General features: G+C 34.0%; 3 protein-coding genes, 6 long non-coding RNA genes and 1 other non-coding gene across 17 annotated transcripts; 6 read left to right on the top strand and 4 right to left on the bottom strand.

Moving 5' to 3' along the window:
• Nucleotides 1-7,481: 7,481 nt before the first annotated feature.
• Nucleotides 7,482-9,980, top strand: LOC109338053 (30S ribosomal protein S9, chloroplastic). Its single transcript, XM_019575192.1, has 2 exons — nucleotides 7,482-7,887; nucleotides 9,416-9,980. The coding sequence occupies exons 1-2, from the start codon at nucleotides 7,552-7,554 to the stop codon at nucleotides 9,701-9,703; spliced, it is 624 nt and encodes a 207-aa protein (XP_019430737.1). The 5' UTR covers nucleotides 7,482-7,551; the 3' UTR covers nucleotides 9,704-9,980.
• A 1,665-nt stretch (nucleotides 9,981-11,645) lies between these two features.
• On the top strand, nucleotides 11,646-15,330 carry LOC109338052. Of its 4 annotated transcripts, none has more exons than XM_019575189.1 (7): nucleotides 11,655-12,114; nucleotides 13,475-13,695; nucleotides 13,799-13,975; nucleotides 14,097-14,214; nucleotides 14,262-14,278; nucleotides 14,567-14,843; nucleotides 15,006-15,330. In XM_019575189.1, exons 1-7 carry the CDS (start codon nucleotides 11,760-11,762, stop codon nucleotides 15,236-15,238), a joined length of 1,398 nt encoding a protein of 465 aa, XP_019430734.1. In that variant the 5' UTR covers nucleotides 11,655-11,759; the 3' UTR covers nucleotides 15,239-15,330. The 4 variants fall into 4 exon arrangements, with proteins under 4 accessions (XP_019430735.1, XP_019430734.1, XP_019430733.1 ...); XM_019575191.1 differs by lacking the exon at nucleotides 14,262-14,278 and adding an exon at nucleotides 13,275-13,382 and having other exon boundaries at nucleotides 12,002-12,114; nucleotides 14,097-14,252; XM_019575190.1 differs by lacking the exon at nucleotides 14,262-14,278 and having other exon boundaries at nucleotides 11,646-12,114; nucleotides 14,097-14,252; nucleotides 14,567-14,860.
• A 3,493-nt stretch (nucleotides 15,331-18,823) lies between these two features.
• LOC109338054 lies at nucleotides 18,824-24,270 on the top strand. Its single transcript, XR_002106502.1, has 3 exons — nucleotides 18,824-19,637; nucleotides 23,293-23,670; nucleotides 23,814-24,270. It is a non-coding gene; the product is annotated as an uncharacterized LOC109338054 (long non-coding RNA).
• LOC109338056 lies at nucleotides 19,787-25,700 on the bottom strand. Of its 3 annotated transcripts, none has more exons than XR_002106505.1 (2): nucleotides 25,163-25,700; nucleotides 19,787-19,878 (listed from the first exon to the last, which is right to left on the bottom strand). It is a non-coding gene; the product is annotated as an uncharacterized LOC109338056 (long non-coding RNA). The 3 variants fall into 3 exon arrangements; XR_002106507.1 differs by lacking the exon at nucleotides 25,163-25,700 and adding an exon at nucleotides 23,528-23,609; XR_002106506.1 differs by lacking the exon at nucleotides 19,787-19,878 and adding an exon at nucleotides 24,371-24,666.
• Nucleotides 19,939-21,863, bottom strand: LOC109338059. The gene is made up of 3 exons (XR_002106510.1): nucleotides 21,852-21,863; nucleotides 21,421-21,428; nucleotides 19,939-20,029 (listed from the first exon to the last, which is right to left on the bottom strand). It is a non-coding gene; the product is annotated as an uncharacterized LOC109338059 (long non-coding RNA).
• On the top strand, nucleotides 20,616-23,084 carry LOC109338058. The gene is made up of 2 exons (XR_002106509.1): nucleotides 20,616-21,188; nucleotides 23,007-23,084. It is a non-coding gene; the product is annotated as an uncharacterized LOC109338058 (long non-coding RNA).
• Nucleotides 25,701-27,230: 1,530 nt separating the features above from the next.
• On the bottom strand, nucleotides 27,231-28,347 carry LOC109338057. The gene is made up of 2 exons (XR_002106508.1): nucleotides 28,023-28,347; nucleotides 27,231-27,526 (listed from the first exon to the last, which is right to left on the bottom strand). It is a non-coding gene; the product is annotated as an uncharacterized LOC109338057 (long non-coding RNA).
• A 1,212-nt stretch (nucleotides 28,348-29,559) lies between these two features.
• On the top strand, nucleotides 29,560-32,650 carry LOC109338055. Of its 2 annotated transcripts, none has more exons than XR_002106504.1 (6): nucleotides 29,560-30,082; nucleotides 30,164-30,519; nucleotides 30,722-30,811; nucleotides 31,156-31,294; nucleotides 31,445-32,317; nucleotides 32,449-32,650. It is a non-coding gene; the product is annotated as an uncharacterized LOC109338055 (long non-coding RNA). The 2 variants fall into 2 exon arrangements; XR_002106503.1 differs by having other exon boundaries at nucleotides 31,440-32,317; nucleotides 32,449-32,647.
• Nucleotides 32,651-32,664: 14 nt separating this feature from the next.
• Nucleotides 32,665-47,612, top strand: LOC109338051 (exocyst complex component SEC3A-like). 2 transcript variants are annotated; one of them, XM_019575185.1, is made up of 25 exons: nucleotides 32,665-32,849; nucleotides 34,188-34,258; nucleotides 34,902-34,982; nucleotides 35,153-35,220; nucleotides 35,330-35,432; nucleotides 35,988-36,136; nucleotides 36,707-36,824; nucleotides 37,779-37,883; nucleotides 38,892-38,993; nucleotides 39,076-39,213; nucleotides 39,545-39,673; nucleotides 39,767-39,847; nucleotides 39,956-40,030; nucleotides 41,021-41,194; nucleotides 41,275-41,413; nucleotides 41,518-41,582; nucleotides 42,584-42,754; nucleotides 42,851-42,930; nucleotides 43,521-43,602; nucleotides 44,317-44,414; nucleotides 44,673-44,781; nucleotides 44,879-44,947; nucleotides 45,610-45,675; nucleotides 45,763-45,852; nucleotides 47,414-47,612. In XM_019575185.1, the coding sequence occupies exons 1-25, from the start codon at nucleotides 32,675-32,677 to the stop codon at nucleotides 47,522-47,524; spliced, it is 2,649 nt and encodes an 882-aa protein (XP_019430730.1). In that variant the 5' UTR covers nucleotides 32,665-32,674; the 3' UTR covers nucleotides 47,525-47,612. The 2 variants fall into 2 exon arrangements, with proteins under 2 accessions (XP_019430730.1, XP_019430732.1); XM_019575187.1 differs by having other exon boundaries at nucleotides 32,724-32,833; nucleotides 34,902-34,968.
• A 914-nt stretch (nucleotides 47,613-48,526) lies between these two features.
• On the bottom strand, nucleotides 48,527-48,597 carry TRNAG-GCC. Its single transcript has one exon. It is a non-coding gene; the product is annotated as a tRNA-Gly (tRNA).
• Between the last annotated feature and the right edge of the window lie 8,790 nt (nucleotides 48,598-57,387).

Raw genomic sequence — 57,387 nt, 5'->3', positions numbered from 1 at the left:
ATTCCACCATTGGATATGTGTTTGTATTGGCTGGAGGTGCTATCTCTTGGAAGTCTGCGAAATAGACGCTTATAGCTCCTTCAACCATGGCTACAGAGTTCATGGCTTGTTTTGAAACATCGGACCATGGCATATGGTTGCGGAATTTTGTCACTGACTTACGTGTGATCGATGGTATTGAAAGACCATTGAGGATTTATTGTGACAACAAGTCCGTGGTTCTTTACTCCAACAACAATAGGAGTTCTACAAAGTCAAAATTCATTGACATAAAGTTTCTTGTTGTTAAAGAAAGTGTTCAAAATGGACAAGTTTCCATAGAACATATAAGGACAAATTTTATGATAGTTGATCCCGTGACTAAGGGTTTGATACCTAAAGTATTTCATGAGCATGTTGCTCATATGTGTGTTGTTCCTTAGGGTACCTTAGTTCAGTGGGAGTCTATATGTTTTATGTTTTGCTTTGGATATTATAATTAATGATCTTGGAATTAAAACCTCCACATTTGATATCTTTTATAATTATCAAATCTAATCCTACAATATAATTCCAAATCAAAACAGTGCAAGCTATTTAAAAAAATAGTGCAAAGAAAAACATAATGATTTGAAGCAAAAAAAATGCTACGGAAAAGCATAACATAAAACAAACTTCATATGAAATATATATACAAATATATTTATATATATTTATGATTCAGTGAATTCAAAATCTGAATCTATTATACCATAAGCATGCCATCTATATATGTTTCTTTCTCCCATCTCTCATTTGTAACGCTCTGATACCACTTGTTGGAAATTCTTTATGATTGGTGAATAGGATCTTGAATTTCATGATTCTCACGCACATATATGAATCAAAGGGTGCAGTGTCATACCTGAATCCATGTTCCTGGATGTGCTCCTTTGATCTACGTTTCTGAAAGAGGTTTTGTGGTATGATGGCATTCCTCAACCAAATCCCTTATTCCTCTTGGGACTTGTGTTTTCACTTTGATGGGGAGAAGAGAAAACTGAATTTTGATTTGGTGTATTGGGGACCATAACCTTCCTCATGCGTTAACTTATAGGGTTCCCATTATCCCCTATGGGTTAACCTGATGGGTATTCACTCATTAAGCCCATATTCGTTATAACCTTAAATCTAAGGGGTGTCAGTAATTAGATCACTTATAATGTACCCCAAAAATAAATAGTTGATATCATTGTATCAAATATATGATGCTCACCTTAATTAGAAATTTATAATTTCTCACAATCTCCCACTTGAGCTTCATATCTTCGTGATACAATTATATCACAGGTTCTTTAGGCACGCATCCGTATGCTATTTACGTTTAGACTTCTCCTTAATACAATCTGGTCCATCTCATATATTAACTATGAAACCTGTGATATAATTGTATCATGAAGATATGAAGCTCAAGTGGGAGATTGTTAGAAATTATAAATTTCTAATTAAGGTGAGCATCATATATTTGATACAATGATATCAGCTATTTATTTTTGGGTTACATTATAAGTGATCTAATGAGTGACACCCCTTCGATTTCTAAAAGCTTATAACGGATATGGGCTTAATGGGTGGATACCCATTAGGTTAACCCATATGGGATAATGGGAACCCTATAAGTTAACACATGAGGAAGGTTATGGTCCCCAAATACACCAAATCAAATTTAGTTTTCTCCTCTCCCCATCAGAGTGAAAACGCAAGTCCCAAGAGGAATCAGGGATTTGGTTGAGGAAGATCATCATACCACAAAACCTATTTCAGAAACGTAGATCAAAGGAGCACATCTAGTAATATGGATTCAGGTGTGACACTGCACCTTTGATTCATATATGTGCGTGACAATCACGAAATTCAAGATTCTAGGATTGGTTTTTCACCAATCATAAGAAATTTCCAACGTAGACCCCTTTAGCTTCGTATGGGAACAAGGTATTAAAGGCACGTGATTCTGGACACTTCTTTATAGGTATTAATGAGGCCCAATGGCTACCAAGGCTGATATTAATGCCCAAGCCTCTCAAGTTGGGAAAAGGCTTAAGGATTTAATGCATAATTCATTGCTGATTGATGATTCCAAGTCTAAAACGGGTCCTAATATTAATGGTTGCACAAATGATTATGTAGCTAATTACTCCGCCGAAAATCAACACAACTTAATGCTCACACATCCATTGATTGTCCCTCCTATTTAATTTCTCATGGACTAGCCCCTAACACTGCATTTCGGTAGAAAACTCATGGTTTGGACCAAGCCCACATAGTTGTTGGGTCTAGTGAGGTGGTTGTGTCCCTCATGGACACCACTTTGGTTGGTGCTGGAAATTTTGGTGATACTATGCACGAGTCCTCCAATTCTTTCTAGGCTTCTCCCAATTTAACTCACCACGATGAGGATATGCAAAATAATTGTTCTAACCAAGGAAGTATCCATGGATTATTAATTTCTTTGTGTTTCACCTTATATCTATGTTTATTGTTTTTATTTTTACCTTTATCTTATTTTTATAATGATTGGTTTTTAGGATTTTAATATTATTTCTTGGAATGTTCGTGGAGCCATTAATAAAGAGGGTTGTCGCCACGCAAGAGAATTGATCAAAAAATATAACCCTATTATCGTTATTCTTGTGGAAACTCATTGTCAATTTAATCGTGTTGAAAGCTTCTGGATGGGGCTTGGTTTTGAAGCATGTGGAATTGTTGAAGCCTCCGGTCACTCTAGCGGTATTTGGGTTCTTCGAGCTTTTGGGTATCTTGTGACTACTACTGTGATTGATACTTTTCCTCAAGCTATCTCCATTAAATTTGAGAATAAGGGTAGTGAATGGGTCTGCATTGTTATTTTTTCCAGTCTTTCGAATAGTGCTCGAGAATCTCTTCGGGATCACATGGTGGTGTTGCAGAATTCGTTTAGTCTTCCTTGGCTTGTTCTTGGTGATTTCAACGAGATTATCCTCCCTTTTATGGTTAGAGTAACTTCATGATCCAAAGGACGACTAAATTTTCAACGACTTCGGAAATTTGTGGTTTAATGGACCTTGGGGTTATTGGTAGCAGATATACCTAGTTTCGTAGAGAGCAAAGTGGCAGGAGCATTTCTAAGTGCTTAGACCAGACACTTTCTGATTGCAGATGGTGTAGAGAGTTACAGAAGCTTATGTTGAAAACCTTCCTAAACTTCACTCTGATCATTGCCCTATTTTGGTTCGTTGTGGTGGTATGTGGAATGTTATTTCTAATAGACCTTTCCATTTTCAGGTCGCTTGGTCTTCGCATGCTGACTTTATAGATGTGGTTTATCGTGCTTGGGCTTCTACAGAGAACGATGTTGTTGATGGGTTTGCTAAAGTTAGAGAAGATTCTTTGTCTTTCAACAAAAATGTGTTTGGTAATATCTCCAGGAGGAAACGAAGACTTGAAGCTAGAATTCGTAGGGTGCAACAAGAATTTGACTATTCAGATGATCCAAACCTTGTTAGATTCGAGGCCCAGCTGAGGAGAAATTATAATACTGTTCTTATGCAAGAGGAGCTGATATGGTTTCAAAAATCTAGAGAACAATGAGTTAAGTTTGGAGATCGGAATAGAAAGTTTTTTCATACTCAGACTATTGTGAGGAGAAAACGGAATAAAATTCATGGGCTCTTTCTTGAGAATGATAATCAGACTACTGATCCTATTAATCTTAAGGTAAGGGCTAATCGCTATTTTTAGACTCTTTTCTATGGTGACATCCAGGTTAATCCTGATCTTTGTAAAGTGTTCAACCCGGTTTTACCTGTTGCTAGTTTTGATCAAATGATCGCCCTATTACTTTGGAAGTGGTCACCAAGGTGGTTATGTCTATGAAATCCTTCAAAGCTCCTGGTCCCGATGGCTTTCAACCATTCTTTTTCAAAAAATATTGGCAGATTGTGGGGAATGATATATGGAAGATGGTGCAAGACACTTTCAGTTGTGGGTTTACGGACCAATGAATTTAAGAAATCCTTGTGGTTCTTATTCCAAAAGTTATCCCACGTAATTCCCTTAAAAATTTGCATCCTATCAGTCTGTGTAACGTGGCGTATAAAGTGTTAACCAAGGTGATTGTAAATAGATATAGGCTATTCTTGGATAACCTGATTGACCCTCTTCATAATAGTTTTATTCCTAGTAGAAGATCTTTTGATAATGTTATTCTTTCCCATGAAGTCATGCACTTCATTCATAAATCTAAGCAAAAGAATGGGCTTATGACTTTCAAAGTTGATTTGGAAAAAAACTTATGATAGGTTGGTTTGGGATTTTTTAGAACAAACTTTAAATGACTTTCAATTTCCACCTATTATTGTGAGTTTAATCATGTGGTGTGTTAGATCGGGAAGCATGTCCCTTCTTTGGAATGACTCTCGCTTGGATCCTTTTCGTCCAACCAGAGTTCTTCGTCAAGGTGATCCTATGTCTCATTACTTGTTTGTTCTTTGTATAGAAAAACTTTATCTTCTTATCCAGGAGAAGGTGGACTCGGGTATTTGTCAGTCCCTGAAGCTCTCTAGAGGTGGGCCTTCCATTTCCCACATACTTTTTGCAGATGGCGTTCTCTTATTCCGCAAAGTCTCTGAGACCTAGGTGAATATGGTATTTTCTACACTCGAGGAGTTCTTCAAGGCCTCAAGTATGAAAGTTAATATTGATAAGTCGAAATTTTTATATTCTAAAAATGTCTCGAATTGGAGGAAATGTATTTTCATGGCCACGTGTGGGGTGCGTCCCATTTCTAACCTACGCAATTATCTAGGAATTCCTCTAGTCCAAGGTAGGGTCCCTAAACACGTGTTCAATCCTTTAATCGAGAAGATTCAACGTCGTATGAGTACTTGGAAGTCTAATCTGCTTAACAAAGCGGGTAGGATTTGCCTTGCCAAATCTGTCATTTCCTCGCTTCCTACCTACATCATGTAGAGTCTGTGGCTTCCTCAAAGTATTTGTGCTGATATTGATCGGATGACTAGAAATTTTATTTGGAGTGGTGATGCTAACAAGCGAAGTCTGAATTTGGGCGTTCTTACTATGAATAAGAAAGATGGTGGGCTTAGAATTTGTGACACTCGTTCAGCTAACATTTTCCTCCTTGGTAAGTTGAGTTGGAATTTATTACAGGGGAGCAACAAACTTTGGTGCAGGGTCTTGAAAGATAAATACCTATAGGATCATTGTATCCTCTTTGCTCCTACGAAGTAGACAACCTCTCCGGTCTGGAAGGGTATTATGAAAGCTACTTCTAAGCTGAGAAGTGACTTCAATTTAACTTGGTGATGGTAACCATTCTCTCTAGTATGATAATTGGACGGGTCGAGGTAAACTTTGCTACACTGTGGAATTTGTTAATATTTCTGATACTCAGTTGCAGGTTAATGAACTTTGGAGAGATCTATCTTGGGATTTTAGCTTGGTCTATACTCTTTTTCCTTCTCATATGAAGGATTTCATTCTTAACATCTCTGTGTCGAACTACCGTCTCACTTCTGGTGGCTGGTGTTGAATTGGTAATGCTTCTGGTTGCTATACGGTGAAATCAGGTTATTGGTGGATCAAAAGTAATGGTGCTGAAACCCCTTCCATTTGGCATTGGAATTGGATTTAGAGAATCCATGTCCCTAAAAATGTTAAGTTTCTCCTTTGGCTTTGTTTCATAATTCTTTACCTACTAATTATTTTCGTTTTAAGAGACACTTGGCAGCCACACCTATGTGTGGGAGATGTAACACTGCCAATGAAGATCTACTTCACGCTTTCATAGATTGCAGGGACTCAGTTCTTCTTTGGCATTGTCTAGGCTTCAATGCCCAAACTTTCTGGAACAATCAATCCTTCACTTCTTGGATGACGACTCATGCTAGACTTCCTAACGGGTGTTTATTCCTAGCGGGTATCTGGTGGTCCTGGCGGTGGCGGAACCATTTTGTGTTCGACAATATGGTATGTGATATCTCTTTTGTCTCTCGAAACGTGCACTATGACTTCAGAGACTGGTGCACCATTGATACTATTTCGACTACTGCAGTTTTTCCTAGTGTCTATTGGAGTCGTCTTGAGCAGTAGAGTCAATTTGAATGTGGATGATAGTTGTAATCTTCATGACCACTTGATCAAAGGAGGCGGCATCATGTGACAACCTTTGGTTGTCTGGATTCAATGGTAATTTTGGAAATGGTACTCATATTCAAGCTGAGCTGTTAGCCATTAAACCTAGTCTCGAGTTGACTTCGCAATTGGGTTATCGACATGTTATTGTGGAAAGTGATTGTCTTGAAGCTATCCAGATTATTATTGAGAAGGTTCAGATTCACTTGGACAATATTGCTACTGTGCTGCATAATATTAGTGGTTTACTCGAGAGAGATTAGGATGTTAATTTTCAACACATCTACAAAGAAGGAAATATATTGGCTGATTATATGTCGAAACTTTATATGGGGTCCCTTGTGGGTCTAAATATTTGGGATTCTCCATTTAGGAGCTTTGCCCATTCTTCAAATGGACATGACTCCGCCGCTATAGTTTTTTTGCTTTTGTTTGTGTTTTTTTTTTCTTTTTCTGATGTACCAAAAAAATGTTACTTCATGTATCTTGTTGCAAACAAGATTCCAAATGCTACCACTCATTTTTAAAAGCTATAAAATCCTTTCAATTGTTATTTACCAAACGACTTTTATAGTTAGTTGACTGTTCTAAAAAATGACAATCTACCTTAATATTTACATTTGCAATTACTTTTTTTACTTTTTTCTTCGTCCTATATGTTTTTTCTTTCTAAAAAATAAATTTATTACTCAAAGAAGTTTAGCAGTTAGAAAAAACTTATGGAAACAAATTACAACAAAAAACAACCTTAATCTAGACTCATATTTTTACTCCAATTTAGACACTCTTAAAACTCTTTAACACTGTTTTTTATTTTATTCAACCCATTTTACTTTACTGAACTCAATTATATTAAATTCTAATACTATTCCTTCGTGTATATATACAACTTCTCAAATTCAAATATATCATTTGATATTTTTTTATAAGACACAATTTATTTGTTTCATATCAAAAAAAGTTAGTCTAATGATATAAGGTCTTATAGATCTCTAAAAAAATAAAAATAAAAAGTCAAGAATTCATTCTTGTATGTGACACTTGTTGGAAGGATTAGTTCCTTGTTTATAAGGTAAGAAATACATTTCATACTATCAAAGAAAAGTTTATTATCAAGAAGACGTTGATCTAGTAGTATAAAATTTTACAGAATCTCCAAGGTCAATGATTCGATTATGAGATATACATTTGTTAAAAGAGATAGCACGAACATCACGAAAGAGATTAGTTTCTTGCGATAAAAGTGAAGAGAAACCTTTGATGGTATAAAAAAGTTTACTAATTTCAGACGAAATTGTTTTTTTTTTCTATGATTTTTCCCATCTTTTTCTTGACAATAAAAACCTCTTAATTCATTTTATCCTCTCCTCTGGCTAAGGCACACTGAAAACCGAAGCTGCGAAAATGGCCACATCCCTATCATCTCTCACATCTTCCTTCTCTTCACTCACTTTCTCTTCCCACATTTCTCAGAAACCAAACACTCTTTCATTTCCTAGAACCGAATCACTCTCACGCGTTCCCAATTTCAGATTCCCTTCACTCTCTGTAACCGCCACAGTACTCGCTTCTCCCTCCGAACCTGAAACCGCTGACCTCAGAAAATACGTGAAAACGAGACTTCCAGGTGGATTTGCTGCTCAGACTATCATAGGGACTGGTCGCAGAAAGAGTGCTATTGCTCGGGTTGTTCTACAAGAAGGGACTGGTAAATTCATCATCAATTATCGTGATGCTAAGGTAGTTACTCTCGCAATGTCAATTATAGGTTTAGTTTGTTTTATTATTAAGTGATTTTTGAGATACGAGTTTTTTCGTTTTATATAATTAGTCTGTTTGTTCTCTTATTTTGTTCATTGAAAACTGTCTGGTTGTTAGTGTGCTTGGTTGAGGTGGAGATAGGATGACACAAGATAGTTTAGTAGCCATGTGCAAAGCATTTTAATCGATGAGAAAAAGTAAAACAAGAATTAAATATATCTTTAGTCAGAAAAGTAAAACAAAAATTAAATATAAAAAGGCGGCCAAATGCATGAGTGTTCTACTTAGTAGGTAATCAGGATAGTATATTAGTATATATGCAGTCTTAAGTTCGTAAGCGGAGAAGTTGTTTTTGGACTTTGAAGCTGTGAGTGACCTCAGGGTTGCTAGGCAACCTTACCATTGTGTCATGCTCATCCTCTAAAACAAGAATTAAATAGTATTAGTTATCTTCTTACCAATAAAAATGAAACACAATGTTTGGGAATAGAAGATATAAAAACATGATTTATGAATGAAGGATTGAAGGGTGAGAAATTATCACTCTTAATTCTCTATCGCATGCTTATTAACCTACTTCACTAAGCATGGATGGTTAACATAAAAACACAAATCTTAAATTAGTAGGGTATCCTAAATATAAAATTCTAAAAGTACCTTAATATTGTGTCATTTCAATCTATATCAGTAAAAAGTCCATAAACTAAATGTATAAAGTTGTACAATGAAGTTCGGAGTATCTGAAAGTGTCTATGAGATGTCTGAGCCGGTTACATATCCGGCATTGACATAGTGATTATTTTGAAGTGCCATGCTTCATTGCCATTAACCACTCACATTCTTTTTAAAATGAACAAAGATTTAAACTAGTATGTAGGGAGTATGAATAGATGACTTAGATTAAACGTTATCCATGAGTGAAAAGTGCTTTGTGTTTGTTTGATACAACATAGAGGTTGGATGGTTAGAAGTTGAGTGGTACTGTTTTTCACTCCACAGTCCACACCTCACAGCACAACTTTTGGCCCCTTGAATTGTTTCATATGAATTGATGGCTCAAACTCGGTTTAGTTTGAACATCTCCTTGATGTTTGACCTTGACCAAGTTCTTCCTTTATCCTTATGGAGAATAATAAGTATAAGGATGCGGTGTAAGTGCTATGTATTACTGTTTCTGGAATTAGATTTGTTTTCTTTATATTAGAAATGAATTGCCATGACTAATTTGAGTAATTAAAACTTCTTGTTCAATCATTCTATCCTTTTCACTATTCATGAACACGTGAAGACATTTCTGTTGATCTCATCTTGGATTCAGGATTCGATGAGAAACATGATTGAATCGGAATCAGATAACGGTTAATGGCCTTTATTACAGTTGTGCCCTCTTTTAGGAATTACTTTTATGGATATATACTCTTTAAATCTCTATTTTTGTTCCTCGCGGTTTTTTAATTGTCATCTCCATTTAATTTTCTTTTGTCTGAATTGTTTTAATATCGTACAGGAATATCTTCAGGGAAACCCATTGTGGCTTCAATACATTAAGGTCCCCTTAATAACTCTGGGATATGAAAATAGTTATGATGTTTTTGTCAAAGCCGAAGGTGGTGGCCTCTCTGGTCAGGCTCAGGCAATCACCCTTGGCATTGCTCGTGCCCTACTGAAGGTAAGTGAAGATCATAGAAAACCTTTGAGACAAGAAGGGCTTCTGACAAGAGATTCTAGAGTGGTTGAGAGGAAGAAAGTTGGTCTCAAGAAAGCTCGTAAAGCTCCTCAGTATTCCAAACGTTGAGGTCGGGTGGGATTTTATATGTATGGTCTGTCTTCTTCTTTCCCCCTCGTGTATCTTGAATTTGTCACATTTGAAACTGCAATTGTAGTAATTTGTAGTTGCAGGTTTCCTTTTAAAAATGTGAAGGTGTGTATTGAAAAAAGTTCTGCAGGCTTTTTTGTATACAAACTCTTGCTCTTTGCATCTCCATTCCTTCTTTTCTCGATATGGTGATATGTATCAACTCACAATGATCATAGAATTGTAGGTATGATATTGTATTATTTTTTGGAAAGTACTAGTTTACTGTGAGGGAAAGCTCTCTTCATTCTAAGGTTGGGACAAAAAAACAGACCTGAAGGAGAATTTGTAGGGAGATTATAGATCATTGAACCCAAGCCTTAGACAACTCTAATTGATAGGTATAAACTTTATGCTATCTTCACCCGAACCAAATCACACACTTACAACTTATAAGTTACTATATGGCAGGTTTCTTATCTAGTTCTAAATTTGTGGTATTGAAAGATGCCCTTCTTCAATGCACCTGTACACTGTGCATGGATGCACTGAGTGATTTAATCTATTGATATTTTGGTGAAATTTTCTTAGAGTTGAAACAAATAAAATGCATGAGCCAAGGACTAAATTTACCTTTTGTAATATCATGGATTAAAGTCACTGATGAAATGAATTAGACGTGAATGTTTCTTGACTGTGAAACAGTGATATATTAGTTTTCTGAGATGACTTGTAATGTGCTACATCACTGAATCTCAATGTATATCCTTACTACTATACCATGAGTCCGACATGGGTGTACACAGATAGGAATAAAATACTTAATTGTAACAATTTATTTCCCATGCCAAGTGCCTCTCATTTTGCTTAGTACATCCTTAACCAAAGAATTAAAAGTCCTATTACAATGATGTAACTATTAAACTAAGATTATTTAGACATAGACAATGTTCACTTCATGGAGAAATAAAATAAAATAAATATAGGTCACTGTGTTATTTAAATCCTAAACTTTAGAAATATACGATATGATCTTTTTACTTTTACTCAGTACTAAGGAGTCAAAATCTACTTGAAATATTAAAATTTGGATGAAAACATAACATGATTTGCATGTGAAAGTAGGATATGGACTAAAACAAGTGTTGATTTAGAAATGGATCATTGACCTCTGGCTATCTACCTTACTTAACTATAATAAAGTCTTACATTTTATATTTTGTGGATTTGATGCACAAACATTATGATGTCTGATTCATAAAGACTAAGATGTCAACCAACCAAGCATTGCCACATTATTAAAAAATGTTTGACATTAAATATTGCAAAGTCACACTTGAGACTGTCTTTTTTGATATTAGTAAGGGTGTTTAGTAAGTTATGAACAACTTTTTTTATTTGTTCTAATATAATACCAAGAGATTTAGTATCATTAGACCAATATCTCATTAATACACAATAAATTGTATATCTATATCTATACTATATATACTATATATAAAAGCAAAACTTGAAATAAATTCCCTCATGGTGTAATTTCCATTTCCTATATTGCCCTTAACATTATTTAATTTAAAAAAAAACTATATAATCCTAAACAACTACCACCAATACATTAATTAACCACATATCTTACCTTAAATTAAACATTATCATAAACACAAAAAATATAATATAAAGTACACCGACCACAACAAATACATTTTAATTTACAAAAATGAAATACATAAAAATTGAATTTATAATATCACACAATATTCGCCGGCAGGCACGAAGTGCCTGTACACACTAGTAAGCTATAAAAAAATTTGGAAATACAAATTAAACTCAAATTAATTAGCAATAGCACCTCAGTTTAGTTCCCTTAAAAAAATTAGATTAAAAAACTCAAACCTTTGGTTTTGAAATAAAAAACACCTTCTATAACCCAAGTCCAAAAAAAAAACCCCATAAAAAACCCCATCTCGCATAAGTGCAAAAACTAAATCACAATACAGTTTTTGTCAGCATAATCATATTCGTCGCAATTTCAATTCTCACTTCTACTCCATCACCAATGTTCCACGACCACCACAACAACAAGAGCGTATCGATCTCCGTCTCCGACGATGAACCCGACGAACTTGGAAAGATGCGTGTCCGTGCGAGACGAAAGCGCAAGAAACTCAGCCACAAACGATTTCTCAGAAATTTTCTATTCAAATACTGGATGCTACTCATCATTATTCCTGCTGCATGTTTACTCATATTCGAGGTCTCCGCAATTAGTCGAAAACCTAATCCTAATTTGAAGCAAGTCAATTCGGAAACAATCACGCGTGAATCTAGACACTCGTTGGGTAATGAAGAGGTACACGGTAACTTGAATCGCCTTGATCCCACTACTCATGTTGTTGCTGGTGTTAGAGAACGTAAGTACTCCCACTCCAATTGTTTCAATTTTAGTTTTTGTTCATGAATGAGGTGTTAGAATTGCCGACCGCGTCTTCGGTGTTTGGACATGTGTGGAAGAGACTGTTAGAAACCCTGTGAGGAGAGTAGATCAATTGGAGGCTAGTCTTTCCTAGAGTAAGACATAGTTCAAATCGCACCTTAGGTGGTTTGAACATGTGTGGAGGAGACTACTGGTAGAAGCCCCGTAAGGAGAGTAGATCAATTGGAGAAAGAGAGAGTTCTAATCACACCTTACTTGGTTGTTGTTGTTGTTGTTGAATGATGTTTTTTTATAGTCTATTATTTCTTATTGAACATTTTAAGATGAGTATGGTGTTTGAAAGATGAGAAATTCTAAACTTGTTCAGAGAGTTTTGATTTATGCGAGTTTGTAACTACTAAATCATGTTTGAATGCATTATTGTTAAAAGTGGTATTGGTAGAATTAGTTTAGTTTGGATACTGGTAATCAAAATGACGAAATGTGTGTGTTTGAGGGAGTGTTTGCAAAACATGAGTATGAAGAGACTTGATTTTTTATTCTATTATAATTGAGTTTAAGTGAAGTGATTCATGGTTGATGTTTTATTATAAAGTTAAGTTTGTAGGAAAATTTAGTGTGAACGTTTCAACCGAACATAAAAGATACATTTCCTCACTTCCTAGTCCTGCAAATGTGACATGATTCTATAAAATTTCCAAACATGTTGGCACAGAGTCAAAACTGCATTTACATCTTCAAACATTATTCTTGATGCTCCAAACATGTAACCAAGCACACACTAAGTATTCAATATTATGTTCATAGCAGTAGAGTAATTGCTAAAATTCAAAGCTACAAAAGTGAAAATCTCTTACTTCTTTAACCAAGGTTTGAGCACCAGACCCAGTTATAGGTAACTGAACGCCAAATATGTTGAACAAAATTCAAAACTGAATTTGGACCCTTCAAACCAGATTTGGTGTCTCCCAACTTGATGCCAAACACACAGGTTGCATTTTTTAAATTTATTAAATAGTACTTCTAATGTAATCCAATTAAGCAGCATAATTGAAGGTGTTGGTATAGTGGTTGACGAGCATGTGATGCGGGATGAGTGCATGTTTGAATTCTACTTTGCCAATTTCTTGTTGTCAGGCTGCTAGGACCAGGGAGATCAATTAGTGAAGATGCGGACTAGCTGCCTGAGACACCACATGAACACAATACCTAAGAGAAAAGAAAATTCAATCAAGCAGTTTACATGTGTTTTTATTAGATTGAATAGATTACTGATTTACTGTCAAATACAAGAATTTCTCTTGGTGACCCATTGGTATTTGATTTAATCCTGTCAGGTTGCTTGAAGCTCCTACCTCCTGAAAAGCTTGAGCAGCTGGATATTCCTGCGGAAGAAGGATCTAGTAGCCCTATTGATAAACTTTTATACGTAACATCAGAAAGTGATACATCTTTTCTAGGAGGGAATGCTGCCTTATCTCAGTTGCGTACAGAAGGCACACGATTTAATTTATTTACTGGAAACCAAACATTTGAGGAGAGAGATAAAAGTTTTGAGGTAGTAAGGATTTTCTCACTGGTATTTTTTACTGACTGATCTAGGATAATAACTCTCAACGTACCTGGATTCTGTTTGATTCACTTTTCTAGCTACTTCATAGGTGAAAGAAACTACGACGGTACATTGTGGGTTCTACAGTGTAAATGGAGGGTTTAAAATATCTGATGAAGACAAAAGTTACATGCAAGCTTGCAAAGTTGTGGTATCTACTTGTGCATTTGGTGGTGGGGACGATCTCTATCAACCCATTGGAATGTCAGAAGCATCACTAAACAAGGTTATTTAAGTAGTAAGAGTTTATTATTAATGTAGCCTGGTAGTATAAGAATTTCATTTTATCACCAATGTAGCTTAGAAGTCACTAAACTTATTTGCGAAATCTATTTAGTGGTATGCAGGTTTGCTATGTAGCATTCTGGGATGAAATCACTCTAAAAGCGCAGGAATTAGTGGAGCGCAGAGTTGGAGAAAATGGATTTATTGGGAAATGGCGAGTTGTTGTCGTTCGGGATCTTCCTTTTTCTGATCAAAGGTTGAATGGTAAAATTCCTAAGGTATTACATCTTTGAAGTGGTCCCCCCATATGTTCTTTCTGTATGCCATATGTTATTTCCTGATAATCTTTGAAGTGCATAATGAACATGTGGCAGCACTTGGTTCCCTGTCCCATCCATGTACCAAATGGTTGTTGTCTTCATTAACTCCATGGATTGTCCACATTGAAACATGCATTGTTTGTCTAGGATGGATAAGATATGTGCCTAAATGATCTATTATTCTGTACTCATTTTTGGGATATTTTCTTATGATAAAAACTTCCCTTTGTCTGCTCCCTTTTCAACCATGCTTGCACTGATATATCTTTCAGATGTTAAGTCATCGCCTATTTCCTCAAGCAAAATACTCTATCTGGGTAGATTCCAAGTCCCAATTTAGGAGGGATCCACTGGGTGTGTTGGAAGCAGTACTTTGGCGTCCGAATGCTGTACTTGCCATATCAGAACATGGAGCTCGCGGTAGTGTCTATGATGAGTCTAAGGCTGTTGTCAGGAAAAACAAAGCTAAGCCGGAGGAAGTTAAAGTGCAAATTAACCAGTATAGAAAAGATGGGTTTCCTGAAAACAAGAGATTTGATGGAAAGAAAGGTATGCCTAAAATGCATGTTCATATTAGGTAACAGTAATTTTAAAATTATTATTTTTTGTAGAGAGAAAGATAACTGTTCCATTTCATTTAAGATTTTGCTGTCATCTTCTGTTACTAATAAAAGCTTTGTGAAATGCTCAATCAAAACTTGTTCTGTGCAGCTCTATGTGAAGCCTCTGTCATCGTGAGGAAGCATACACCTCTAACTAATCGATTGATGTGTGTCTGGTTTAATGAGGTCGTTCGGTTCACTTCTAGGGATCAGCTCAGCTTCCCATACGTCTTGTGGCGGCTGGAAGCATTCAAAAACATCAATATGTTCCCTGTCTGCACCCGGAAGGATCTTGTCAACAGCATGGGACACATTCGCAAGGCCAAACCTTTGCAGGGCTGATTTTGTTAAATTGGTTGATACTTGAAGGCCCATGCACCTAATTCATTCCTTATTTCATTACTTTCATTAGCCAATCCAATTTAGTTTATGAATTCTTTTTCTAACCCTCCCCCCTTCTCTCAGATCGGGCGCGGTTATAATCTGTATTTACTATTTATGGCGAGCTCTTTGATTAGGCGATATCAGAAATGATTAGGCGATATCGGAAATGATCTTGCTTTTCGGATAGCAAGTTCACAAACAAAAAAGATTTTGCTTTGGAGCTGTTTCCCAACACATAAACTTGTATAACAACACCAATGCTATAGTTTGTCTAGTCATTGTGGGGAGAGTTTTGTTGTCCATGTCTTGTGTCCTTGTCTGATGTAGCAATTACTGTAGTGGTAGGTGTTCTACCAAATTTGAAGGTCTTATGGATAGGAAAATGCTGAAGCTAGGACATACAATGAAGCAATCGGCCTAGGAAAAGTTACAAACTACTTATGATGTAACATAGGCTTTGTCTACTCGGTGGTTTATTGTTGCATTGCCACCAGAATATAACTTAAGAAGGAAAATTTACTCGGTATGGGTTGACCTTAAAATTAAAATTATGGAAATAGTGTAACTTTTATAAAAATTATAGAAGTAGTGTATTTTTGGGTACACATCTACTATCCTATATTTTGTGCCACTTAATATGCCATGTGCTTATAATTGGTCAGAAAAATACTTAATAATTAAATTTTAACTTAAATATATTTTTCTGACCAATCACAAGCTCATGGTATATGAACTGACACAAATTGTGGGACATTAGATGTGCTCCCGTATTTTTTAAGGAAATCGTGACTCTCATCCACGACTTTATAGGAACTTGTGACTCTCATGCACGACTTTGTAGGAACTCGTGGCTCACATGCACGAGTTCCATTTTTTTTCTCTCTCCTCAAGTCTAGTGGTACTCATTCATGATTCACATGTCCATTCTTAAATTTCTTGCGGAACGAGATAACCTGTGCTAAAAAAAATCATGTTTTCATGTCCCAAACCAATCAAATAACATAAAAAAAATATTTTTTGATTTTATAATTTTTATTTTTAAGTATGTGTCAACTTTTAGTTAGATTAGGATATAATGAGACATAAAAAGTGGGACTATATTACCTAATATATCATATGTTTAACTTTGATGTGACATACCAATATTGAACAAATTGAAATTTTAGGTTCTCCTCCACCACCACACTTGAGGAGAGAGAAAAAAATGGAACTCGTAATCCACGAGTTCCTGTAAAGTTGTACATACGAGTCACGAGTTCCTGTAAAGTTGTACATACGAGTCACGAGTTTTTATAAAGTCGTAAATGAGAGTTACGAGTTTTCAGAAAATACATTACTCCGTAATTTTTATAAAATTTACACTATGTCCATAATTTTACTGGATAATTCTTGTGGACACAACACAGGCTTTAATTGTACCTGAATGTTTACTTTAATTAATTGGTTTTAGAGTTGCATGATGGAAAGAGCCTTTCTTTGAGCATCTACATCTTGCAACCCATATATCATACACTCATATTTTATCTTATTCATGAAACTCTTCAAAGTTTTATAAATTAACCCGCCACCTATCATACACTCATATTTTCAACACTTATCTCCTTGATTTTTTTATAATATGATTAAGGGACATTCTATTGCAATAGCATGTTAAACTCATCAACAACTTCATCCACATCCAAAAACAAGAAATATATACAAAGTTAAACCTTAGCTTTACGGGTGGGGTTGACTTATAACAGGAAAATAGGAAGCAACAATGGAGTTCAGGGTTGCTTATGCATTAAGGTTTAGTTGTTTTGGGGAAAATAGCCTATTTATTAGTTGTGTCTATCTCCTCAATACAAGTGTTTCTCACTTACGAGCATGTTTGATAAAAATATATGTTAGATAAATCACTTTTTTAACAAAACACTTGCTTTTAGATAAGTGGACATAGATAATAAAATACATGAATCTGGTAAAAAGAAAATGATGAAGCTGAATATAGTTTCAGGTTTATTTCAAACAAAACTTCAAATTATTTTGAAATCAATCACATTTTACCCCTCCCAAATTAATTATCTAACAAATGTAATTTACATAAATTGTTTTCACGTGTAACTTATTGTAAGTGTAAAAAATATTTATTTTCATGCAATCCAAATAAAATATAACTTTGTTGTTGTACATACTAGAAAAACAGATGTAACTTATTATATTCAACTGTGACATTAACAATAATCAGTTATATCTATAATAATTATTAAAATAAATTTATTTTAGTCTATTAGTTAATACTAACTTTTATTTTTAGTTTTTATGATATGTAATTCTTCTATAATGTTTCGTTTGGTGTAAAAAAATTATTTTTCATCTCATCAAGAATATAAATTCTTAACAAATATCACAAAAATAAAATTTTAATTAATGTTATTAATATCATATTTTATCATCAAAGCAGTTCAATTCAAGTTTTTATCTAATTAAATAATATATTTACTTACTATGTTGCATGACATAGTTTTTATATTCTATTTTTATCTTTTTTAACATTTCTCATTACTAACTAATAAAAACTTCCACATAATCTTTCATTTTTTCATCAATTTATCATTACTCTTCCACACTTTCTATGACTTTTATCTTCTCTCTTTCTCAACCCAAGAATAACACACAATAACATATCAAAAATATCTAACAACCTTATAATAATTTTTATCTTCTATTTTTTATTGAGTTTATATATTGCATTTTTAAATAAAGTGTGACTTGACATATACGGAGTGTGACACCAATAATATTAATGATAAAAAACTTATAAAATTGATAAATACTATTATTTAGGCTAATGAAAGAGATAAATACTTTTTATTTACACCAATGAAAATCCTAAATATTTTTATTTACATTATATTTTTATAATCCACATTTTTTGTACTTAAAAACATGTTTTTAATACAAAAAGATAAAATATTCTTTTTTTAGAAAGAGAATGATAATATGGATATCTTTTGGGGGACATCTGCTATCCCAGAACAATATGTCATTCCATGTGTTACTGCTTGTGATTGATCAGAAAAATAATTAATTATAAATTTTTTAATTTAAATATATTTTTTCAACCAATCACAAACAACAATACATAGTCTTTTTTTAGAAAGAGAATGATAATATGGATATCTTTTGGGGGACATCTGCTATCCCAGAACAATATGTCATTCCATGTGTTACTGCTTGTGATTGATCAGAAAAATAATTAATTATAAATTTTTTAATTTAAATATATTTTTTCAACCAATCACAAGCAACAATACATAGAGTCAGTACAATAGATATTCTCCTATATCATTCATTCATAACTTCTTTAATTTTTTTAGGTGATATTATGATAGATCGGTAATTGCCTAGTTGGCGTGCGCGCTGCGCGGAGTCTAATCCTAATTTAGAAACCGCGTCAACGACTATATTGAATGCATCTCAACCGTTGAATTTCCACCCACCGCCTTCTCTTAACCGTCTATCTCACCCCTCCCCCCTATATAAAGTCCTTAGGGTACCCAATTCCATCATTCAGAATTAGATCTGAAATAGTTTTGATTAGCGGTTTCTTTTGTTATCTCCCTATTTCTCTTCTCTTATTATTGATAAGATTTCGATTTCATGATCTCTGAATCTGCGTTTGTCGCTGTTTTTATCAATTTCTGCAATAATTGTGTAGAATTCGTTTGCTGATTTGTACGATTCTTCGATTGCTGGTTGATCTCGAAATTTGATGAATCAGAGATTGCAAGAGATTGATAAGACTCTTCTGTTTGCGTATGGTAAATTTTGTATTGCTTTTCATTTGATCATGAAGATTTATGAGTTGTGACTACTTGTGTTTCTTCGTTAATAGCAGTTGAGTTTCGCCATGGAAGGACGGGTTTTCATTTGAGAATTAGAGTGGCTAAGGGTTCTGGACCAGTAACCTAATTTCATCGATGAGTTTTTTTCTTTCTTCATTCTTTTATAGCTTGTGATGGCTATAGATTTAAATCGCGTGGCTGTTCTTTTTGCAGTTGCGTGCCTTCTAATTATTTAACCTAACGTGATATCGAAGACCACTGCATAATTCGGTAACATGGATTTTGATCTCTTCAATAAGTTTCGAATTTATGTTTCGTTTATGAATATATTGGCTTTCTCTGCGTTTTCCACGATCTGTCCTTCGGTTTTACAGGGAGGATAATCAATGAGGCTATGGAAGCTGTGGTTGGGGATTGTTGATGGACATTCTGTTCTGACTTAGGTTTTGTTACTGACGATACGGATCTTCTTGTTCTTCTCTGTTTATGTGTGTGTCTAAAGCGTTCGAGTTTCAATCTCTTACGGAGAGGTCTTCGTTCATGATCTGCTTCTTTGGTTCGGAGAATTCTGCTGGTTTTCTTTCCAACTTTTTATATGAACTTTAAGTTGTTCCTCTTAATGGGATTTTGAACCTAATCTGCAGGCAGATTGAACTTTCTATTCAGCCAAATCTGAATCTGCAGGGTTTGGCGTGTAATTTCTAAGGGTGATAGCTTTCTTATCAAGTCACTGCTTATTTGTTGCATGAGTTGTTCTTTCTTGTTTAACACCTTTGAAAAGCGTTCTCCATTTGATCATGTAGATCACTGTGGGGAGAACGTACAGATATATGCATCTAGAATCGTATGGCTTTGGTCAGGCATGGTTGGGTTTTTTGATCTACTCTGCGATCTCAAGGGAGGAATGGGAAATTGGTTTGGGCTGTTGGATCTTTTTTGTAGATCTGGATTTTGGTTTGGAGAGTTCTTAAAGTGGTGTTTCCTAACTTCGATATCTTTTACGATTTTTCCTCCTCTAATTGGATCATATGTTCCTCACAGTTTGTTAGAGATTGGAGGTTGAAGATTGGATCTTACGCAATTTTCCAAAATTTTGAAGATTTCTTCGCTAAGGGGCTTAGTAGTGATGGTTTAATTTTTTTTAATTCAGCCTTTATTTTTTATGACTCGAAGTTAGCCATCTAATTTACTCCCACTCCATAATCCATATTTCCTTCACAGAGAAAATGATTACATGCTGGACCATGGAAACAGTGGCTGGGGGTGTTGATGGGAATCGACCTAGGTTTTGTTACTGTTTTATGAATTTTGTTCTTTAATCCATGTTCTGGATTTGGATGTATGTTGCTATGCTCGTTCCTCTGTGTAGTAGGTAGGAGACATGATTTTTACAAGACAGGAGTTTCTCTCATGAGGAGTTTTTATACTTCAGATGCCCTTGTCACTTTGTTGCGGTCATTTGTGTATTTGGTTTGGAGAATTCTTCTATGCTATGTTCATTTTTTCTTCTTGTCTTCCTCTTGTTATTACACAACTACGTGTATTAACCTGTAGACAGATTGAAATTTTAATTGAACTGAAGAGAACCATCATCTCATGCCTGGTCTGCGTCATAAATACTTCCAAGGGTGCTACCTGGGGTACTTTTTTCCACAGAGTGCATTAAATTAAGTACACGTACAGTTTATGAAGACATTTTCTTTTCTGTATCAGGTTCAATTTTTTATTCTAGTTGTAGACATTGAAAATATTGTAAATGGTCCTTGGAATACCTTTTTGTTTTTTCTTTAGAAAATAGGTTGGTTTTCATAAACTTTGATTCTGTAGTGGTTTTCCATATTGTTGAGTTTTGTAGATTTACAATAGAGTTCAAATGCCTTCGTCTCGTGGCTGAAATCCATCAGTAAGTTGGTAAAACTCTGATTTTGATTAATTCGTTGAATATAGCTGTTAACTATGAAGATTTATGAATTGTCTACTTGTTTTTCTTCGTTAATAGCAGTGGACTTTGGACATGGAACAACGTGGTAGTTTTTGTAATTTTTTATTTGTGAATTAGAGTGGCTAAGGGTTCAGGACCAGTAAATAAATTTCATTAAAGAGTTTTTCTTGATTTTTTGATGGCTTGTGATGGCTACAGATCCAATCATGTAGCTGTTCTTTTTGCAGTTGGTGCCTCCTAAATATTTTGCCTAACACAGTTATTGAAGACAACTGCATAATTTGGTGACATGAATTTTGTCCTCTCAAAAACTCTTGGAATTTTCATTTTGTCCTGTTGTTCATGAATGTATTTGGTTTCTGTGTTTCCACGATTTCTTCTTCGGTTTTATAGGAAAGATAATAAATGAGGCTATGGAATTGGGGATTGTTGACCGACGTTCTGTTTTGGAAGGTTTTGTTACTTGTAATATGGACCTTCTTCTTGTTCTTCTCTATCTGTGTTATGAACAGGTTTTTGTTGGGATGATTTGCGTCTTTGGTTTGGAGAATTCTGATGGTTTTCCTCACAACTTTTTATATGATCTATAAGTTTTTCATCTCCTTAATGTGATTCTGGCACCTAATCTGCAGGCAGATTGAACCTTTCATTCAACCAAACATGAATCAGCCGCTTCTACAGGGCTTGGCGTGTAACTTCTAAGGGTGATATATGAAGTGTTCACATTAAATGATCTGATTCTTAACAAGTCAGCGGGTTTCTTGCTTAATTGTTGCATGAGTTGTTTTTTCTTGTTTAACACATTATGTTGTTTCTTTGAAAACTGTTCTCATCTTGACCAAGTATGCTATTATGCTGTGCTCAGGTTTTTTTGTTGGCTTTGGTCAGTCAGGCTTGGTTGGGATTTTTGGCCTAACTCTTGTTCAAGCTGCATCCTGTAGGATTTGAGTAGGAGCTTGGTTGGTCTGTTGGTTCTTATAAACTTTGATATCTTTACATTTTTATCATTTAATTGGATCGTATGTTCCTCACAGTTTGTGAGAGATTGGTGTCTCTCATCCTGCTTCACGTGGCTCCACCCTCTCTTTGGATTACGAGTGTGAATCTAAATGAAGACAGAGACTCTTGAGTTTTTTGGAGCAATAATGGTTTAAAATTTCAATTTTACCTCTATTTTTTATGACTCCGAGTTGAATTGTGAAGGTCTCCATTTCTCATTCAGCCTTCTTATTATCTTCCACGTCATATTCCAATTCTTGATGATCTGTGTACCTAGATTCTGAACTGTGGGATTTGTCTTTCATTGGATATTCATACAAACTCCGTTTGCTTTCCCTGATTTTCCCATGCCCTTACAGGGAAAATAATTACATGCTGGGCTGTAGAAACAGTTGCTGGGGGTATTGGTGGACATCAGCTTAGGTTTTGTTACAGTTGTATGGATTTTATTCTTTTCTATTCCTTTATGCATGTTCTGGATCTGGATGTCTGTGGTTATTCTAGTTCCTCTGTGTCTGTGTATTTGGTAGGAACTCATATGGTTTTTAGAACACGGGAGTTTGCCACTGTTATCAATTTCTGCTGTTATATAGGTTTGGTTTGCTTTGCTGATTTGTATGATTCTTCGATTGCTGGTTGATCTCAAAATTTGATGAATTGAAGATTGCTAAGAGATTGATGCTTTTCGAAGATTCTTCCATTTGCGTAAACTAATGTAGTATTGCTTTTCATTTAATTGTGAAGATTTACGAGTTGAGTACTTGTGCTTCTTCGTTTACGGCACTCTGGAGTTTTGACATAGAAGAACAGGGAGAGCTGTGCAATTTTTTATTTGAGAATTAGAGCGGCTAAGGGTTCAGGACCAGTAACCTAATCTCATCGATGAGTTTTTTCTTTCTCAATTCTTTTATAGCTTGTGATGGCTATAGATTAAATTGTGTCGCTGCTCTTTTTGCAGTTGGTGCCTTCTAATTATTTCACCTAACGTGATATTGAAGACCACTGCATAATTCGGTGACATGGATTTTGACCTCTTCAATAAGTTTTGAATTTATCTTTCTTTTATGAATGTATTCGGATTCTCTGCGTTTTCCACGATTTCTCCTTGACAGAGAGAATAATCAATGAGGTTATGGAAGCTGTGGTTGGGGAGGTCATTGGTCATTCTGTTCTGACCTAGGCTTTGTTACTTATGATACGGACCTTCTTGTTCTTCTCCGTCTATGTTGTGTATATACGGACAGGTCTTTGTTGGGATGATCTACATCTTTGGTTTGGAGAATTCTGCTGGTTTTCATTCCAACTTTTTTATGTTCTTTTAGTTTTTCCTCTCCTTAATAGGATTCTTGCACCTAATCTGCAGGCAGATTGAACCTTCTATTCAACAAAATGTGAACTTGCATGTGCATGGTTTGGCGTGTAATTTCTTTCTTATCAAGTCACTGCTTATTTGTTGCATGAGTTGTTCTTGTTTAACACCTTATGTCAATTCTTTGAAAAGTGTTCTCCATTTGACCTTGTAGGTCTATGTGGTGAGACCGTAAAGATATATGCAATAATGATGTGCTGGAGTTTTTATTGTTATTGCATCTAGAATTGTATGGCTGGTCAAGTTTGGTCAGGTTTGGTTGGTTTTTTTTATCTACTCTGTGATCTCTAGGGAGGAATGAGAACTTGCTTTGGGCTGTGTTGGTTCTTATAATGTTTGCTAAAACTGTGATATCTTACTTTTTTCTTCCTATAATTGGATGGTATTTCCTCACAGTTTGTTAGAGATTGGGGGTTGAAGATTGGATATTAAGCAATTTTCCCAAAATTCTGAAGATTTCTTGGCTAAGTTGGCTCAGTAATGATGGTTTAATTTTTTAATTTTTTATGTCTTGTCTCATTTAGCCATCTAATTGTCTCCCACAATATAATCCATATTTCATTTACAGATAAAATGATTGCATGCTGGAGACCATGGAAACAGTGGCTGGGGGTAATTGATGGACATCGACATATATTTTGTTACACTTATATGAGTTTTATTCTTTCATGCATGTTCTGGATATGGATGTATGTTGCTATGCTTGTTCCTTTGTGTCTATGTATTATGTAGGACACACGATTTTTACAACACAGGAGTTTTTCTTATGAGGCGTTTTTGTACTTCAGACGCTTTAGGCCCTTGTCATTTTGTTGCGGTCATTTGTGTATTTGGTTTGGAGAATTCTTCTATGTTATGTTCAGTTTTTCTTCTTATCTATAATCTTTTCCTCCCTTTATCGTCGTAAAAGGCTTGCAGTGACACAAGTATCTTTATTATGAAGAGATTTTCTTTACTATATCAGGTTCAAATTTTTATTCTAGTTGTGAACATTGAGAATATTTGTGGAATATCCTTGGAATACCTTTTTGTTTTTTTCATGAACTTTGATTCTACCGTTTGTAGATTTAAAATAGAGTTCAAATGCCCTTGTCTTGTGGCTGAAATCCATCAACAAGTTGGTAAAACTGGAACAACAGTGGATTTTGACATGGAACAACAGGGGAGGCTTTGTAATTTTTTATTTGTGAATTAGAGTGGCTAAGGGGTTCAGGACCAGTAACTAAATTTTATTGATGAGTTTTTCTTTCTTGATTCTTTTATCGCTTGTGATGGCTTCAGATTCAATCATGTAGCTGTTCGTTTTGCAGTTGGTGCCAGCTAACTATTTCGCCTAATGCAGTTATTGAAGACAACTGCATAATTCGGTGACATGAATTTTATCCTCTCAAAAAACTCTTGAAATTTTCATTTGTTTTGTTGTTCTGTTTTGACCTAGGTTTGTTACTTACGATACGGATCTTCTTGTTCTTCTCTGTCTATGTGTGTATATGAAGTGTTTGTTTCAATCTCTTATGGTCTTTGTTTGGATAATCTACGTCTTTGGTTTGGAGAACTCTGCTTGTTTTCTTTCCAATTTTTTATATGATCATTAAGTTTTTCCTATTCTTAATGGGATTCTTGCACCTAATCTGCAGGCAGATTGAACCTTCTATTCAACCGAATGTGAATCTGCATGGTTTGCCGTGTAATTTCTTTCTTATCAAGTCACTGCTTATTTGTTCCATTTGTTTCTTGTTTAACACCTTATGTCAATTCTTTGAAAAGTGTGCTCCATCTGACCTTGTAGATCTATGTGGTGAGACTCTAAAGATATATGCAATAATGATGTGCTGGAGTATTTTTTGTTATTGCATCTAGAATCGTATGGCTTTGGTCAGAGGCTTGGTTGGGTTTTTTTATCTACTCTGCAATCTCAAGGGAAGAATGAGAACTTGGTTTAGGCTGTTGGTTCTTATAATGTTTGTTAATTGGATCTTTACATTTTTATCGTCTAATTGGATCTTTACATTTTTATCGTCTAATTGGATCTTTACATTTTTATCGTCTAATTGGATCTTTACATTTTTATCGTCTAATTGGATCTTTACATTTTTATCGTCTAATTGGATCTTTACATTTTTATCGTCTAATTGGATCTTTACATTTTTATCGTCTAATTGGATCTTTACATTTTTATCGTCTAATTGGATCTTTACATTTTTATCGTCTAATTGGATCCTATGTTCCTCACAGTTTGTGAGAGATTGGGGTCTCTCATCATGCCTCATGTGGCTCCACCCTCCCTATGGATTAGAATTGCAAATCTAAAGGAAGGCGAGTTTTTTACTGGAGCAATAATGGTTTAAATTTTCAATTCTGCCTCTATTTTTTATGACTCCGAATTGAATTGTGAAGGCCTTCATTTCTCAGTTAGCGTTCTAATTATCTTCCAATCCATATTCCAAATCTTTGTGATCTGTGTACCTCGTTTCTGAACTCTGTTGGATTTGTCTTTCATTTGTAAGTTCATGCAGATTCTGTTTGCTTTCCATGATTTTCCGTTGTCCTTACAGGGAAAATGATTACATGCTGGGCTGTGGAAACAGTGGCTGGGGTTATTGATGGACATCTGCTTAGGTTTTGTTACAGTTATATGAACTTTTTTCCTTTATGCGTGTTCTGGATTTGGATGTCTGTGGCTATGCTTGTTCCTCTGCGTCTATTTATTAGGTAGGAAGCATATGATTTTTAACGCGGGACTTTCGAGGAGTTGTTGTACTTCAGACGCATTAGGCCCTTGTAACATATTGTTGTGATTTGTGAATTTAGTTTGGAGAATTCAGTAGATAGGAGTGTTGCACCTAATCTGCAGGCAGTTTGCACCTCCTATTCAACAAAATGTGAACTTGCATGTGCATGGTTTGGCGTGTAATTTCTTTCTTATCAAGTCACTGCTTATTTGTTGCATGAGTTGTTCTTGTTTAACACCTTATGTCAATTCTTTGAAAAGTGTTCTCCATTTGACCTTGTAGGTCTATGTGGTGAGACCGTAAAGATATATGCAATAATGATGTGCTGGAGTTTTTATTGTTATTGCATCTAGAATTGTATGGCTGGTCAAGTTTGGTCAGGTTTGGTTGGTTTTTTTTATCTACTCTGTGATCTCTAGGGAGGAATGAGAACTTGCTTTGGGCTGTGTTGGTTCTTATAATGTTTGCTAAAACTGTGATATCTTACTTTTTTCTTCCTATAATTGGATGGTATTTCCTCACAGTTTGTTAGAGATTGGGGGTTGAAGATTGGATATTAAGCAATTTTCCCAAAATTCTGAAGATTTCTTGGCTAAGTTGGCTCAGTAATGATGGTTTAATTTTTTAATTTTTTATGTCTTGTCTCATTTAGCCATCTAATTGTCTCCCACAATATAATCCATATTTCATTTACAGATAAAATGATTGCATGCTGGAGACCATGGAAACAGTGGCTGGGGGTAATTGATGGACATCGACATATATTTTGTTACACTTATATGAGTTTTATTCTTTCATGCATGTTCTGGATATGGATGTATGTTGCTATGCTTGTTCCTTTGTGTCTATGTATTATGTAGGACACACGATTTTTACAACACAGGAGTTTTTCTTATGAGGCGTTTTTGTACTTCAGACGCTTTAGGCCCTTGTCATTTTGTTGCGGTCATTTGTGTATTTGGTTTGGAGAATTCTTCTATGTTATGTTCAGTTTTTCTTCTTATCTATAATCTTTTCCTCCCTTTATCGTCGTAAAAGGCTTGCAGTGACACAAGTATCTTTATTATGAAGAGATTTTCTTTACTATATCAGGTTCAAATTTTTATTCTAGTTGTGAACATTGAGAATATTTGTGGAATATCCTTGGAATACCTTTTTGTTTTTTTCATGAACTTTGATTCTACCGTTTGTAGATTTAAAATAGAGTTCAAATGCCCTTGTCTTGTGGCTGAAATCCATCAACAAGTTGGTAAAACTGGAACAACAGTGGATTTTGACATGGAACAACAGGGGAGGCTTTGTAATTTTTTATTTGTGAATTAGAGTGGCTAAGGGGTTCAGGACCAGTAACTAAATTTTATTGATGAGTTTTTCTTTCTTGATTCTTTTATCGCTTGTGATGGCTTCAGATTCAATCATGTAGCTGTTCGTTTTGCAGTTGGTGCCAGCTAACTATTTCGCCTAATGCAGTTATTGAAGACAACTGCATAATTCGGTGACATGAATTTTATCCTCTCAAAAAACTCTTGAAATTTTCATTTGTTTTGTTGTTCTGTTTTGACCTAGGTTTGTTACTTACGATACGGATCTTCTTGTTCTTCTCTGTCTATGTGTGTATATGAAGTGTTTGTTTCAATCTCTTATGGTCTTTGTTTGGATAATCTACGTCTTTGGTTTGGAGAACTCTGCTTGTTTTCTTTCCAATTTTTTATATGATCATTAAGTTTTTCCTATTCTTAATGGGATTCTTGCACCTAATCTGCAGGCAGATTGAACCTTCTATTCAACCGAATGTGAATCTGCATGGTTTGCCGTGTAATTTCTTTCTTATCAAGTCACTGCTTATTTGTTCCATTTGTTTCTTGTTTAACACCTTATGTCAATTCTTTGAAAAGTGTGCTCCATCTGACCTTGTAGATCTATGTGGTGAGACTCTAAAGATATATGCAATAATGATGTGCTGGAGTATTTTTTGTTATTGCATCTAGAATCGTATGGCTTTGGTCAGAGGCTTGGTTGGGTTTTTTTATCTACTCTGCAATCTCAAGGGAAGAATGAGAACTTGGTTTAGGCTGTTGGTTCTTATAATGTTTGTTAATTGGATCTTTACATTTTTATCGTCTAATTGGATCTTTACATTTTTATCGTCTAATTGGATCTTTACATTTTTATCGTCTAATTGGATCTTTACATTTTTATCGTCTAATTGGATCTTTACATTTTTATCGTCTAATTGGATCTTTACATTTTTATCGTCTAATTGGATCTTTACATTTTTATCGTCTAATTGGATCTTTACATTTTTATCGTCTAATTGGATCTTTACATTTTTATCGTCTAATTGGATCTTTACATTTTTATCGTCTAATTGGATCTTTACATTTTTATCGTCTAATTGGATCCTATGTTCCTCACAGTTTGTGAGAGATTGGGGTCTCTCATCATGCCTCATGTGGCTCCACCCTCCCTATGGATTAGAATTGCAAATCTAAAGGAAGGCGAGTTTTTTACTGGAGCAATAATGGTTTAAATTTTCAATTCTGCCTCTATTTTTTATGACTCCGAATTGAATTGTGAAGGCCTTCATTTCTCAGTTAGCGTTCTAATTATCTTCCAATCCATATTCCAAATCTTTGTGATCTGTGTACCTCGTTTCTGAACTCTGTTGGATTTGTCTTTCATTTGTAAGTTCATGCAGATTCTGTTTGCTTTCCATGATTTTCCGTTGTCCTTACAGGGAAAATGATTACATGCTGGGCTGTGGAAACAGTGGCTGGGGTTATTGATGGACATCTGCTTAGGTTTTGTTACAGTTATATGAACTTTTTTCCTTTATGCGTGTTCTGGATTTGGATGTCTGTGGCTATGCTTGTTCCTCTGCGTCTATTTATTAGGTAGGAAGCATATGATTTTTAACGCGGGACTTTCGAGGAGTTGTTGTACTTCAGACGCATTAGGCCCTTGTAACATATTGTTGTGATTTGTGAATTTAGTTTGGAGAATTCAGTAGACTACATTGATTTTTTCTTCTTATATGAAATCTTTTCTCCTCGTTATTGTAGCCTTCTTTTTAACAAGCTCGCAGTGATACAACTTGCTGTGTTGAACTGTAGTCAAATTGAAATTTTAATTGAACTGAAGAGAACCAGAATCTTATGGGTCCATGTCATATACTTCCAAGGATGCTATATGGGTTCTTTTCCAGTGATTCCATTGAAGTACATGTACAATTTATGAAGAGAGTTTTCTTTACTTATCAGGTTCAAATTTTTTTCTACTTCTGAACATTGAAAATATTTTTGTATGATCCTTGTAATACCTTCTTATTTCTTCCATTAGATATGAGGTTGGTTTTCATGAACTTTTATTCTACTGTGGTTGTCTATATTGTTGAGTATCGTAGATTTAAAACAAGTTCATATGCCTTTTTCTTGTGGCTGAAATCCTCAATAAGTTGGAAACACTTTGATTCTTGTTTTCAATCTTTTCGTCTCATTATCGAAGTCTTCTTCATAACAGACTTCAACTTGCTGTATTGACCTGTAGGCAGATTGAAATTTTAATTGTACCGTAGAGAACCAGCATCTTATGCCTGTTTTGAGCCATACAGTACTTCCAAGGATGCTACATGGGTATTTCTCCAGAGAGTGCATTAAATGAAGTACATGTACAATTTGTGAAGGAATGGGTAACTTGGTTAGCCTCTTTGATTATTTTGCATCTCGGTGTGGAGAGTTTCTAAGTTTATATTTGTTGTGGGCTAAAACTATGATGTTGATCAATATGTTTTCCTCTGGTTTATGGAGTTTCTGTTCACCACAGTGTGCATGAGGAAATTGTTGTATTACGCTGCCAAACAAGGGTTCCTCTTCCTGCTTCACTTTTCGTCACCTCCCTCTTCTCATTAAGAGCAAGTGTTGAATCCAAAAGAAGGTTGAATCTAGTGTATCAGGATTATCATTGGTTTATAATACTTTTAGTTTGTCTGAATATTTTATGGTTTTGGTCCCCTAGAAATGTGAGGGTAAGCCTTGGTGAAACGGTAAAGTTACTCACTTGTGACATGGAGATCATGATATTGGAAACAACCCCTTTCTATTGCAAGGGTAAGGTCTTTTTTCTAATCCAGTGTTTGCTAATTCTCTCATGTGGCCTTTTGCATAGTATCAACCCTGCTTCACAATATGGTGACTTTAACCTGATTTTTACTCTCGGAGTTGTCTTCGTTTATAAATTTGTGTCCTGTTCTTTTTCATGATCTCCTTGGGTGATAGTGAAGGGAATCAAATAATTGGGTGATCGACTGTTGAAGCAGTGGCTTTTGTAGCATAAGCAGACGTTTTGTACCTACACAGGATTTGTTACTATTTGTACGGATTTTCTCATTTTTTCCTCCAATCAATCTGGTTTTGGTTGTTTAGGTGGTGTTATTTCTTAACATAGATTCCGAATAATGTGGAATATTATAGATGGTTACATGGTTGAATGATTCTCTAATTGAAAAGATTTAACATGATTCTGTGGAAATCTTTATTCTTTGTCACAGACTTTGGTTTTATGGATTTTTTTCAGATGTTGCAGTGCTGCTCTTATATTGAGTTGTGTTAAGTTTTGCAATTGATTGATATGCAACTGCTGTCTGGAAGACCTAAAAAATTGTAGGTTTGTGATTCTTTTTTCATCAACCATCTAGATTTGTTCCACTAGATCCTTAAGAATTTAAGATCATTTAATTCATTCATTTGTTTGCAGTTTAGTTGTTGTGGAGGTGATTATTTTGGGTATATATCTGATGTGCCACAAATTGTGCCATTGTTTATACCATTAGTGTTATTGGTCAGAAAAATAATTAATTATTAATTTTTCAACTTCAAAATATTTTTTCAACCAGTCATAAACTGATGGTATATACAGTGACATAAGTTGTGGGACAGCAGATGTGCTCCTGATTATATTTTTCTGTAGTTCATATTCATTTGATGAAGCTGTACTCGTATATGTTTCAGATGCTAAGAGCCTCCACTTATGCAAGATATTATTTGAGTAGACTTCCATGTACTTGGTAATAATAAAAACAAGCGAAAGCAGGAGGAACGTGGAATGCAATTGAAATCAGTACTCGCTTGAAGACCAATGGAAAGAAGGGTATGCCTAGTTTGCATCTTCATGTTATATATAATAGCTAACAGTATTAATATTTTTCTTTCTAGTATTCATGGAAAGAAAGATCACTGTTCTATTTGATCAACTTTGTTATTGTCACTGAGCCTGTCAACTTTGTTTTATGCAGCACAGCACTAAGTAATCTATAGATGTGTGTCTGGTTGAAGCTGAAGGGTCATTAGCTGAGCTTCCCCGTACATTAAAGTCATCAATATGTTCATACCAAGCTGATTTAGTTTTTGACTTGGTCGATACTTGATAGCAATAAACTATGTTGTAATCTGTTCCTCATTTCGTTAAGATTCATTATAGCCAATCCACAAGTTCTGCCCTCAATTCTTCTTCTTCGCTTCATCACATGTTTTTTTTATCGCAATCTCAATCTTTGGAAATTTTTTATGTTGAGATTCAATTCTACTTCGCTTCACATAATCTTTGCGACTATGCTTTTACACACTATCAAAAAAAATGGAAGATGTTATAAGTAAGAGAGGAGTGTAACCGTATCAACTTACATGATAATCCACAACAATGATTAACCTGACAATAAGGTTGGAGGTGATCAAGTGTCATGAGCTGAAATTGAGAGGCTGTTCTAATGGCTATAATAACAGAAGTCAGAAGCTATTTGTATTGATGTCTATAAAGCTGAAATCGAGAGGTTGTTCCTTTAGCAGTGGCCTGCCATTATTTTTCATATAACGTTCCACATATATTACCGAAACAGTTATTGAGTATGTGCTGGTCTGTGGTAGTTGTGGTTGGTAGTGGGGACGGACATAGTGGTTTACACTTCAGGATTTTGATACTACGTCCTATAGTAACCGCCTAATCTGCACAAAACGGAAATTGTGATAGCATCATGGTTGTTAATTTATTTCAATTCTACTTCTTCGGCAACAAAGTCGTCTATTGGCTTAAAGCCATACTTAATTTTCAGAATGACAAAAAAATCAAATTTTCAATTCTTAAAAGTGATAAGCAAAAAGATGATACATTTAAAAGGTTAGTTTCTTTCTAAAAGTTACAGAATATTATGTAATACCAAAAAAAATCTACTTTTTTTTTTTGCTTAACATATGTCTCAAATTTATTTACCTTTAGTATTAATTTTAATTGGTACAATTGTATATCAGATACAACAATTCTATGTGACCGATTCATCCATTTTCCACTTGACCTTCTGGCTCTCACAACACTGCACCCCAAGTAAAAAAAGTAAACGGACTCCGACACAACGCAGTCAACGCAAAAGGAGAGACAGAAGAAAATTCCAACTAGTCCAACCGCGCAACCGTTCTTCTTATTCTTTCGCATTCTCTTCATTGTCTCTGATTTAAGAAAGGTTTGAGATCAGAAGCAATGGCGAAATCGAGTGCTGACGATGTTGAGCTTCGTCGAGCTTGCGAATCTGCAATCGAGGATCCAAAGCAGAAGATTCTCATTTCGATCCGTGTTGCCAAGACTCACGGCATTTTTGGAAAACCTTCCAAGCTTGGTCGTCAAATGGCTAAGCCTAGGGTTCTCGCTCTTTCCAGTTACTATTTTTCATCTCTATGTTTTTCTTCAACTTCTAATTTAACTCATGTTTATAGTTGCTGGTTTTGACTTTGGACTTTTTAGTATTGTGTGAAATTTGATGAGTGTTTGAGCTTTGAAGAAATATTAAGTGTTTCCTAATTTGGTGTAAACACGCTGGATTCTTGTAAGTTATAACAGCACTGGGAAGATTGGATTGCATAAACTAACATTTAGTTAACATATTTAACAATGGATGGAATTAATTAGAGAGGGATGGAATTAATTAGAGAGGAATGGAATAAAGTTACTATATCATTGTGAATAATAAGTTGGTTCCATGTCATATCTGTGAGGGGAGAAAAATAGTAGTGGATGGATTGTATCAAATTGTGGATACGATATTGCAGTTGCGCTGATCTCCCAACCGCACACCTCGAAATAATTGTGGTTTGCACCGTGATACTACATCGAGCCGTAATAGACCACATTGGATCACATTTGGGCAGCAACGTACTACACTAGGCTGCATTAAATTCAAAAACATATTTCTAATCACAAAAGATTTCACGCCGACATGACCACAATTAGAGTAAGTGTCATTGCAAATGCAATTTAAAACACATGTATTCCATTCATCAATCCAAACAATGGAACCTAACATCATTTTATTCCATCCCATCTATTTCCATCAATACAAACATAGACTTACGGTTTTGTGTTGCATAAGCTTAGCTTGTAACTTGCTAGGTGTGCATAAGTGGTGTTTATATAATGTATTTGATTTATTTTTAGGGTCTTTTCCAAATGCTAAGGAAGATTTTGAGTTCTGAACACACAAAAAAGCTAACAAAACAAATGGTTTTTTTGGCTGAACAAAAAAGGAATGTTAATGTATAAAAGAGTATTTGGATGCTATGTTGCCTTAGATTAGCTCATAAGGCAGGCATGATTGGTTTTGACATAATGTATGTCTGGTTTTAATTAATTTTTGGGGGAAATTGATCTTTATTTTTGTCACAATAATTTTCTTGTAGAATTTTGATCATAAACTGTTTTGAAAATAAGTTAATGATACAGTATGATTTTCTTTGCCGAACAAATATAATTCAATTGTACTAGCTGATGTCTTGTGAAGTTAACCTGCCCTTGGAAACCTAGTCATCTTTACTATTCTTATTGCATTGGTATGCTTGTGAGATATCTTGTTGGATCTTCAACTGTTTGGTTGTAAAATTGATTTTGTTAGGTAAAGTGAGTGCTTGTATGTGGTGTCTTCAACGTGTGTTACTCCTGTCATGATTTGTTAAATTCTGGATTTTTATTATTGTTGGTGACAACCTGCTGTCTCCTGCAGCAAAATCGAAAGGTCAGAGCACAACAGCTTTTCTTCGAGTTTTGAAGTATTCTACAGGGGGAGTTCTTGAGGTATTTGATGCTCATCCAACTTATCTTCAATGAAGTTAGCTTAGACCCCTGCTATATAGGTTAACTCCAAGAGTTGCAAAATATATTATGCAACATATTAATTCTCGTTCTTCAGTAGATAGCTATATCCTTTGCATACTATTAGGTGTAGGTTATTAGGTGTAAGCTAACATGCATTCTCATGCAAAGCCTGAAACCCTCAATGATTCAGAGAATAAAAAGCAATAAGAAATGGCTTTTATATGTATATTACAAAGTTCCCTTCTGTGCTACTTTTAATAATACCTACATGTTATTTTAGGAAGAATTTTATTAGTTCCCTTCCGTGCTACTTTTAATAATACCTACATGCTACTCTTATGCATCTCATTATTAGTTGAAGAATTTTATGTTTATTTCCTTCCTCATATAATACCTACATCTTATTTTAGGAAGATATCTAGGTATGTACAGTTGTACAGAAGAAACAGATAAACTGAAACTGGATTGTTGATATTTCAATGTTCATATAGTATTCCCTTTTAAATGGATTTATTTTTATTTAATTTTTTTAATATAGTCTTCTTTTTTCTTATTTGTGAATTTGAATTGGTTGGTGGTTCTATCATATTGCTATTGCGAATAAGATTTCCTGTACTTGCAGCCTGCAAAACTATACAAGCTGAAGCATCTCTCAAAAGTGGAAGTTATAACTAATGATCCCAGCGGATGTACGTTTACATTGGTAAAGTTCAAGATTGGAAGAGATCTCTATGTTCTAATTCTGAATAGATTGTTCTCAGTTTCTGCCACAGTAGCAATAAGAGAAGCAACCGTTCCATGTTTTGAAGTCCATTTCTTGATGTCTTCTTACTAGTTATTAGTTTCTTTATCTGACAAATGTATATCTTGTAGGGATTTGATAACCTTAGAAGTAAGAGTGTCGCTCCTCCTCAGTGGACAATGCGCAATATTGATGACAGGTTATATATCATTGAGAGAAATGTTAATCTGAAAATGAATAGTTTAGTGGTTGAGTTCTTTTTCAGAAGAGTAAAGTTTTTCTCATTATGTCTATCACTTTTCTTGTAGGAACCGTCTCCTTCTTTGCATCTTAAACATCTGCAAAGATGTGTTGGGTCGCTTGCCTAAGGTCGTTGGTATAGATGTTGTGGAGATGGCTCTTTGGGCTAAGGTGCATATGATGATGGTCTTCTGTTCTTAATTTTAATGCTTCTTTAACTTCAAGTAGCAGTCATTTTGTAATGAATATTTTATGAATTCCTTGCTTAATACATGGTTACTTGGTATTTATTAAGTCCATCATTTCAAGCTGATGATGTTAAACTCTAACTCTATTTTGGTAAGATTGAGTAAAGGAAGAGGAGTGGAGGGAAAGGGAAGGGAGATGATGTAGGGGGAGTTACCTCCCCTTCTTTTGGAGTTAAAGTTTAGCAGAGGGGATCTCCATATTTAATTTAAATAAGTTGTTTCTCCTTCTTGCCTTCCAATGCAAGAGGTACGAATTTAGGGGCTTGTGGGAGAGTTGACCCCAAGGCTTTTCTCATGAATAATCTCAGACAAGGTCAAAGTTTCCAACCCCTGCTCACCTGCCATCCAAACAACATAAGAGTCTATCTAAGTTTGCTTTACTTCCTGTCTGATTTTTTTTTATCACAATGATTAAGTGCAATTAATTATAGTAGATTTTTGTCTTTTCTATTTAGTTACTTTAAAAAATGTGTAATAGGAAAATAGACCCTCAGTTTCTACTCCAAGGAATGTGCAAGATGGTGGTCCTGTTGCATCTTCTGTGCCTGAGACCGAATTGAAAGTCAATGTCGAAAAGGAACTTGTCTCCCAAGCAGAGGAAGAGGACATGGAAGCCCTTTTAGGAACGTAGGTGCTCTTCTTCTCTGTCTTAAATGGTATTGAGGTTAAACATTTATGATGAGTAAGGATACAGTTGAAGTAATGGCCTTTGTTATGGTAAATTTCTGGCTTGAGTTCTTAACCAGAGGAATTATTTGGTCTTCCCTCATAAAACTTTATGATTATTGATACGTGGAATTCATAAATGAGGAGGCAGTATTGAACAATTTTGAAAATAATACCTTCGCATGCCTTCATCTAATATAATAAGCTTTTAGGATAGTTGGTCATTGAAGTTGTCTCAGAGCCTCTATGACTAAGTGGCATAGAGTTCAATCCTTCTAGACTTCATTCTTTTAAATAAAAGTTAAGTTTTTGCATTGTCCATGCTTCAAGCCCAACAGGGTCTTTGAATGTAAATCACTCATGTAATTTCACCTAATAGATTTTTGGTTATTGACTAACATAATGGTCATAACATACTTTGAATGAAAATGATTGTCACTTTGTCAGTCTAACACATGCATAAGTCAGTTTTATTAAACATATACTTTTGCATGCAAATATGCACTGCTGTTGAATTTTTGGAATGTGCAGTTATGTCATGGGTATTGGTGAAGCAGAGGCATTTTCAGAAAGGTTGAAGAGAGAGCTCCATGCTCTAGAAGCAGCAAATGTGCATGCCATTTTAGAAAGTGAACCTTTGATGGATGAGGTATTGCTATTCTTTGAGTAGCTGACCTTTCTTGGGCTGATATTGCCTTCTCATTTTCTGTATGTTTTTGTAAACTGGCCCCGTGATTCACATCTTTAATGGCAGCTTAATTTTCTGTTGGTGTGTGATTCGAATAGTTTTCTACCGGTGTGTAACTCAGAATGATAAACTGACCTAACTAAGCGTTTAGGTTATCTAAGCAATGAGTTTCAATTTTTTTAAACACCTTGGATTCTTCACTTTGATACGAGATCAATCGTCCCCAATTTTGTGCTTGCTTGAAGCTTCAAATTGTCCTAATCTTTTAAGCTGCAACAGTATCTTGTTTACTGTCACCTTGCACTTAGAGCTGCTGTGGTAACAATCAAGCCTTAGTCCCACCAGGTGGGGCCAACGACATAGATCAAAAGATACCATAATGCTTTATTGTAAATTATGTCTATTGAGAAAGCATTGATACCTAATTTTTTCTTAATATATTCGCTTATGGTTTTTCCTGGCCTCCCTTTACTTTTAGAAATTGGACTAACATTCATTTGACCTACTCTCTTTATTGGGACTTCTAATGGTGTCCTACACATGCCCGAACCATCTAAGGCATGATTCTACCATAATTTTTCACAATAGGAGCTACCCCAACTTTTCCCTAATGCATTCATTCATAATCCTATCTTGTCTAGTGTGCCCACTTATCCAATGCAACATTGTCATCTTTGCTACATTAAGTTTATTCTCTTGATATTTTTCCACCCAATATTCAGTCCCATATAATATTGCGGGTCTTAAAGTTATGCTGTAAAATTTCCCAAGCTTGAGTTCTTCAAAAAAATTCCCATATTTACCAGTGATCAAAAAATGCAAATCCATTGCACAAACCTTCATGCTTCTGATTATCATTTATAACTAATTCAATGTGTTTTTATTGAGTAGCTCACACTAATTTGTGCCCTGCAGGTGATGCAAGGGCTTGAATCAGCAACAATTTGTGTGGAAGACATGGATGAATGGTTAGGCATATTTAATGTGAAACTCCAGCACATGAGGGAGGATATTGAGTCAGTAAGGACTTGTCCCTTAAATGGGACTATAATCTTCCTAGACACAATTTACTTCGTGGTTGTAATTGCAGTGTTTGCTGGAATCATGGTTCATCTGTAAAGTTTTCTTTGTTCATTTGTCATGGCAAGCCAATTTATGCATTAGTGTAGCACATATTTTTAATTTTAATGGCATAACCTCTTTTTCCCCCTGCTATTTATAAAGCAAAGATGTAAATGATTTTGGCATTATTCCTTTTGTTTTCTCTATTATATTCATAGATCACATTTATTTGTATCTTGAAATAAACATCTGGAGTGGTTACCAAGAGCAGTGGCTAATAATGAAGTAAGATTTAATCAAAGCATGGAAACAAAACATCTCCCTCCTGATATTTGTGTTAGCTAGGGAACAATTACCCCTTTTTATGCTGCTTAACTTCCATTTTATCTGGAACTGAATACTTAGTATTTTGCTGAATCTTGGTTGGGTCTGCTTAATTTATGAAACCTTTGGTTAGCTTTAAAGGAGTAGAGTAAGAAGTGAAAAGTTTCATTTCAGCATGGATTTATGTTGTTATTAAGTGTGCTCCGGTAAGAGTGTTATCTCCACTTTTTCCAGGACATTATGTAGCATATATGGCATCTCTTTGCTGTTCATCTCATGGCCTCAATCGGGGGGTTTTGATCTAGTGAGGGATTGGAGGGCTTTATTGTAGTATTGAACTTGTTTTCTTTCCCCTTTTCTTTTTCTTGCATTTGTCATGGACTTGTGGAGTATTTTTTCCACCTCTTTATTGTTTTCTCTCTTATCTAAATTCCCTTTATTTCCTTTTTCTCAGCATTATAGATTTGGTTGTTACCTGTGAAAAAGCTGGGTGCTATGGAAGTTGCTATGTGCTTTATATGTGATTTTTCAGTTTTTTTGGGCTTGCTTCTCCAGATTATGTAGTTGATATAATTTTGGATCTAAGAGTTTTAAAAAAGTACTGAACCCTTTATTTTTTGTCCATACCTTTCTGATGTCCAGATAGAAACCCGCAATAACAAAGTGGTAATGCAATCAGTTAATAACAAGTCTCTCATCGACGATCTTGATAAGCTTCTTGAGCGATTGCATGTCCCTTCTGAGGTATGCCTTCAATAGGTGAATTGTATCCTGGTTTGAGCTCAACAAACTTGTACTTATTTTAATGATGTCTTGTTGTGTTTAGTACACAGCGTCTTTGACTGGAGGTACATTTGATGAAGCTCGAATGCTTCAAAACGTAGAAGCATGTGAGTGGTTGACTGGTGCCTTGCGCGGTATGGAAGCACCTAATCTAGACCCTGCATATGCAAACATGAGAGCTGTATGTTCCCTTCTTTAGTTTTCTCGTCAAAAATATCTGTTAAAACAAGTTGGTCATGCTTTAGCGATTAAGGACACAAAATTACATGTGGGATATGGAATGGCTGTTTTATTTGTCACAAAAGCATTAAGAGAAACTTTTCTAAGATGATAGGAATGATTATATTGATTAGTTTCTATCAACTTGATTGGTTCGAGAGAACCTGTATGAGGTACTATGAATTTGGGATCACAAGGCAAAGAGAGAGTACTCTGGCTTTTGTCAGTATGGCAAATATGCACAAGACTTGGAAGTTTTCTTTTTTGATGGTGGTTCCTGCTTCCTCCTACAGGTTAAAGAGAAGCGAGCAGAACTTAAAAAACTAAAATCTACCTTTGTCAGGAGAGCTTCTGAATTCTTGAGAAATTACTTTGCTAGTTTGGTAGACTTCATGATAAGTGATAAAAGTTACTTTTCTCAGGTATTTTGTGTAAATTTTTATACAACTGTTCCCCTTGTTTTAAGGTTTTGGTTGGAATTTTTTGGTATCACTTTGTCTGCTTGCTCTAAACAGCGGGGACAGTTGAAGAGGCCCGATCATGCTGACTTGCGGTACAAGTGCAGAACATATGCGCGTCTTCTGCAGCATTTAAAGGTTATGTATAGCCTACAATTTCATGTTCAAATTTTTGTTTTGCATACATATATTTGTTGTATGGTTTTCTTTGTTCTCTCCCTAAATTCTCTTCTTGTGCACTTGCAGAGTCTTGACAAGAATTGCTTGGGTCCATTGAGAAAAGCTTACTGCAGTTCTCTAAACTTGCTTCTTCGTAGAGAGGTCAGTGATACAGCTGTCACGGACTATTGCTTTTATTTGTTTCTTACTTGTCTGGAATTAAACTCTTAGCCATGACTTGCTCTTTTATCTTAGTATGAACTGAGAAGTAACCATTCATCATGTAAAAAACTATTAATTGATGTGATTACCTGTAGTCAAGAGCAAGATGATTTTGAATTTTCCTGAGAGAATAATTTCCCTATTTTTGAAATCTTCCTTATCGACCATCTTCTGATTTAAAAATATAAAATTGTAACTCATTTCAAGTTATGAAAGTTGCCAAAGTTGTGGTAGTTGGAATGTTTCATGTTGTAACATTAATAGTTTTAAGGTTTGTCTCACCAGGCAGAAGTCTAGATGGGCTGTTTGTGGATGCAATCATGAGAGGATTAAGTTGTGATTCTCTTTTAGCTAGAGTGTTGTCTAGTTGCCATTTTCTTTAAGCCTCTGCATGCATATAATCTTTTAACCCCCTCAAGCCCACTTCCACCAGGCTTTGTTAAACTTTAGGATCGCATTCCTACCTTGTATGTGAGTATCGGAAGAAGCTGAAATTCCTGGATTATTTGCTTTGTGTCAAATAAGAGGCTTGTATTAACCAGGACTAAACAAGGGAAATTGAAGTTATAGTTGTGTATTTTTAGTTTTATCTGTCAAAAAATAATCTATTGTACTACAAAGAAAAATGTCAATTTTTTCCTCAATGACTATCTTTTAAAAGAGGTATGAGCAACGAACAAGATTTTACCTGTATCATTGTTTGACTAGTGGGGGCAGGAATGTAATTTTACATAACCTGTGTAGCTTTGCAGACACTTGAATAGAAGATCCTCTAACTTTAGTGTTCTGCTTTATAATCATTCCTCTGGTCTTCCTTAACTGGAGATGAGTAAGTTTTGAGTGCAATTTGGTCTTTCACAAGATGATTTTTCTATTTGTTCTTAATGCTTCAATAGGCATATGGAGTCTCTAAAGTTTCATCCTTTACAGGCCCGTGAGTTTGCAAATGAACTTCGTGCTAGTACTAAAGCATCTAGAAATCCAACTGTTTGGCTTGAAGGTTCCACAGGTTCTGGTCAGAATGCAAATGCTACTGACACTTCTACAGTCTCCGATGCTTATGCAAAGATGCTAACAATTTTTATCCCGCTTCTGGTGGATGAGGTGAAAGTTTGATATTCATTCATTTTGAAAATTAGTTCGTCTTTAATTTTTCAAATTTAAATTCATGGCTTACATTGCAGAGTTCTTTTTTTGCACACTTCATGTGTTTCGAAGTTCCTACAGTCATTCCTCCTGGAGGTGTTGCTAATGGTAATAAAACTGGATATGATGATGATGATATGGGAATTATGGAAATTGATGAAAATGATAGCAAATCTGGTACACACACCTGACTTTCTGCAACTTGCCTTCCTGTACTTTCAGTTATAGTGGGTTCCCTATGTTTCTATCATTTTTCAGGAATTTGACTTCAATTTTTGTAGGTAATACTTCTTCAGAGCTTGCAACTTTAAATGAATTGCTTCAGGAATTGCTTGGCGGAACTCATGTATGCATAAAACACGCTCTATAGTACTTTGGAGCTAATTTTTTGCTTCTGATATTTGTGGGATGAAGCAATTTGGATCCTCTCAAAGTTGCATGTTGAGCATGTTGGAGAGACATATAGTATTTATTTTTTTGTGATATGATTGAAGTTTATTGTTATGTGTGTCTTTCTCTCTCTGACATAACTGTCATGTTACACAAGATGATCCAAATCCAAGATAACATGTTGAAGCCCTATGTGGCTTAAGTGTCAATCCTTCCCCTTAGCAACTGCGAGAATACCATTTTCTTATGTATTTCTGGTTACTTGATTGCTTTCTAGAAGGAAAGCCATATCAAATAGTGAGATCTCTGCACTAACAGAATTTGATTTACATTAAAGTAGCAGGGCTAAGTAAAAGAATCTGACTCATAACAGAAACTAGCTACTAAACTGCACTACCTCTGTATACAAGTTAATGTTTAAATGGATGAAGCATAGAAAGATGCCAACATAAGGTCGGTTTGTTTATAAAGAGGGTGAGTCTGGTTGCAACAATAGAGTTGCTTGCCTTGTGGCCCGAAGGTCATGGGTTCAAATCCTAGAAAAATTCTCTTCGCTTATGAGGGTAAGACTGTGTGCATCTACCCTCCTTGAACCTCACTAGGTGGGAACCTCATGCACTCTACTGCCTTTTTTTATTTGATTTGTTTATAAGTGTACATATGCCCTCCTCAGCCCCACTAGGTGGGAACCTCGTCCATTGGGCTGCTCTTTTTATTTGATTTGTTTATAAGTCTATATCTACCCTCCCTAGTCTCCACTATGTGAGAGCCTCGTGCATTGAGACACCTTTTTATTTGATATGTTTTAAGCTTAGTATCAACTATTTGGTTTGATGTTCAGGACCGAACGAAATATTGTCTCTTATAATTTGCCAACTTTGAATGAGTTGCAGGCTGTGATTTAGTATATTATGTTCATAGTTTTTTACTACCACAAAATGCTTTGTATGATTCCAGGAGGACTTTTATGCTGTTGTGGATTGGGCGTACAAGATTGATCCTTTACGCTGCATATCAATGCACGGAATAACAGAACGCTATCTCTCTGGTCAGAAAGCTGACACAGCAGGATTTGTACGCCTTTTGCTTGGTGACCTAGAGTCTAGGATATCTAAGCAGTTCAGCCGTGTAGGTGTATTGCATTATAAAGAATACCAATTTACCATATGCATTTGTAAGATTGAGATGCTAATCCAATTCATTGATTTGAAAATCTTTTTACAGTTTGTTGATGAAACTTGCCTTCAATTTGAAAGAAATGAGCGCATTGTTCGCCAAACGGCTGTCTTACCCTACATCCCCAGGTGATGTGGATTCTTGTTGTTTACCTTTTCCCCCTCTCGCAGAAGTAGTGAGTTATCTTCAATAATGACAGTGAAGTTGTATGCCACTGGATGTTATTGAATTTGAACTAGTAAGTGACGCGCCATACTTATATGCAGACCTTAATAACCCATATCTCATATAGTTGGTCTTAAATAAGTTGTTTCAACAGTTTAAGTTGTCATTATTGTATACATATGCATGAACAAAAGAGTAATAGGCTGACGACACCGGTGTAAAAGTTGACGAACTTGAGAACAACTATTTAAAAATAATTTTGAATAACCTGATGAGTGAATTACAGCTAATTGTCTTTTTTATATCACACTCCGAATTTCATAATATTTAAACTTCAAGTATGTTATCAAGTTGCGTCAATGTTTTCAGTTGCTTGAAATTCATAGTATTTAGAATTTAAATAGAAGCTGATGGAGTAGAAAGTAGAGGCCTGTTTATAGTTGCTGCTATTTAATTTTTAATTTGGTTTTTTTTCCTATTAACTTTGTATTTTGGGTTTTTCTCAACTTCTAGTCTTTCTTCATGGTTGATGTTAAAATGCATTTTTTCATAGATTTGCAACCCTTGCAACTCAGATGGAGCAGTACATTCAGGGACAGTCTAGGGATTTGGTGGACCAAGCATACACTAAATTGGTAAGTGACTCCTTTAAAACACTGTCTAGTTTATGATTCTTATACAATTTTGCTGAGAAATTTCTAGTTAAGGACTCAAGCACTTACTTTTCAAAGATGATGAGATTAAAATAAGCAGAAGGGTTTAGACTATAGGTTTTAACTTTTAACTGTCTGGTACTTGGGTCAAAAGGGCTTTGTCTCCATATATCAGTGTAATGTTTTACATAAATTTGAAAAATCCACTCTCATTCTATAGTGTGAGGCAACTAGATATAATTCAGTCATATCATTTAAGGTGTAATCTTTTTATTGAAGATACAGTGGTGCATGTATCTATGCCATCTTGGCAGAAAGATTATTAGTAGAGTTCTTACCAACCTTTCTGTAAAATGAAGTGTTTGTTTAAGCAATAAACCTTGTTCGTCTTTCAATCATGTGGTGGTTTTAAGGTTCTTCATTACTTTTGCCTGCGTCTGCCTAATCCCTGGCTTGACAAACTAATACTTTCTTGCTGTATTCATTATTTTCTAAATATGATAAATCCTTGGTGAATGAAGTATTAATAGTTTTAAATCTTCTGCTCTATGTTGATAGTTACTATGACTGATATCAATTCTTTACTGATTACCTTTTCTTTACACTCAGTATTGGTGGACAGATGTCCTTAATATGTATTTTTTCCTTAACCATTTTTGGTGTTATATTATTTGTTGTGTGAATGTTGCTTGACAGGTTGACATAATGTTTGCGTCTTTGGAAAAAGTTGCTCAAACAGATCCGAAGTATGCAGATATTTTTCTACTAGAAAACTATGCTGCCTTTCAGAACAGGCAAGTTTTTTCCTTCACCCGTCAAGGGAAATCTTTTTAAATTCTTCAGGGTCTGTTTGCGAGTTGGTTTTAGGAAGGTAATGGAGAGAAGGGAAAGGTTATGAAATATACTTATGAGATGACTTTGAGGCCTTACTTTTCCCTCCCTTCGCCTCCAATCTAACTCGGAAAAAAAAGAAAAGCCCAATGTTTATGAAATTCTTTTTGAAAAGAATGACACCTTCCATTTTTCACTTGTTATTGGTTCATTTTACTCAGTTTGTATGACCTCGCCAATATTGTGTCCACTTTGGTCAAGTTTTATCATGAAGCTAGTGAAGCCTATGAACAAGCTTGTACACGGCATATTAGCATGATTATCTACAATGTGAGTACTTGGTTTTATATTTTCTATCTGTCCTCAACCACACTTGAATTGATACCCATTAAGACCCAACTCATTATACCATTTTTCCCTTGGAAAGCAATTTGAACGTCTCTTCCAGTTTGCTAAAAAGATTGAGGACTTGATGCTCACTGTTGCACCTGAAGAGGTTAGTGTATATAATTCTGTCTGGTAGCTTCCTGCTATACATAATCTCAACATATCTGGAATTCTTTTATTGCTAGGTTTCTTGGTTAATCCATATTTGTGGGTAAGTACAGGTGGGTAGAACTAATTGTGGTTGTCAACATTATGGTGCATATGGATAAGTGTTTGTTAAGAAGTAGCTGATCGTGGCATCTAAAAAAAAGCAGAAAGAATAATTACTTTTAGATTCTACTTATTTTGAGAATCTTATATTCTTACCCAAACAGTTGAAGGTATTTGAGAAGGGATATTTTTCATTAAAAAAGTACTTACATCGATCAACTGCGACAGTCCCCTTTTGGGCGTCATGGGTATAATTATGGAAAAGTAAAGGTGTAGTAGATTCACAGACTAATGTTTGGTGATTCCCAGATTGAATAGCAATCAAAAGAAGGCTACACTATCAAAGTAACCCTACTTGTCTCGTGCTTATTTCCAGTCTTAACAACACATTTTTAACAAGGGTTTTGGTGTACAACACTGACATGTATAGGCTTACATAAGTTTACATGCTTTAAACAACCAAAAAGATATAAAAACAAAATAGTTAGACTTTACATTAAAATTCTGAACATTTGACTTTCAGCTTCCACAAAATTCTATAATGTATTGCATCGGTTTCAGATTCCTGGCCACCCTGGACTGTCAAAAATGGATCTACGGAAGATGTTAAAATCCAGTTTATCTGGGGTAAGGTTGATTCTTATATTCTTTAAAGAACCTTCTCGGTGGTGTATATGCTTACCTTGTGAATCATATCTTTGGTCTCCGACTTAGGTTGACAAGTCCATTGCTGCAATGCATAAGAAACTACAGAAGAATTTGACTTCGGAGGATTTGTTACCTTCCTTATGGGACAAATGCCAGGTATGCTATACTTTATCTCAATATGCATGTCATGAATATTAGTCAGATTTCGAAACCAAAGAACGTCCCTTTTATATAGAATTTTTATTTTCAAAATATTTCAATTGGGTCGCGCAAGAAATAGGTGGTCAATTCTGCAGCTTGGTGTTCAATTTCTTTGGAATTTGAATCTCGTCAATCCAAGTAGAGAGATATTTTCTTTGGCCGTAAGTAAGAAAGAACCAAAACTTCAATGAACATCCCCAAGGCCAAATTGGAAGTATTTTATGAGTGCTTTGCAAGTTTCACCTAGCACATGCTGCAATTTTGCAAACATTGAGATGTAAAAGGCAATTAAGTTGGAGTTTTGATAGTCATTGATTTTATTTCTCACAATCATCCAATAGGGCCTGACTAGGATGGTAACTACTTGAGAGGGCAAACTCTAATAATATAGGAACACCCGAAGTCCAAAAAAATAACTTTACGCTATCGTAAGTCAAAATGCAACTCATTGAAATCTGGCCAAAAAAGGGCAACCCAGTGGTGTGTTTCAAAAAAAACTTTTATTCTGCCGTAGGTCAAAATTCAACTCATTGAAATTTGGATAAAAACAGGCAACCCAATATACGAATCTCCCACCTAATATAGTCTGTGAAGGGTGTATGTACATTATTTTACCCACAAACGAAGATCCTATTTTCAGAATTTGAAACAATGACATTGCTCATTTATGTCACAAGGCAAGTAGCCTTGCCATTTTCCCTGGTTCATCCTCTATAAGAGTTGAATATTTTTTTGGTATGAATTCTTATTACTTTTATAATTTTTTTGCAACACTCTTCAGACTTTAGTTAGTAAGAATAAAGTATCTACTCATACTAGGAGATAAAATATCTCCTTCGGTCACTAAAACCATGACACTATTTTTTTCAGTTTTTAGAAATATATTTATGTGGAATATGATTAAATAGTTTACATATCATAATTTTAATGGTCAGAGGAGATAATTTATATCCTGATGTGAAAGATATTTTATTCTCATATAATGATATCTGCAATGGTTCTATACTACTGTTAGGACAAAGACGAATACAACTTTTTTAAGCATTCTCTTGTAATTGAATAAAAACATCGTGTTGTCTGGTATTTGTGTAGCACTAACGGTTGTTTGATACGTGTGTTTTTCTTGAATAATGTTGGGTATACTCAATTGAATTAATTTGATGTCTCACATTGGATATGAGGGTTGAATGAAATAGTTTACAAGTGGAAAAGATTTATGTAACTATTGTTAAAAAAAATTAGTTCAAAATATGATGTTGTAACTCTTCACTCTTCCCATATTCCATTACAATGAAAGTTCATGGTGGTTAGAGGCTTCTCATTTGGGGTCCCACAAATAGTTATATAATTATACCAAATGGTTTAGATTAAGATATGGTCTAAAGAGTATAGCTTTTTTTGTAAAAACTATTGCTGATGGCTGCACAATCATTCAATTCTACATAGTGTTTGTAAAACTAAGTAGAATATACATGCAAGTAAAGTATTTTTGATTGTTTCCTCAAAATTATTGCAGAAGGAGTTTGTTGATCAGTACGGAAGTTTTGCTCAACTTGTGGCCAAGGTTTACCCTACTGAGAATATCCCTTCTGTAGCTGAGATGAGAGACCTTTTGGCTTCCATGTAAATGTTTGTGTTTTGTTTTTTTGGTGTGCAAAAAGTCATGCTAAATGTTTGTGCATATATATTTATTTTTTCCCATCTTATTCGATGTAAAATCTTTCATTTCTTCCATTGTATGTAATTTATTTATTATTCAATGAAGTATATCCTTTTATAATACTTTTTTATCATTTCAAAATAGCATTTTCAAGCCCAACCTCCTTGCCATATTTAAGCCTTATCTCCTCCAACCATTAAAAATGAAACATGTCATGATTTCACTGGCAGGAGGAGATAACTTATCTCCTTATACCAGGAGATACTTCATTTCCTTATCATTATATTATTTAACATTCATATTTAATTATCATTGACTCTTAAATCTCTTAAATATAAGTATAGTAGATAAATACTACACTCTTTTTATTATTATCTTAGTTTTGCAACAACTCTTCTATATACAAGTAATAAACTTTAAGTACAACTAGCATCATATATATATAGCATAACTCGAATGAAGTAGTTTCATACGTTTACATTTATCCACTTGCCTTTCTACTCAAAGAACATTGCCAAGGTCACAAAGATGTAGCATCAAGTAGTCACATTCTATTGTAAAATGCACATTAGAATTGTATTTATACTGATAGTCATAGTTTATCATAGCATTGTACAAATATAAAAGTATAAGTAACTTTTTTGTGAGGACAATGAAGGTGAATAAAGGATGGGTATGTCTAATTTTGAAAAGCTTGTGTGAATAATGAAACTAATATATGAGTGGTATGTGTAATTTTTAAAATTAACTCTGCAGAAACGAACTTATTTTTGGACAATCACAAACACATTGTATAACTAGTTCAATTACAAATTGAGATAACAAAAATTTGCTCTTTGCAGAATTACAACAACATGACCATGTAATGTAAAAACAGAGAGCTCAGAAGCACATATTTTCATCTAAGGGATGATAGTGATTGACCAACAGTCACAGAAATGCTTATTATCATCATAGCTCTAAATCAGTTGCACCAGCCGGGAATCGAACCCGGGTCTGTACCGTGGCAGGGTACTATTCTACCACTAGACCACTGGTGCTTGATGTTTAACTTGTTACAATTTACTATTTGGTATCAGAACTTAATATGTAAAAATGACACTAAACATTTGACTCCAAAAGACTATTTAAAAGAGCAAATTGTTTCATACTTTACTATTATATATAGGATATTCCTTAACTCCTTCCCGTTAGCACCTCATAAAATTTCAAACTTGTTATCACCATTCTCTATCTTTGTTTTTCATACAATTTTATTCCCCAATGGATGAAGGAAATCATTATTTAGATCATTAGTCCAAATTCGACACCTTGTTACACAAACAATACAATATCCATTCTATGCTCTTTCTTTATTATTTCTTAAAAATTTCCAATAAGGTAGTTTTGTTAAAATTATTTCAAAAGATTGTGATGTTTTTATTTAATGTGTGTCCTACTCCAATTAGTATTATTTGTTGTGAAACACTGGGTACTACAGGAAAGTCAATGAAATGATACATTGGAAGAATCTTTTGAGTCTTCCAATATCAATACGTTGATTGTTCCGCTCCTGTATCTTCCAAAAGGAAAAAAGATCTCTGAGAGCTCTTTCCTGGATTCGAAAGAGAGTATTCGGGTTCTCCAAATAACTAAAAAGTGTATCATACCTGAATGAATTTTCTGGATAAAACTGCACCAGTAGCATTCATAATTTGGAGGAAAAATATAAATATTGTTGAGGTTTTGTAATAAAAAAACTAAGGAATCATATAATTTCATTTGCAAAATAGAATTATGAATTCAAATTCAAATAAGTTATCATTCTAATGAGTTCGAATATAGTAAAGTAATTTTAGTTAGAAGGTGGAACGTTTTTATATTTATATTATTATTTTTTTATGATATCTCCTTTAATTGTTAATAATATTAATAATAATATTGCTTGTGAATTAAATCACATGAGAGTATAAAAAGAGAGAAGTATTATTTTTTTATAAAAAGAGAGAGCTCATAAACGAATACCATATAATGGTGATAGATCCATCTATCACAGTTGATGGACCAGCCGGGAATTGAACCCGGGTCTGTATCGTACTAGACCATTGGTGCTTTGATGTTGACTGGTTTATGGTTTATTATATTCATATATTCGATCAGAATTTATTTTAAGATAATAATACTATAGTGAATATAATATTCATTAAATTTCAGAGCATAGATTTTATTTGGTGTGAGAACTTAATATAGAAAAATAATATTGGACAATTATTAAATTGTTTTACATTGTTTTATTATATACTACATAATTCTAGTAGGACTTGGCTTAACTCCTTCCCACAAGTAATTGGTGAAATTGCAAATCAAGATTAAAAGATACAATACATTAATGTTGATTTTAGCCTCTCAAAATTTTCTTTGTATTTTAGTTTTTACTTTACTTGGTTATTTTGGTTTTAATCTCTATTATCCATAGTATTGGAATGTGATGAGAATGAGAAATTTATAAATTTGGTGTTACATGTTAGTATATCTATCTAGTACTAGAAATGACCTACATTTATCCATGATATATCAATGCAACAATAGGTCATACACCAATTGATATGGCATAAGACATATGTGAGTCTTAATCACGTTATTACTAAAAGATAAGTGAATTCTTTTAGAATATACAATGATCAAAATCCAAAAAAGGGAAGTAGATAGACTAAAACCAATATTTCACTTGTCTAATCATCATCACCTTGAACCCAAACATCGTCATTTTATAAGATGTCAAATCCTCTTCAACATAACCAAAGTTGAAGAGAGAGACATGTTCACCAAAACCTTCATGCCTTCCACCAAACTAATTGGTGGCTATAGAGTCTTCTCTTACCTCGACCCCTTAAACCCAAACATGACATCCTTAAATGCATTGTTTTCCTTCGATTGAAACTATGTCGCGACAATTTAATCCCTGAGTTTTGATATGGTTAAGTTAAACTTTTTCAGACACTAGAGAGTAAAATTATCTCTAAAGGGAAAGCAAGTTTTAGTTATGCTAATGAGCAAACGATGTTTAACTTTGTAGTTCGATGACTTGGTTCAAATCCTATAGACAACACTTTTTAGGATGCAATGGTCCTAAAATAGTTCAAAAATGGGTTCTATTTTCTTAGTCCCATACTCCCATTTTGAAACTTGGTCTTCTCAAGCTTCTAAAATACCTTGTTCCACACATTTTGTTATCCTCTGGATTTTGTTAGAAAATATTGTCGGAAGATTTTTTCAATAAGAAGAAGCTATGTAATTAGGTTCTGAATTATAATTACTCATGAGAGTACACATAATTGACTTACTCTAAGTTATGTGAGCAACTCAAATAGTTAATGTATCACACAAGTATTTGCTGCTTGATAAAACATGTTGCACTATTACTTTCCCACCTACTAGGTGACATCTAGTTTTGAGTATGTTGCAATTTTTGAAAGTAAAGTCTTAGCTTCCTTCCTAAATTAGATAAATTCAAGCTATTAGCCACAAACATTGGAGTTAACCTCACGTCAACTCTCCTTTATCCCAACCTCCATGATCCCAACCTCCATGCCACATTCAAGCCTTTATACATAGTAAATAAGCTAATGTTTTAGCTTTTAAAAATAATTTTGTAGTAATACCTGGCTGCTTATTTTTGGACAATGACAAATATATTGTATAACTAATTCAATTGTAAATTAAGATTAAGTATTTAAGGTAGAAAATGACTTGTGCAGGTAGCCCACTAGCCCCTAAAAACAGAGCTCAGAAGCATATATTTTCATCTAAGAGATGATAGTGATTGACCAACAAACACAGAAATGCTAATTAACATCATAGCTCTAAAATTAGATGCACCAGCCGAGGATCGAACCCAGGTCTGTTCCATGGCGGGGTACTATTCTACCACTAGACCATTGGTGCTTTGTCGAAAGCATTCAATAGGCTTGTAATATATAATCTATGCTATATGTAAAATACAACTTTTTTCCATATGATGAAAAATATAAATGGAAGTAAGATGAAGTTATATACACCAAAAATACCAAATCACTGATATAATTTTTAATAATATCACAATTCATTTTCATATTTTTTTATCACGAAAATTATAATATCATGTATACAAATTCAAAAATGTAATATAATTCTCAAAATAAAATATATAAAAATTAAATATTTAATACTAATATATATATATATATATATATACCAACTTCTCTATTGTCTTTATCTTTTTTTTATTTTTATATATATCACATTTACTACGTATGAGGAATAAGAGGGTTTAGGTATGGATTACGAGTTCCTTCTTAGTTATATTTCGAGACAAATTCATATCCATACAGTTTTATATGATTTTAGTTGGTCATGCTTTTTTATTCCTATTATTACATAGTTGGTCAGTATTTATTTTACATATACTTACATTCTAATTTTGAGATACATTCAACTTTATCTGTCAGAAATATGTGAGATGGTGTAATTTCTAGTGATCATTAAATTCCAAAGAGTTAACATAGTGTGGATAAATGTATATGTAATTCAAGAGTTATTAATCTGGCTTATATTAAAGTTGCATAATGGACCTTGGCATGAAAACCAGCATCATAGATTCATAGGATCACCCTAGCCATAGTTTGATACCGTGCAAAAACCAAAATAAATCATGAAATATCAAAATATTAATGCTTATAAATCTATAATAAGACAGTTAAGTAAGGTGATACATATGTTACTATATATAAGTTAATCACATATGAATTATGAAATGTAAAAGTCATTATCTTAAAATAAAGACAAAAATAAAAAAAGTTATTCAATTAGTATGGATAAAATAAATTAGGGCCCTCTTAGAAATGGACCCTGTGGCAAACACACTGCAGATGAATGTAGGCCAGCAGTGAAGAAAGACAGACCACTTCTTTTCTTCCAGATTTCCTTTCTTTTAATTTAGCAACCTACTTGTTTCTATTTTTTTGGTATTACCGTCTTTATGTGTAGGGAATTAATCATTTTTGGAATGCATATTTATTCCTTTTAATAAATGTTGTTCTAAGAAATTGAATTATTGATTTTATAGTCATTATGAGATCTAACAAAACTTTACTTATTTTCAAATTGAAATTATTTATGATATTTAACCGTTGAATATTGAAATGTAAGAATAAGAAATATTTATAATAATTTAATTAAAATTATTTATGATATTTAACCGTCAAATATTGAATTGTAGGAATAAGAAATATTTATAATAATTTAATTAAATATGAAAGAGGATCTGAATCTTTAAAAAAAAAATTGGTGTCAATGTCATTATATCAGCATAATCTCAACTCACTTGTTTCGTGCATCATTGTCGAGGGCACACATTTCAGTGTCTTGGGATACGTGCTACATATATATTATTTGCCCTACAATGTATGAGGGCTAAACCCTATATACATTGCATGTCGTAAGTCCAGGTTCCACTTGAGTTTTCAACATCAAAGGAAAGACAAAGATGTGAACATGTTCATTTCGGGAAAATTTATAGATGTTGTGTACTTGATCGAAAAATTACGGTTTTGGTGTACTTTTTAGAAAAATTACAAAACTAGTGTAACTTTATAGAAATCGGCAATGGATTTGCCGATTTCTGTATTTTTTCTCTCTCTCCTCCCCTAAAATCGGCACTGAGGAGGGAGTTTTATTACAATATAATTTTTTTTAAACTCCCCCTAAATCGTCAATGGGGGAGTTTTATACTTTTTATTTTTTTCTATCCCCTAAATCGGCAACCGCAGAGTTTTTGATTTTTTTTTAACTTGTGGGAGTTATATTATTAGTTTTAGAGTTATATTATGTGTGTTTTTCATTATTGTGTTATGTTATTAGGGTTAGGGTTGACAAAATTTATTATGTTGTGTGTTGTATATTATGTGTGTTTTTCATTATTGTGTTCTATTATTAGGGTTAGAGTTGACAAAATTTATTATGTTGTGTGTTGTTAGGATTTGTGTTTGAAAAATTAAACCATAAAACTAATAATATAACTCCCACAAGTTAAAAAAAAAATCAAAAACTCTGCGGTTGCCGATTTAGGGGATAGAAAAAAAATAAAAAAAATAAAAAGTATAAAACTCCCCATTGACGATTTAGGGGGTTTAAAAAAAATATATTGTAATAAAACTCCCTCTCCAGTGCCGATTTTGGGGAGGAGAGAGAAAAAAATACAAAAATCGGCAATTCCATTGCCGATTTTTATAAAGTTACACTAGTTTTGTAATTTTTCTAAAAGATGCACCAAAACCGTAATTTTCAGTCAAGGTGCACCACATCTGTAAATTTTCCGTTCATTTTGTCAGCTATATGTGGCAGAACCATGATTCTCCACGAATGGACATGCCACTAATAGAAATAGAACTGTTGATTATCCAACGGTTCCAATGTTTTATTACTGATTATTATACATTTATCTACTTTTGGTACAAGATTTTAATTATTTTAATTCCTATACTCCTACCCTAACATCCAAATTTATTTAGATATACTTTGGTTTTAAATTTCTACCCACAATAAGATTAAAAATCTTCACTATCTTTTATTATTATGGTTAGAGATATTAGGTTTTGCCTTAAACAGACTGAATATATATAATATAGGAATCTGAGTCTGACCGATTAGCATTTAAAAAAAAAATTAAAGCCTAAGTCTATCATGTTTAAAGTCTGATATGGTTTATTAGTCTGTTTAAAAGTCTATTATATTATATAATTTTGAAATAGATCTAATATTTACATTTAAATATATTAATATTCTTACTTTTAATTAGACTCTTCAAACCCTAAAAATTAAATTATATATTTTTTATATTTTTATATTAAAATTACATATATAATTATAATACCTATATTAAAATTGTATAATATGACATATTATATAATATAACTAGATAAGTTGACTTGTTCAGTTTAATAGACTTTTTTGATGATCTAAAGTCTAGTATGTTAAACTAAATAAGATTTTCAAAAAGTCTGAATATGATATTTTACGAAAAAAGTCTGGTCAGACCTATCCTAGTAATGGACTCCACGACTTGACCTATTTTCACCCTTAGTTATGAATACATCCCTTGTATTTTTAAAATAATTTTTCAAAATTGTCTACAATTTAAAATATGGATAGATTAATAATTACTTAATCATGTACCATGTTGTTCTTCTATACTCCAAATCTATTTTTCGTCATGCACGGGACACATGAAATGAAGCGTCCAAATACCTGCAATGCAATGTATAGAAATAAAGAAGACAAATCAAAATTTGTGATTTAGTTAGAAATAAAAGTACAGTGAAGATGCCACTAGTCTGTGGTGGTGATATCACACAATATCATCTAGTAACTATTCATCAAAGAGAATCCAAAATAAAGCTGTTTCTTCTTATTTTTTACTTTATTTTCTATCTATTTTAAGCCAACCACAATGTAGTGGGAAGAAAGTTTTATTTTACCATTGATTAAAAAGAAGTTTTCTTTTACCAATAGTGAGAATAAGTTTAAGCTTTAGAGTGAAGTCAATAATTTACTTGCCGAGCTAGCAATGCCATTCTCAATTTAACTACGTTCATTTGGATTCTTGTTTACCCAGCTATTTCTAATTAAGCTAAAAATTTGCTTCACGGGAAGCTTCATTGTCGTTTTTCTCTTCTCTAGAGGCTTGCTTTAAACCCTCCATTTTATGACGTTTTGAGCAAGATGTCAAACTATTTAATGCAGCTTCTTCCATAAGATTATTTCCACTCACTTTTTGGTGCTATATTTAATGGTCACCAGGATAGAAAAACAAAGGAGAAAAAATAATATGATATGATATGTTTATCTTTTAAATATAATATGATAACACTTTATATATGGAATGTTAATAAGTACTAAGTACTTTGATGCATTGTATAAGGAAAGAATTTATAATTTTACCTCGCAAATATATATATGTTTAACATATCCAGAATTAATGTTAGATTTTTTGTATGTTAACTTACTTTTGTGTATTCCTTAAAGAATATCATTAGAACTTGATAGCAAAATGAGCAGTAAATGGTGCATGTCTAGCATCTAAATTATTCCTATTAAGATAATAGAAAGAGGAAAAATCTAGTGCAACAAACGATCCCAAGATTCCTCCATGTGAGGTTCTCAATGCAAGGAAAGTTACGGTGGTAAATTGTCTCAGGTTTGTTGGGTCGGTTTCTATCTTTATTAACCAAAAAAGGATAAAAGAAACATAAGTGGATTTTTTTCCTCTTCATATCATTGCAATGATTGTTCATCTATAATGGAAAAAGGAACTACTAAATAAGGATATTGGATGAATAATGTATTTTCTGTCATATGTTTCACCACACCTCACCCCTATTTAAGGTTCTTAATTCATTGAGAGAAAAAAGTGTATATAATTCATCATTCATTTTTAATTATCGTTGACTCTTAAACAAAAGTAATTTAAACTGGGGTATAAAAATTCGTTTAGGTTCGGTTTTTGGTGTATTTTAATGACCGAACTTGGGTTCCGCTCAATTAATCGCAAATTTAACTATAAGAACTGTACTGAACCAAACCGAACCGCTCTTGAATGGTTCGGTTCCACGACTTTTACAATTACTTTTTAATAAAAAATCTTGCATCAATTGAAAATTCAAAATGTATTACAAGAGATATTGTTTACCCATACAAAGATAAACATTATTACTATTATTATCAAAAATTACGAATCATTATAAATGTGTAAAAAAATTGAAAATCACAATTTTTTGTTAGTAACATATATAACAATTATGTAATTGATGGAGAAAAAAATCGAATTATCACATATAATACTACAGTCCACAGTCAGTTATATATATATATATATATATTAGTAATATATATAACAATACAGTCCATGATTAGTAACATATATATCAATTAATAAAATATATAATAGTTACATTTATAAACTTACATTTCACAATTAGTAACACAGTAACAATACATGTATAACAATATATGATATATGCTAGTTTCAAACATACTATCACAAAAGTTGGAAAAATATGTTCCAAATCATCAAAACACTAGAAAACAATTTAGTAACTAATAACATATATAATACTAACTTAATAACAATTTAGTAACATGTATAACACTACAATTCACACAAAAAAATTATAATTTAAGCTAGAAAATTGGTTGAAGAATTTAAACAATAATAAAACATCATTCTCTAATCCATAGTATTTATTTCTTTAATATGCGGTTTGGTTCGGTTCCAACGGTTCCTAAATTTCTAAAATCATAAATCGAACCAAACATAAACGGTTTCTTAAAAAGTAACCGAACCGAACCGCGAAACCAAACTGAACCATATTTTGCAGTTTGGTTCAGTTCGATTCTATCTGTTTCGCGGTTTAAACTGAAACCGCTTACACTCCTAATTTAAATGGAGGATGTTGATGCATTGACTTTATATAAATCTTTATATTATTAATGCATTGTTGGGAACAAGCGAACAATCAAATAGTAAAGAGTATAGAGACAAGAGAATAACACAAGAGATTTGGTAACGAGGTTCAGCCAATTGTGCTTACGTTCCCGGGAGCGTTGAGCGGCTACCACTATATATTATTAGAGAATACAGATTAGTGTTTTACTATTCTTCTACTTGTTACAATAGGTTTACATAACATCAATATATAGCCCTCTACCCCAACCCTTTTACATAAGCCCAAATCATAACTTGTATTGCTGTTATCTAGAGATATGAGTCATTGCACAACAATCTCCACCTTGGCGAATATCATCAATCTCCATCT

Source organism: Lupinus angustifolius, unplaced genomic scaffold, assembly GCF_001865875.1.
Source record: "Lupinus angustifolius cultivar Tanjil unplaced genomic scaffold, LupAngTanjil_v1.0 Scaffold_17_20, whole genome shotgun sequence".
Classification (NCBI taxonomy): domain Eukaryota; kingdom Viridiplantae; phylum Streptophyta; class Magnoliopsida; order Fabales; family Fabaceae; genus Lupinus; species Lupinus angustifolius.
Note: the sequence above shows the minus strand (reverse complement) of the source record. Positions and strands in the feature narration are given on the sequence as shown.

Coding starts and splice junctions, on each gene's coding strand:
- LOC109338052 (XM_019575188.1), top strand. CDS start 11,760: ATGTTCCACGACCACCACAACAACAAGAGCGTATCGATCTCCGTCTCC. Junction 13,696..13,798: donor AGAGAGATAAAAGTTTTGAG/GTAGTAAGGATT, acceptor GCTACTTCATAG/GTGAAAGAAACTACGACGGT. Junction 13,976..14,096: donor CAGAAGCATCACTAAACAAG/GTTATTTAAGTA, acceptor AGTGGTATGCAG/GTTTGCTATGTAGCATTCTG.
- LOC109338053 (XM_019575192.1), top strand. CDS start 7,552: ATGGCCACATCCCTATCATCTCTCACATCTTCCTTCTCTTCACTCACT. Junction 7,888..9,415: donor TCAATTATCGTGATGCTAAG/GTAGTTACTCTC, acceptor AATATCGTACAG/GAATATCTTCAGGGAAACCC.
- LOC109338051 (XM_019575185.1), top strand. CDS start 32,675: ATGGCGAAATCGAGTGCTGACGATGTTGAGCTTCGTCGAGCTTGCGAA. Junction 35,221..35,329: donor ATGCGCAATATTGATGACAG/GTTATATATCAT, acceptor CTTTTCTTGTAG/GAACCGTCTCCTTCTTTGCA. Junction 41,583..42,583: donor AATTGCTTGGCGGAACTCAT/GTATGCATAAAA, acceptor GTATGATTCCAG/GAGGACTTTTATGCTGTTGT.